This window comes from Hakea prostrata, chromosome 9 (assembly GCF_041222555.1).
Source record: "Hakea prostrata isolate BN-2017 chromosome 9, UWA_Hpros_2, whole genome shotgun sequence".
Classification (NCBI taxonomy): Eukaryota; Viridiplantae; Streptophyta; class Magnoliopsida; order Proteales; family Proteaceae; genus Hakea; species Hakea prostrata.
Window position 1 is genome coordinate 27,303,609 of NC_142608.1, and position 72,089 is coordinate 27,375,697.

Consider the following 72,089-nt stretch of genomic DNA (forward strand, 5'->3'; position numbering starts at 1 on the left):
TCAATGAAAATTTTGGATTCTCTTCCCAGTTCACCCAAAATGCAGGTTCTTCTGGCAAAATGAAGATATCCGCGTTCGCGGGATACTTTCAAGGTGTAATAATTTCTGAAGAGATCAACAGACGGGACACGATTCATCTGGAGAATAAACGCAAAAAAAGCAGTAAACCAGACCTCCAACTATTTGGAGTAAGCTTCAGAAGGACGAGACATGATAATAGTCCAACAAAGATTGAACTACGGGAATCAGCGGGATTCTAAAACCTGAATCAAGGTGATCAAGGTAGATGGTGATAACACCAGGATCAACTGAGTAAGGACGGTCGGAGGAGTCGGGAACCCATACTCTAGCATCAGAAGGAAAATGGTAACTTTCCAAGTAAGAATCCAGGTGGGATTTCTTTATTTTAGTGGGATACCATTCAAGACCGGCATGCTTTGGGTCCATTTTTTCTCTGGACATGTTGACAGGACTATAAGGAAGGATGGCTTCGTCATGAGCATACGGGACCGGTTTCCAATCTGAAGGATCATGTTGAGAAGAGGAAGAAGCACCAGACACATTTTTCATTTGCTCTCTGTTTGAAGGTATATCAGGTTGGGAAGAGATACTGGGTACTGAAGGATTGGAAGCAGGATCCATGGCGGAGATAAGCAAGGAAGAAGAAGGAAATTGAAAAGGTAAAATCTGAAAAGGAGTAATAAAGAAGTTAGCAGATAGGTATGTTGGTGTTCGCGAAGAAGAACAGAGTACGGAAAGGAAAAGGCGACAGTTGACAGATATATATAAAGAATGAGAGAGGATTTCTTGAAAGGAGGGGGAAATACACGATGGTCCAAAATCAATGGTCATTACCTTTCGTAACCGACGCGTGAGATTAATCAGCTAACGCATGAAAAACAACAGTTGAAAAAATGAAGATGATGTGTGAAAAGACAAGGGAACAATATGATGGCAATACATGGGAAAAAGATGAAGTCAGTGATCAGGCGGCGGTAACGCTAAGGAAGTTAAAAAGTTATATTTGAAAATTCAGAAAAGATCTGACAAGACAGTGATTTCAGCCGGTTTTAAGATAATTTGGGGGCTGAATACAGTAATATAATGTCAACCAATACGAAGGACATGATCTCATGAGAGATATAATTATAAGCAGATTTTCAAGATAATGATGATATGATGCGGTAACTCGTCATCAAGGTTTTGAAGAAACCGAGAATTACCTGGGGAAAAGGCATAATAGCTGGACAAGAGATGCTGTGTGTTTTTTATGAAAAGGATAAAACCTCCTGACCAGAGTCTCATACAAGCTCGACCTGATCAGCAGGCTTGGGGGCTTATGTTGTAACTAATATATCCATTGCCGGTTTGTACCGGTCAAACCAATCTCAATCGGGTTCAATTGAGATATAAAGCTAAGATGATCGAAGGCGTCCAAAGAGGAGCAATGATCTGATGGCCATGATTTAAAGAGTATTATAAGTGGGAAAGCCAGTATAAAAGCGAGGGAAGATCCGTGAGAAGGTAAGTCTTTGGAATCAACCAAAACTCTAAACTCACTCTGATTGAACTCCATTACTAGCATTCCAAAAGCTCCAGAGAGCTCTGTGAACACCATTGACTCTATACTGACTAGATCGTCGGAGACGAGACGCCGATCAAGACGATCGGCTCCGTTTCTTACTGTGATTCTGTTTTCTTTCAGGAGTGAGAGGTTGATTGATCAAGGAGCAAACCAGATCGAATCAGATGTGAGGAGTTCAGTGCGAGAAACTTCGGTTCAAGGCGATCGACAAAAGTAGCACTAACACCCGCTGCCCCGGATTGACGATCTCTTTGATCAATTGAAGGGTGCAGCTGTGTTCTCAAAGATTGACTTAAGGTCTGGATATCACCAGTTGAAAGTGAAGTCAAGTGATGTTTTCAAGACAGCTTTCCGAACAAGGTACGACCGTTATGAATTCCGAGTCATGCTTTTTGGATTGACTAATGCTCCTGCTGTGTTCATGGACCTCATGAACCGAGTCTTTCATGATGTGCTCGATAAATTTGTGATTGTCTTCATTGACGATATTCTGATTTATTCAAAAAGTGAAGAAGAGCATGAAAGGCATCTAAATTTCACTTTGCAAAGACTACGAGAAAAGAAACTTTATGCTAAGTTTAGCAAGGGTGATTTCTGGCTCAAGAGTGTGGTATTCCTCGGCCATGTGGTTTCTGCTGAAGGTATTCGTGTTGATCCTGAAAAAGTCCAAGCAATTGCTGACTGGGAAAGACCGAAGACTGTTGTAAAACCCAGCCCTAACCTTGACCCGAAAACCTTGTTATTTGTAGGTCCGATGACCCGAAGTAAAGTAAGAAGTCAGCTTTGGGCCATCCCAGTAGAGGACTTGGTGTCTGGCTTTGAATCCATGAAAGTTGATGATGAGGTTCTATTTATGGAAACTGAATCCTGATGAAGATCTAATTAGTTGATGGACTTGGAGTGCTCTCTATCTTGGTTTGAAGGCATTTCTACCTATCAGGTAAGTCACTTGATTTGTGTGCAAAACCCCTTTAGGATTGGATTTGATCTGGACCTTCAATTCCCTGTTTTGGTCTTCTTTGTCGACATTGGTCGACCGATTGGTCGATCTGGACCAGTCGACCAATCCACTCGACCAATGAGTGCTTGTCTTTGGCAATTAGGTTGTTCTTGCTCTATTTAAGTCCAATCTCGAGTCCACTTCGTATTTGCTGCCTCCAAACCCTCCGGAACAGAACCAAAGACCTCTCGCAAGTCATCTCTCTTGCATCCTTGGTGTTTTCTTGACGGATCTTCGTCGAAACTCTTCTTTTTGCATCAAAAGGTATGTCTACTCTCTCTTCTTCTCCTCCATCTTTGTTTTTCTTTCCTTTTTGAGTTGAGACAGTAGAAGAGATGCTGCATTCTCTGTTGCAAACATCTCTGAACATGTTCTCATGATCATCCTAAGGATTTGAGGCTAGAACAATGATCTTAACCATGATCATTGCAAGCTTTTGAAGGAATCATGATCAAACCATGATTTAATCTCTGTTAAACTTCTAATCTGAATTCTGATCTCTTTGGATCTTCTATGTTGATCATGTTAGTAGTTAATTACTGTGTTTTCTTTCCATGATCCATAATCTATAGATTTCTAGTTGTTCTCTTCTACCATACTATGTGTTCTTCATGATGCATGATAGTTACATATATGGTAGGTTTTATTTCCTTATTTAGATTTATGCTTCTAAGCCTTATTCCATGAAGATCTATGTATGTTTTCATGTTTTCATTACCGAAAGCAATGATCCATCCTCCTATTGTTCTAATCTTTGTTTTCTATTTCAAATTCATCAAGATCCATGGTTGAGTTAATTATGGTAACTTTTTGTTTCCTAATTTGGATCTTGATATCTTGATTTGATTGGTGTTTTGAGGTCCCCTATTTGTTAGAATACTACTGATGTAGTCTACCCCTTGATTAGTACCCTTTTGAACCACCAAATTCGGATTTCATATCTTAAAACTCTGATTTTATAGGCTACTGTCTGCATTGGTCGACTGATTGGTCGACTGGACCACTCGACCAATCCACTCGACCAATGAGTACAGCAACTCCAGAATTGGTCTGTGTTGGATGTTTTGGTATCTTTTCTGTTAGGGATCTTTCCTAATATGTTGTATATACTTGTTTAGGACCTTCTTCTCAAGTTTGCCAAGATCTTACTTGATTTCTTAGGATTCCTTTGCGAGTTATAAAAGGTAAGGATGGTTATTTCCTTAATTACATAGATAGCATGAATCTAGTTTCTATATTTGAATATCATTAATATGTTTCCTAAATTAGATTCTTACAATGATATACTACTGATGCATAACTTTGATTACAGTAGCATTACTTATTCATATTAAATTGATTCATGTATGATTTACTTACCAATGTTATACAAGTGATTGTAATTATTGATTTCTTTCCATATATGAAGTTACCATATATGTGATGATATGAATTGATGCATGTGTATGCTTAAGTATGGTTTGGAAAGGAGAGGTGTCCTTTTGACACTTCGTCCTTGGACTACTACGGGAATATTATGGGATGTTTCCGGAGATGCCCTCTGGACACCTTCCTAAACTGTTGGATGACATATCTAGGATTTGTCTAGTAGTGTTTGGCTAGGATGTCCTGTTATGTCAGACCCTAATCGGAGGGGTATTGAGACCGAACGACCCGTGGTAGCAATGGGGATTCATGGGCGCTCAAGACCGGTAACCAACCCGTGAGAGGACAGGAATCACATTGTGGGGGCCATTTATTGGTAGGGTTGCATATGGTTAGACTTGGGCTCACGGGCGCTTAAGACCGGTAACCAACCCGTGAGAGGACGTGAGAGCTTCCCGTTTACCATATGTGGATGATCAATAGGGTTGATGAGTCCGTAGTCCGAGTTGGTCGGTGCCATAGGATACGCCGACTCTAGTGTGAAGGATACCGGAAAGGATCGTCGGGGACGAGGAATGGAAGTATCTGGATCCGACTTGATGTAACTAAGTAGAAGACTTGCATTTGGCTAGGTTTTACCCCGACATGCGCCAGTACTTATACCAAATGGTTGTGAGAGAGTGTGTTGACTTAACCCCCTGCCAAGGTTTGTCCCGAGGGATGAAGGACCCATTACCAATCGGCTGCTCAAGACCGGTGAAATGATCCGTGAGAGAATCCAAGATATCTTAAATGGTTGAGGATGTGAGTGGACTTTCCTAAAGAAGTACGGTGTTATGACTTAAAGCATGTCTGCCAATAGAGACCAGCATACATAGAGTTAGATTCATTCATTCATTGTTTGTCTCATATCATATTGCATTTATGAGTGTTCTGGAATCCTGCCATTTATGTTATTATGGATTTTAACTGCCTTACTGAGTTTCTTTGAAACTCATTCCTTTATTGTACAATGTTGTTAGACTATCCTGCAGGTACTGAGTGTTATGACGGTCCCTATGAAGAAGTGCAAGGCGAAGAGGCATATCTCCAGGAAGGTGATTGCGGTTACCACGATTACTCTGAAGATCCCGCGAGTGGTTATGCTCCGTACGATGCTTAGTCCGACCATTGAGTGGAAGCGTCCTTGTGCTATTTATGAGATTTACACTTACAAGGATGTTGTCTATAAAGTGGAGAACAATTTAGTTACCCAATGTACTTGCTACTGGGATTAGATTTTGTCTAGTTTATTCTTTAGAGCTACTTTTCCGCTGGATGTAAAGTGGGATTTTTGCTTCACTTTACTTATCTGTTTGATACTCTGATTATATCTATTATTCTGATTCATTTATGATTCATTCTTCTTTATTGGATCTATGATTTATCTTCCGCACTCTTGTTATGATTGTTCATGATTATGTTATTGTTTATGTGGGAGGTTGATCACTCGATACCTGATCTTCGGGCTGTGGATCACACTCTCGGGTATGCCGGATAGGGTACCGGCCGGGAGGGCGTGATGATTGGTATCGAGCCCAAGGTTCGAGGAGATCCTAACCACAAAAGACATCAATCTGAACATTCTCGAGTCATTGATCCGAAATGACTCCTCTACTCTTAGAAGTGAATAATAGAACACTGAATTAGAAACTTGACCTTTGAGGTACAACAGAACATTTCTGAATAACATACCATAATTATACTTGAACAAATGTCACTAATGCAAGGAAAAGAAAGGTGCATAACATACAATAATTAAAGAGGAACAAAATGAACTTCATTAATTTCAAAAGTTTTTACAACGATTACATCTGAAATGCATAAATGGAAATCCTAAGGTACGGTCTATCTAGGTGATCTGCTCCGATCTCTGTATGCTCGAACTCCTCTCGCTAGGTGAGTCACCCGATGCTCTATCCTATCCCGTCGTGACTCCATCCTCTCGTACATCTGCTCCTGTCTGACCTCCATCCTCTCTAGCATGGAAGTCATCGATCTCATCTGTGCACCAAGATCTGAAATCTCCGGAACTGCATGTGAAGGGCCACCTACCTCGAAGTGCGATGAAGGAAACTCGTGATGCACAGGCTCAGCCTCGCGCATATCTGCATCATCTCCGGCCCGATCATCACTATCGGGACCGATATCCTCTCCTCCATCCTCTGATCCCTGATCCTCATCCTCCGATTCATCATCATCCTCACCCTCCGGACCAGGAGATCTCTCTCGGACTCGATGTAGTCTCATCGACGAATGGTCCGAGTCCCAATAGGGTATCCCCGTGATCTAGTGTCCACCGGTGTATCCTCGAAACTCACCCCGAAATGCCCGAAGATCAAAGTCGAAGCCTCCCATAGCAAAGGTTCCGCATGCTAGGCCGCGAGAACTAAGTCCAGCATGACCTCGCTGAATGATGTAGGAGAGATCGATCTCGAAGCCCATGTAGATGCGGTAGATGACTAAGGCCTCCATCACCGTGACCCGATGGTGATGTCCGGCTTTCGGCATGATGTTTCGGCCGACTATGCGACCGATAATACGTGCAGAAACCCGTCATCCGTCCGCTAGTCCACGGTGTGAAGCATCGACGGCTATCCCATAGCGTAGAGCATATCTCGCGAAGCTCGTACGGCATCGGATGGCTGTCCCGGATCCGCTCTGCTGCGGTATCCACACACACTTTGTGGATAGTAAGGAACCTGCGAAGATCTCAGCCCGGTGTCCGGGTAGAGAAGCGAATCCGAGTCCAGGAAGACCCCGCTCCCGAGGACAAGTCTAAGTGGATGTCCCCGGCCTCGAGCCTCCTCTGTGTAAGTAAGGTTGCTTTGAAGAACAACCTCACTAGCTCCGGGTATACCGGCAAATCCTCGGTGAAGAGATGAGTCCACTGTAATGTGTCGAACCTCTGCCGAATCCTAAAGGCTCTGAGCTGGCGTAAGTGAAGTAGACGTCCCATCTCGATGTTGCGATGGCTGAAGAAGGCCTCGTACGGGAACTCGGCCTGAGGTGTGTCGAACATGTCTGGTCTCCTAACCTCCTGTGTAGGCTCGAAAGGAACCTGACCTCTGCCCCTAAGAGCACCTACGATGCGACCACGACCTCTACCTCCTCCTCGCCCTCCCCTCTGCATGGTGTATCTGTGAAAGAGACAAGAGACAATTCCAATTAGTGCTATTTTAAGATTTGAGCCAAAAGGGTATTTTCGTAATTTTTCGGAAAATTTCAAATTTGGGGGAAATTTGATTTGAACATACTAGCATGTGCGCAATACTTGGAATTTCATGTCTATGAAGTCGGTTTGATGAAAATCGATCGAAAACTTGGATTAAAGCGAAAAATTCAGCAAGAAGAAATTTGGGGATTTTGCAATTTAGGTCAAAATTGGATTTTTGAAAAGTTGAAATTGGTTAAATCAAATTGTATGGACCTATCTACAATGTCATCTTGGGCATGTAGCATTTGATCTCGTGCGAAAATTTCAAGCGGTTTGAGAGAAAACGAAATTTTTCTAAAGATATCGATTTCGGTATAAAACTTTGCGAGATGAGCACCAATGTGTTAAAACTTGTTGTCTATGCATGGCATTGTGTTTAAAACCTAGGGAATATGTTTCTAAGCATTCCTAAGCATGATTTCTAGCATTGGATACAAGTAAAGCATGGTTTTATTGAAATGCAAGCATGAGAAGATGAAAATGAAAGAAAGAATGAGAGATTTACCTTGTTTGTGAAGATGGTGTGTTGTGGTGTTGTTGTTGAAGCACTAAACCACCTCGAGAACACTTGTGGGAACTCTTGGAGATTTTTCCTAGAGCTCTCTCACCTTTGGAAGAAGTTAGAATGAGGTTGGAATGTGAAAATGAGGCTTATAATGCGAATTTTCGCATTACATCGGCATTGGTCGACTCATTGGTCGATGGGTCACTCGACCAATCACTCGACCAATGGTCACAGTGACCTCTTTTGCTGTTGAATTTTTGGAAAATGTGATTTTTGCCTTATGGAATATTGTTTGATGACTATATGGATATATTTAAGCATGATTTAAGTTTTCAAATCATTTGGACTTGTGGTTTATGTGGAATCTTGAAATTCGGTATTTTGATGTTCTCGGTTTTGCGAATGGTTACTCGAGAAGTGGGCGTGGTGAATCCAGTGGTCATGGAGGTGGTGAAATACCTCGGGGAGGTGGTGAAGTACCTCATGGAGGTGGTGAGATACCAAATGCTGATCGGGGTACTCATGAGATCCCTGGTGCCCCGAATGTTGGAAGTTTCGGAGATATTGCCAATATTATGGGCAATATGATGCAGCGACAAGCAGCTCGGTTCAACCGGATGTTGGTGGGTTTCATGACTCTGCATAATGAGACCCGGGCTGGTGCTAATGCGAATCCTCATGCCGCGATCCTGAATGCGGGAGGTTTAGCTGGAACTCCTCATACTCACTTTGATGGAGAGTTTTACGAAGATGCAAGTACCCACTTTTTTGGAGTTACCAAGGACCCCTTGTTTCCTAACAAGTGGCTTCGTGAGTTGGAGAAGGCTTTCCGAGCATCTGCAATGCTCGGAAGCTCGGAAGATTTTGTTTCTTGAGCGAAGTTGCAACAAGAAGCTGATGCATGGTGGATCTCCACTCGTCTGTTTTGGAAGGTTTGCATGCGGGAGTTGTAACTTGGGAGTTATTCAAAGAGGCTTTTTGTATGAACTACTTTCCCGAGGCGGTGAAGGATGCGAAGGAAGCTGAGTTTATGATTCCGACTCAAGGAACTGCGTCCGTGTTGGAGTACCAACGAAGTTCGAGGAGCTTCATTTCTTTGCTCCAGATTCTTTGAAGGAAGACCTCGCCAAAGCAAAGAAGTTCTTCAAAGGACTGCGCCCTGCCATTAAAGCTTACCTCACGGTCCGGCCTATAGTGAGCTATGCTCAAGTGGTGCGAGAACTCGAAGAAGTTGGAAGAAACGAGAGAAGGAAAGTGCTCGTGTGCAAAAGCCTTGGCGATCAAGGAATTCCGGTTTGGTGGATCGCAATGACCGTCGTTTTGTGAGACCTACACCCTACCCCACTCCTACCTTTCGGGCTAAGAGTGTAGGTCGAAACACGGGTTTTCAGCAGCCCGGCTAGTTTAGACAGATATGGCGGAAACCGACCACCAGCAAGTGCAAGTGCAAGTGCAAGTGCAAGGCCTTTTGTTCGAAGCCCTCTGTTGCAGCCACCCCTGTTGGATCCAGCAATCTGTTTGCTTCTCTGCAAGCAAGCTGGTCATTTTGCTCGTGCTCGTCCGAAGCGGCACTGCCCAGCAGCCTGCCCCGTGGTGAAGAGTGCTCCTGCTCCTCCCTCTGGTAGAGTTTTCGGTATTTCTGGTCTTGAGCGGGATCCAAGCCATGATGTGATTACGGGTACATTGTTAGTCGCTTCTATTTCTGCATTTGTCTTATTTGATACGGGTGCATCTCATTCGTTCATGTCATCTCGCATTCGTCAAGAAGACTAACCTAATCCCCGAGAAGTTGTCTAGTTGTTTATTGATTAGTACACCTCTGGTCTGTTGTGAAACTAGATAAGGGGTTATCTAAATGTCCTGTGTTGATTGGTGAGAAGAACTTGGAAGCCAATTTTGTGATTCTTGACATGAAGGACTTCGATGTTATTTTGGGAATTGATTGGTTGACAGCCCACAAAGCTGTGTTCCTTTGTTCCCCAAAGAAGATTCAGTTCCATATTTGTGGAAGTCCGGTCTTTGAATTTCGGGGTGAAAAGAGAAGGGTTTGTAAGAAGGTGTTGTGCTGCTTGATGCAAGTCTATGCCCTAGTGGATGATGCTTCATCCGAAGGCAAGGGTATAGTGGAGAAAAGAGTCGATGAAGTCGAGTTGTCTGCGACTTTGTTGATGTCTTCCCCGATGATCTATCGAGAGTGCCTCCGGACGAGAGATGTCGAATTTTCTATTGATCTCGTCCCTGGTGCTGCTCCGGTATCTAAAGCTCCGTATAGGATGGCTCCTACTTGAGTTGAAAGAGTTGCAAAATCAGTTGAATGAGCTCATTGATAGAGGTTTCGTGCAGCCTAGTGTGTCACCTTGGGGAGCTCCGGTCTTGTTCGTCAAGAAGAAAGACGGTAGTATGCGCTTGTGCATCGACTACCGTGAGTTGAATAAGTTGACTATCAAGAATAGATATCCGCTGCCCGGAATCGATGATCTCTTCGATCAGTTGAAGGGTGCGGTTGTGTTCTCAAAGATTGACTTAAGGTCCGGATATCACCAATTGAAAGTGAAGTCTAGTGATATCTTCAAGACAGGCTTTCCGAACGCGGTATGGTCACTACGAGTTTAGAGTCATGCCCTTCGGATTGACCAATGCTCCTGCGGTGTTCATGGACCTCATGAACCGAGTATTTCATGATGTGCTTGATAAGTTTGTGATTGTTTTCATTGATGACATCTTGATCTATTCGAAGAGCGAAGAAGAACATGCGAGTCATCTAAGTTTCACTTTGCAAAGGTTGCGAGAAAAGAAGTTGTTCGCTAAGTTTAGCAAGTGTGATTTCTGGCTTAAGAGAGTGGTGTTCCTTGGTCATGTAGTTTCAGCCGAAGGTATTCGTGTCGATCCTCGAAAAGGTCCAAGCTGTGGCTGATTGGGAAAGACCGAAGTCAGTAACGGAAATAAGAAGTTTTCTTGGATTGGCGGGTTACTACCGAAGGTTTATTGAGAACTTTTCTCGGTTGGCTGCTCCTATGACTAAGTTGACCAGGAAAGAAGAGAAGTTTGTTTGGTCTGACGCCTGTGAGAAGAATTTCCAAGAGCTGAAAGATAGATTGACAAGTGCCCCGGTTTTGACTATACCTGATAGTTCCGGTGGTATGACAGTTTATACCGATGCGTCAAAGATTGGTTTGGGTTGTGTACTGATGCAACATGGCAAGGTCGTAGCCTATGCTTCTCGGCAATTGAAGGATTATGAGCGGAATTACCCCACTCACGATCTAGAACTTGCCGCCGTTGTCTTTGCTTTGAAGATTTGGAGACATTATCTTTACGGTGAGAAGATTGCCATTTTCACGGATCATAAGAGTTTGAAATACTTCTTTACCCAAAAGGAGTTGAACATGAGACAAAGGAGATGGTTGGAACTAGTCTCCGACTATGATTGTGATATTCAGTATCATCCTGGGAAAGCAAATGTTGTTGCTGATGCTCTTAGTAGGAAGAACCAGAAGAAGACTTTGGATTTGAATGCTTTGAGTTTACCATTGTGGTCTTCTATTGAGAGTTTTGATTTGGAAATCGTCCCTGAGAATTCTGATTTTATTCTTTCCGCCATGACGGCAAGATCTGGTCTTAGAGATAAGATTGTTGCTCTGCAGAGTTACGATCAAGAGTTTTTGATCAAAGTTGAGAAGATTTCTTCGAATCCCGAGTCGGACCCCGACTTTGGTATATCCATGGATGGTGCTTTGTTGTTTAGAGGAAGACGTGCGTGCACTGCAAATGAAGAAGTTAAGAGAGAAATATTGAAGGAAGCACACCGGTCGGTCTTTCTTTGTACACCGGGAAGCACCAAGATGTACAAGGACTTGAAGGAACATTTTTGGTGGATTGGTCTAAAGGCGGATGTTGATGATTTTGTTGCCAAGTGTGAGACTTGCCAGCGTGTGAAAGCCTTTCGACAACCTCCATCTGGATTACTTCAGCCTCTTCCTATTCCTAGTTGGAAGTGGGAGGATATCTCCATGGACTTTGTGACTAGCTTGCCTCGGACAAGTAAAGGCAATGACACTGTGTGGGTGATTGTTGATAGGTTGACCAAATCAGCCCATTTCATTCCTATGAAGATCACTCATACTCTGGATAAGCTAGCAAGGCTTTATGTGGATAATGTGGTTCGTCTGCATGGTGTGCCATTGAGTATTGTTTCGGATCGTGATCCTAGGTTCACCTCAAGGTTTTGGAATAGTTTGCTGAAGGCCTTGGGAACCCAATTGAACTTGAGTACAGCTCATCATCCACGGTCGATGGACAATACGAGCGGACAATTCGGACATTGGAAGACATGCTCGAGATCTTGTGTGGTGGATATGGGTGGTAATTGGGATGAACACCTAGCTTTGGTTGAATTTGCCTATAACAACAGTTATCAAGCGACAATAGGCATGGCTCCATTCAAGGCTTTGTATGGCAGTACTTGTAGGACACCTTTGTACTGGATTGAGACGGGAGAAAGAAAAGTCTTAGGTCCCGAGATGATTGAAGCTACAAGTGCTATGGTAGATATGATAAGAGAAAGGATTAAGTCTGCTTGATCGAGACAGAAATCTTATGCTTGATAAGAGAAGGACCGATTTGGAATTTCGGGTTGGAGAGAAAGTCTTTTCGAAGGTCTCACCAATGAAGGGTGTGATGAGATTCAATGTTAAGGGAAAGCTTAGCCCTCGTTACATTGGACCTTTCGAGATTTTGGAAAAGGTTGGACCTGTTGCGTATCGATTAGCATTACCTCCGTCTCTTGCTGGTGTGCACAATGTGTTTCATATTTCGATGCTCCGAAAATACATAGAGAATCCGAACACATTTTGCAGCAAGCACTGAAGGACTTAGTGCTGATTTGACCTATGATGAAGAACCGGCCGAAATCTTGGATAGGAAGGACAAGCAGCTGCGGAATCGCGCCATTCCTTTGGTGAAGATTCGGTGGAAGAACCATACCCCTGAAGAAGCTTCTTGGGAGAAGGAAGAAGATATGAAGGAGAAGTTTCCTTACCTCTTTGGAAGCACAGTACGCTTTCAATTTCGGGGACGAAATTTCTTTAAGGGGGGAGAATGTAAAACCCAGCCCTAACCTTGACCCGGAAACCTTGTTATTTGTAGGTCCGATGACCCGAAGTAAAGTAAGAAGTCAGCTTTGGGCCATCCCGATGAGAGGACTTGGTGTCGGCTTTGAATCCATGAAAGTTGATGATGAGGTTCTATTTATGGAAACTGAATCCTGATGAAGATCTAATTAGTTGATGGACTTGGAGTGCTCTCTATCTTGGTTTGAAGGCATTTCTACCTATTAGGTAAGTCACTTGATTTGTGTGCAAAACCCCTTTAGGATTGGATTTGATCTGGACCTTCAATTCCCTGTTTTGGTCTTCTTTGTCGGCATTGGTCGTTGATTGGTCGACTGGACCAGTCGACCAATCCACTCGACCAATGAGTGCTGTCTTTGGCAATTAGGTTGTTCTTGCTCTATTTAAGTCCAATCTCGAGTCCACTTCGTATTTGCTGCCTCCAAACCCTCTGGAACGAACCAAAGACCTCTGCAAGTCATCTCTCTTGCATCCTTGGTGTTTTCTTGACGGATCTTCGTCGAAACTCTTCTTTTTGCATCAAAAGGTATGTCTACTCTCTCTTCTTCTCCTCCATCTTTGTTTTTCTTTCCTTTTTGAGTTGAGACAGTAGAAGAGATGCTGCATTCTCTGTTGCAAACATCTCTGAACATGTTCTCATGATCATCCTAAGGATTTGAGGCTAGAACAATGATCTTAACCATGATCATTGCAAGCTTTTGAAGGAATCATGATCAAACCATGATTTAATCTCTGTTAAACTTCTAATCTGAATTCTGATCTCTTTGGATCTTCTATGTTGATCATGTTAGTAGTTAATTACTTGTGTTTTCTTTCCATGATCCATAATCTATAGATTTCTAGTTGTTCTCTTCTACCATACTATGTGTTCTTCATGATGCATGATAGTTACATATATGGTAGGTTTTATTTCCTTATTTAGATTTATGCTTCTGAGCCTTATTCCATGAAGATCTATGTATGTTTTCATGTTTTCATTACCGAAAGCAATGATCCATCCTCCTATTGTTCTTATCTTTGTTTTCTATTTCAAATTCATCAAGATCCATGGTTGAGTTAATTATGGTAACTTTTTGTTTCCTAATTTGGATCTTGATATCTTGATTTGATTGGTGTTTTGAGGTCCCCTATTTGTTAGAATACTACTGATGTAGTCTACCCCTTGATTAGTACCCTTTTGAACCACCAAATTCGGATTTCATATCTTAAAACTCTGATTTTATAGGCTACTGTCTGCATTGGTCGACTGATTGGTCGACTGGACCACTCGACCAATGAGTACGGACCAACTCCAGAATTGGTTGGTCCGTGTTGGATGTTTTGGTATCTTTTCTGTTAGGGATCTTTCCTAATATGTTGTATATACTTGTTTAGGACCTTCTTCTCAAGTTTGCCAAGATCTTACTTGATTTCTTAGGATTCCTTTGCGAGTTATAAAAGGTAAGGATGGTTATTTCCTTAATTACATAGATAGCATGAATCTAGTTTCTATATTTGAATATCATTAATATGTTTCCTAAATTAGATTCTTACAATGATATACTACTGATGCATAACTTTGATTACAGTAGCATTACTTATTCATATTAAATTGATTCATGTATGATTTACTTACCAATGTTATACAAGTGATTGTAATTATTGATTTCTTTCCATATATGAAGTTACCATATATGTGATGATATGAATTGATGCATGTGTATGCTTAAGTATGGTTTGGAAAGGAGAGGTGTCCTTTTGACACTTCTGTCCTTGGACTACTACGGGAATATTATGGGATGTTTCCGGAGATGCCCTCTGGACACCTTCCTAAACTGTTGGATGACATATCTAGGATTTGTCTAGTAGTGTTTGGCTAGGATGTCTGTTATGTCGGACCCTAATCGGAGGGGTATTGAGACCGAACGACCCGTGGTAGCAATGGGGATTCATGGGCGCTCAAGACCGGTAACCAACCCGTGAGAGGACAGGGAATCACATTGTGGGGGCCATTTATTGGTAGGGTTGCATATGGTTAGACTTGGGCTCACGGGCGCTTAAGACCGGTAACCAACCCGTGAGAGGACGTGAGAGCTTCCCGTTTACCATATGTGGATGATCAATAGGGTTGATGAGTCCGTAGTCCGAGTTGGTCGGTGCCATAGGATACGCTGACTCTAGTGTGAAGGATACCGGAAAGGATCGTCAGGGACGAGGAATGGAAGTATCTGGATCTGACTTGATGTAACTAAGTAGAAGATTGCATTTGGCTAGGTTTTACCCTGACATGCGCCAGTACTTATACCAAATGGTTGTGAGAGAGTGTGTTGACTTAACCCCCTGCCAAGGTTTGTCCTGAGGGATGAAGGACCCATTACCAATCGGCTGCTCAAGACCGGTGAAATGATCCGTGATAGAATCCAAGATATCTTAAATGGTTGAGGATGTGAGTGGACTTTCCTAAAGAAGTACGGTGTTATGACTTAAAGCATGTCTGCCAATAGAGACCAGCATACATAGAGTTAGATTCATTCATTCATTGTTTGTCTCATATCATATTGCATTTATGAGTGTTCTGGAATCCTGCCATTTATGTTATTATGGATTTTAATCGCCTTTACCGAGTTTCTTTGAAACTCATTCCTTTATTGTACAATGTTGTTAGACTATCCTGCAGTCTTGAGTGTTATGACGGTCCCTATGAAGAAGCGCAAGGCGAAGAGGCATATCTCCAGGAAGGTGATTGCGGTTACCACGATTACTCTGATCCCGCGAGTGGTTATGCTCCGTACGATGCTTAGTCCGACCATTGAGTGGAAGCGTCCTTGTGCTATTTATGAGATTTACACTTACAAGGATGTTGTCTATAAAGTGGAGAACAATTTAGTTACCCAATGTACTTGCTACTGGGATTAGATTTTGTCTAGTTTATTCTTTAGAGCTACTTTTCCGCTGGATGTAAAGTGGGATTTTTGCTTCACTTTACTTATCTGTTTGATACTCTGATTATATCTATTATTCTGATTCATTTATGATTCATTCTTCTTTATTGGATCTATGATTTATCTTCCGCACTCTTGTTATGATTGTTCATGATTATGTTATTGTTTATGTGGGAGGTTGATCACTCGATACCTGATCTTCGGGCTGTGGATCACACTCTCGGGTATGCCAGATAGGGTACCGGCTGGGAGGGCGTGACAACTGTAACGGAAATATGAAGTTTCCTTGGTCTGGCAGGTTACTACAGAAGGTTTATTGAGATTTTTTCTCGGTTAGCTGCTCCTATGACTAAGTTAACCCGGAAAGAAGAGAAGTTTGTTTGGTCTGACGCTTGTGAGAAGAATTTCCAAGAATTGAAGGATAGACTGACAAGTGCCCGGTTTTGACTATACCTGATAGTTCTGGCGGTATGACAGTCTATACTGATGTGTCAAAGATTGGTTTGGGTTGTGTACTGATGCAACACGGTAAGGTTATAGCCTATGCCTCTCGGCAATTGAAGGATTATGAGCGGAATTACCCCACTCATGATTTAGAGCTTTCCACTGTTGTTTTTGCTTTGAAGATTTGGAGACATTACCTCTATGGTGAGAAAATTGCCATATTCACGGATCATAAGAGTTTGAAATACTTCTTTACCCCAGAAAGAGTTAAGCATGAGGCAAAGAAGATGGTTGGAACTAGTCTCTGATTATGATTGTGATATTCAGTATCACCTTGGTAAGGCAAACGTTGTTGCTGATGCTCTTAGTAGGAAGATTCAGAAGAAGGTTTTGGATTTGAATGCTTTGAGTCTACCCTTGTTGTCTTCTATTGAGAGTTTTGATTTGGAAGTTGTTCCTGAGAATTCTGCTGTTGTTATTTCTGCTATGATGGCAAGGTCTGGTCTTAGAGATAAGATTGTTGCTTTGCAGAGTTCTGATCTAGAACTTAAGGACAAGGTTGAGAAGATTTCTTCAAATCCTGAGTTGGATCCCGACTTTGGTATATCTTTGGATGGTGCTTTATTGTTTAGAGGTAGATTGTGTGTGCCAACAAATGAAGATCTTAAGAAGGAAATATTGAAGGAAGCACACCAATCAATCTTTACAGTACACCTTGGAAGCACCAAGATGTACAAGGACTTGAAGGAACATTTTTGGTGGATTGGTTTGAAGGCCGACGTTGATGACTTTGTTGCCAAGTGTGAGACTTGCCAGCGTGTGAAAGCCGTTCATCAACCTCCATTTGGATTGCTTCAGCCCCTTCCTGTTCCTAATTGGAAATGGGAAGATATGTCTATGGACTTCGTGACTAGCTTGCCTCGGACAAGTAAAGGCAATGACACTGTGTGGGTGATTGTTGATAGGTTGACCAAATCAGCCCATTTTATTCCTATAAAGATCACTCATACTTTGGATAAGCTAGCTAGACTTTATGTGGATAATGTGGTTCGTCTACATGGTGTGCCAATGAGTATTGTGTTCGATCGTGATCCTAGGTTCACCTCAAGGTTTTGGAACAGTTTACAGAAAGCCTTGGGAACCCAATTGAACTTGAGTACAACTCATCATCCACAGTCAGATGGACAATCTGAGCGGACAATTCAGACTTTGGAAGACATGCTCAGATCTTGCGTGGTGGATATGGGTGGAAATTGGGATGAACACTTAGCTTTGGTTGAGTTTGCCTATAATAACAGTTATCAAGCAACGATAGGCATGGCTCCGTTTAAGGTTTTGTATGGTTGCACTTGTAGAACACCATTATATTGGACTGATACGGGTGAAAGAAAAGTCTTAGGTCCTGAAATGATTGAAGCTACGAGCGCAATGGTGGATATGATAAGAGAAAGGATTAAGTTTGCTCAATCAAGACAGAAATCCTATGCTGACAAGAGAAGGACTGATCTGGAATTTCAAGTTGGAGAGAAAGTTTTCTTGAAGGTTTCACCAATGAAGGGTGTGATGAGATTTAATGTTAAAGGAAATCTTAGCCCTCGTTTCATTGGACCTTTTGAGATTTTGGAAAAGGTTGGACCCGTTGCTTATCGATTGGCATTACCTCCGGCTATTGCTGTTGTGCATAATGTGTTCCACATTTCGATGCTCCGGAAATATGTTGAAAATCCGGAACATGTCTTACAGCAAGCAGCACTGAAGGACTTAGTGCTGATCTTACCTATGATGAAGAGCCAGCTAAAATTTTGGATAAGAAAGACAAGCAATTGCGGAATCCCACCATCCCTTTGGTAAAGATTCGTTGGAAGGACCATACCCCTGAAGAAGCTTCTTGGGAGAAGGAAGAAGATATGAAGGAGAAGTTTCCTCACCTCTTTGGAAGCACAGGTATGCTTTCAATTTCGAGGACGAAATTTCTTTAAGGGGGGAGAATTTGAGACCCAGGCCTGACCCTAATCCGGAAACTTTGTTATTTGTAGGTCCAGTGACCCGAAGTAAGGTAAGAAGTCATCTTTGGGCCATTTCTGTTGAAGACTTGATGGCTGGATTGGAATCCATGAGTGTTGTTGCCAGTGTCCCAATGGTGGAAACTGCACCCGGATGAAGATTGGATTAGTTGATGGTCTTGGAGTGGTCTCTGTATTGATTCGAAGGCATTTCTAACTCCTAGGTATGTCACTCTAGAGGTGTGCAAAACCCCTTGATGTTTGGACTTGATCTGAGCCTTAAATTCCCTGTTTTGAAGTTGCTGTCTTGATTGGTCGACTCATTGGTCGATTGGACCAATCAACCAATCAATCGACCAATTGATTCTGTTTTTGAAATTTGAATCCTGTCTCTTCTATTTAAGTCTAATCTCAGGAATACTCCGCCTCCTCTGCCTCCTAATCCTCTAGAATGAGTTTGAACCCTAATCTAACCCATTCCCTTGCATTCTTTGGTGATCTCTCGCAAAGACTTGAAGAATTCTTCATCTTCCTACAGCAAAGGTATGATTTCACTCACTCTTTCTTCTACCTCTAATTTTCTTTCTTTAATTCTATTCTTCGTTGAGACCAGGAAGAAGATGATGCACTCTTGCAACCATCTATTCCATGATCTCATCGTGATCTTTAAGATCAATGATCATCATCATGATCTTAACCTTAGCCAGTGAAATCTTCGAAACCCTAACCCTAATCCTTTGAAACCCTAACCTGTGAGATCGTCTGGAGAGCTTTTGGTAACCTCCCTTTTGAAGGAAAATCTTCTTAAGTAATATTGTGTTAACCTAAACTTCATCATTGAATGACCCTTCTTGTTATTCTTGGCTAACAATTTATCTCCCTTCATCCAGATCTCACAATTATTTTCCGAGGGAACCAAAAAGGGTAAAACCCTAATTCTTGGGTAAGATCAAGAACCTCTAGTTTAATCATGGTAACCCAATCAATGTGTTTTCTTTACTATATCTGTAATCCTCATATCCTAATTCTTGAATCTTTGATTATAATATTTTTCTCTCATAATCTATGTTTAACCTAGTAGGTTAACCTTTGTGTTCCTAGGTTATAATTTGGGAACTTGATTTGATTTATGATTTGATATCCTCTATACCCTAGAATACTACCATGATAATTCCCCTCTGATTTGTACCCTTTTGAACCATCAAATTCGGTTTTGGATTCTCAAAATTCGGATTCTTGCAGGCCATTGTCTGCATTGGTCGACTGGTCCAGCAGACCAATCAATCGACCAATGAGTACAACAACCTCAATCTTTGTCTGTTTCGATTGATTTATGATCTTTTCCTTTATGCATCTTTCCTAACATGTTGTGTGCACTTGTTTAGGACTGTCTTCTCAGGTTTAGTCAAGATCATACTTGATTGTTTAAGATCCCATCCAAGTTAGAAGGTAAGGACTGTTAATTCCTTAACTACATAGATTGCCTGTTCTCTGGTTTCTACTTTATGAAACTATGAGATTACCTACTCTTATTGTATTTTAATTCTGATCTCCCCTATTGTGGGAACAGTAGCACTTGTTTATATTGTCTTTTTATTATTCATGATATATGAGTTACTGATTATTGCCTAATCTGATTTCTGCTTTTACATTCTCTTGTATATGATAAACTACTGGTTGTGTATGTCATGACTGTTCTGAGAATGTGTTTGCTTAAGTTTGGTTTGGGATTGGGGAGCATCCTTTTGATGCTTCTGTCCTTTGACATCGGAGGGAATAGTATGGGATGTTCTCCGAAGATGCCCATCGACGCTTTCCCGAATCAATGGTTGTGTCTAGCAGTGTTTGTTTAGGATATACCCCTGTTATATCAGACCTGATTCGGATGGGTATTGAGACCGAACGACCCGTGGTAGCAATGGGGATTCACGGGCGCTCGAGACCGGTGAGATATATCCGTGAGAGGACGGGAATCACATTGTGGGGACCATTTATTGGAGGGTTGCATATGGCTAGACTTGGGCTCATGGGCGCTTGAGACCGGTGAGTTATATCCGTGAGAGGACATGAGAGCTTCCCATTTACCATATGTGGATAACCAATAGGGTTGATGAGTCCGGTGAGTAATATCCGTGACTCTAGTGTGAAGGATACCGGATAGGATCCCGAGAGGGGAGGAATGGAAGTATCTGGAACTGACTTGATGTAACTGACTAGATGACTTGCATTGGGCTAGGCTTTTCCCTGACATGCGCCGGTACTTATGCCAAATGGTTGTGAGAGAGTGTGTTGACTTAACCCCCTACCATGGTTTGTTTGAGAGGGATGCCCGGACCCACTACCAACAGGAGCCGTATGCGTGACCTACCCAAAGAAGTATGTTGCTATGACTTAAAGCATGTCTACCATAGAGACCAGCATACATAGAGTTTAGATGCATTCCCACTTTATCTGTTTCATACTGCATTGCATCATGTTATGTTTTGCCACATGTTATCTATGATGTTATGGATTAACTACCTTATTGAGTTTCTTCGAAACTCATTCCTTTTTGTATATTCTTTGTTTAGATTATCTTGCAGGTACAGATTATTATGATGAGCAGTACAGTGAAGCGCAAGCCAATGAAGCGTATTACACGCAAGGTGCTGGCGACGATCAAGATTACTCTGATGATCCCCCTGTGGATCAAGCTGCGTACTACTTTTGAAAACAACATAGAGTTAGAACGGATTCTTTGGATTGACGAAGTCCATACTTATGAAGACGTTATCTATAAACTAGAAGATGCTTGATCTTAGTTTATTTCTTAGTATATTTGTTTCAGTTGTAATTCCTTTTGACTTTCATACTACGTTCCATTATTTTGGTGAAGTGAGTTTCCGCCTCACTTTACTCCTTTTTGATATCATTGGATATCTGGTATCTTTTCCGCACTCTGATTATACTGATTATTCGTTTTTGTTTTGAACCTTGTTTATAATATTAAAACTTGATTTATTTCCTGTTTATGATTATGTTATTGTATATGTGGGAGGATGATTTCCTCGATACTTGATCTTCGGGGCTGTGGATCACTCTCTCGGGTATGCCAGTTAGGGTACCGGCTGGGAGGATGTGACAATATATCCGCTGCCCAGGATTGATGAGCTCTTAAATCAGTTGAAAGGTGCAGCCGTGTTCTCAAAGATTAATTTAAGATTTCGGATATCACCAACTTAAAGTGAAGTCCAGTGATATTTTCAAGATAGCTTTTAGAACAAGATATGGTCACTATGAGTTTAGAGTTATGCCTTTTGGATTCACTAATGCTCCTGTTGTGTTCATGGATCTTATGAACCGAGTATTTCATGATGTGCTTGACAACTTTGTGATCATCTTCATTGATGACATCTTGATTTACTCGAAGAGTGAAGAAGAGCATGTGAGATATCTTAGTTTCACTTTGCAAAGGTTGAGAGAAAAGAAGCTTTATGCTAAGTTTAGCAAGTGTGAGTTTTGGCTCTCAAGAGTAGTATTTCTCTGCCATCTGATTTCATCCGAAGGTATTCGTGTTGATCTTGAGAAGGTGAAAGCAGTTGTCGACTGGGAAAAACTGAAGACTGTTGTCACATCACTCCCAAATACACCCAGCCTAGACCCTATCTGGGTTATTCGGGGGAGTGATCCACCGCCCAAAAGATCAAGTTTAGGAATGATCATATCCATTTAGCACAATAACATAATCAAAAGCAAGAACAAATCATTGTATTCTAATAAGTTAAAAATAAAATTCAAGAAAAGATCTCAGAAGGATCACTAAGAATATCAGAGTGCGGAATAAAAAGATACCAAACAAAGACAACTGTAGAGTACAGCGGAAATATACTCCACAATATATGTGGAAGGTAGATCGAAATCTAAGTAAAGCTCTAAGCTAATACAAGTAAAGTAATAGATAAGTCTAGAAGAAACAAGAGAAATCTAATCCACATCTTCAGTCGGCTCTTCCTCATCTTCTTCACCTTGTGCTTCCTCATACGTACCGTCATAGTAATCCGAACCTGTAGAGAAGTCTAACAAAAGATATGGTACAAAAGGAGTGAGTTTCGAAAGAAACCCAATAAGGCAAGTTAACTCATAACAACATAAATAACATGTGGCAGAACATAACAAGATGCAATGCAATATGAAACAAATAATGTATGTATGTTGATCTCTATTGGCAGACATGCTTTAAGTCATAACACCGTACTTCTTTGGGTAGGTCAATCACACAACGCCTTTTGGTAGTGGGTCCGGCATCCCTCGGGACATTCCATGGCTGGGGGTTAAGTCACCGCTCTCTCACATCACCATTGGTCTAAGTATTGGCGTATGTCAGGGTTAAGCCTAGCCCAATGCAAGTCATCTACTCAGTTACATCAACTCAGGTCCAAATACGTCCATTCCTTGCCCCTGGCGATCCTTTCCGGTATCCTTTCCACTAGAGTCCTAATAGTCCCTGACTACGGACTCATCAACCCTATTGGTTATCCACATATGGTAAACAGGAAGCTCTCATGTCCCCTCACGGGTTGGTTACCGGTCTTGAGCGCCCATGAGCCCAAGTCTATCCATTTGCAATCCTCCAATAAATGGCCCCCACAATGTGATTCCAGTCCTGTCACGAGTTGGTTATCGGTCTTGAGTGCCCGTGAATCCCCATTGCTGCCACGGGTCGTTTGGTCTCAATACCCTTCCGATTTGGGTCTGATATAACGGGGACATCCTAGCCAAACACTGCTAGATAGTCCTAGGTATGACAAACAATGATTCGGGAAAGCATCAATGGGCAACCCCGGAAACATCCCATACTATTTTCGATAATGTCCAAGGACAGAAGTGTCAAAAGGACACCTCTCAATCCCAAACCAGACCTAATCAAACACATTCTCACATTCTCCAATCAACACTTCATCATATAAAAGAGAATATAAAAGCATAATCTAATCATTAAACAATATAGTAATAAGCAATTCATATAAGCTTGAATAATGAAAAAGAAAACATAAGTGAAGTGCTACTGTACTTACAGTAGTACATCAAAAGTATAAAATACAAGAACAGTAAATAAACTTAGAGTTTCTTAAAGTAGAAACCAGAGAGAATACGATCTATGTTATTATGAAATAACTGTCCTTACCTTGATTATCGCCGAAGATAATCCAAAGATCAAAGAGAGCAACTCCAAACCTAGCAAATAAACCCCTAACAATCATAGATATAACATTAGGAAAGATACCTAAAAGATCAAAGAGCAAACAAATCAAACTGAGCAAAAAATGAAGCTACTGCCTTCATTGGTCGAGTGCTTGGTCTACTGACCCAGTCGACCAAGTAGTAGACCAACCGAGTCAGTACAGAATTGCAAAAACTGATTTGGTCATAACTTCTTCGTTTGAAGTCGGATTGATCCAAAATTTGAAGGGGAACTTCCTAGAATGTGTTAGAATCATTTAGGAAGATAAAAACATCAAGTCATGGTCAAAATGTGGGTTCTTGATTTGACCCAAGAAACTAGGGTTTCAACCTTTATGGCTCTCATGAAAAGGTTATGATCACATGATGAAAGGGAATGATTGCTATCAAGAAGATAACAAGAAAAATCATTGAATAATCAAGTTTAGATTAACATAAATATTACCCATGAGGTTTCCCTCACATGGGAGGTTACCAAAGGTTTCCAGAAAGATCATACATGGGTCAGGGTTTCAAGAAATTAATCAGGCTAGGGTTAAGATCTTGACAATGATCATAGATCTCAAAGAATAGAATGAGATCATGGAATAGATGGTTGCAAGAATGTAACATCTTCTTCCTGATCTCAATCAAAAGAATAATCATAGCAAGAGTAGATCAATACGACACAAGAGAGATTACAAATCTTCGATTGAAGAATAGGAGATGAAAAGCTTGAAGTCTTGAAATAATTAGAAGGAATAACAAATCATGAAGATCACACTTGATTTCTCTTTGAAATCATCATGTAGAGAATTCACAAGGTTATAGAGTGTATGGAGATCCACTCTAGAATAGCAGGGATAGAAGGATTAGTCATGGGAATGATTTAAGATCATCATCCTATCAAAGGGAATGTAAGGCACAAGAAGAAATCGTGGAGAGAATAGATCAGCTTTGGGATAAACTTCTACCAAACAAAACTAGGCAATTCGTACAGCAGAGAATAAATCGAACAATACATATGGTATATATGCATTTGGTCCCACAACAAGGTTAGGGTTAGGTGGATTTCACAACCGTGACTTAAATAAGAAGTTTTCTAGGAAAGGCGGGATACTACTTAAGATTTATTGAGAACTTTTCTAGGTTGGCTTCCCCTATGACTAAGCTAACTAGAAAAGAAGAGAAGTTTGTTTGGACCGACGCATGTGAGAAGAATTTTCAAGAGTTGAAATATAGATTGACAAGTGCCCTGGTTTTGACTATACCTGATGATTCCGGTGGTTTGATAGTCTACACTATTGCGTCAAAGATTGGTTTGGGTTGCGTTCTTATGCAACATGGTAAGGTGGTAGCTTATGCTTCTTGGCAATTGAAGGAATATGTGTGTAACCCAGCCCTAGCCTTCACCGGAAACCCTGTTGTTTGTAGGTCCAAAGACTTGAAGTAAAGGAAGAAGCCAACTATGGGCCATCTCAGTGGAAGACATGGTGTTTGACCTAGAACCCATGGAAGTTGTTGATGGTGTTCCATACTTGGAAGCTTTGACAGATTTGGAAATGAAACTACACCTTGATGATGTTGAGACTATTTGATGGACTTAAAGTGTAGTTGGACATGATTTGAAGGCATTCCTCTATACTAGGTAAGTCATATGTTGTGTTGGGAGAAGCTCATTGGATTTGGATTTAATTTAGGCCTTCATTTCCCTGTTCTGGCCTTGCTGTCTTGCTTGGTTGACTGGGTGGTCGATTGGACCAATCGACCAACAGGGACATAATTTGTCAAAGATCCTCTGTTAGGTCTTTTGGTGCTCTATATAATAGAAGTACGTGTTTCTTAGCATCCTTTGTTTCTAAAACCCTCAAAGAATGTGGGAAGCCTCTCTCAAAGCCTCTCCTTTGGTGTTGTGAAGAATTCTTGCAATATCTCAAGTTCTTCATCTCATGTTCATCTTCAAGGTTGGTAATCTCTTACTGTCTTATTGATTTACGCTTGTATGATCTATTCTCTATACTATGATCATGAAGAAGGTATTGCATACTTGCAAACACCTCTTTTTATAGTATTCAAGGTTGGGAATGAATCTTTATTCATTCCAATGATCTTCATACATGATCATAGCTATGAATCTTATGATTTCTTCATGAAGCCATGATCATTCTTTAGATTTGATTTCTCTAGCATGTTAGATCTATTTGCATGTTAGTTTCATGTATGATCTTCTGATTATGTTTTACTAGAATGAGATCTTATCATCTTTAGTTTTTCTTTTGAGTTCATAGCAGGTTTTCATTGAAAACTATGATTTTTACCAAATTAGAAAGTCATGTTTCCAAATTAGTAAGTATCGTTTTGATCATTTTTAGTGTCTAATCTATGCTATTTTAGTATTAGATTACTATTTTAGAGGTTTCCTCCAAGTTTCCTAGTGTTTCGGATCTTGTAGAATGAGTTTCGGATAAAAAATCAGAATTTTGTTGTGTACTGTTCAGGTGGTCGATTGGACCAAGCTACCACCTACCACCCAATCGACCATGGTTGATAGTAGTTGTGTTCTTAGTTTGATTTGATTCGTTTGATCTCTGATCTTCTGGGCCTCTTTCCTAATGTTGTATCTATGCTTGTTTAGGGTTTATTTGCTAAGTTTGGAACCATTCTCTTTGATCTTTGGATATTCATTGAAGCTATTTAAGGTAAGGACAGTTGTTTCCATATTAACATAGATTGCGTGAATCTTAGTTTCTATTTTGGGAATTTCAAAGATTCATTGCCATTCGTATACTTTCTTAGTATGATGCTACTGCTATAAGTACTTCAAGTACAGTAGTACCTCGTTCATGTATTTCTTTATTACTTGAATCATGTATGATTACTTATCCTTGTCATTTACATATGCAATTGATCATGTTTATATGTATCTTTCTGCTTGATGAGATGTCAGTTGTGTATGTTATGACTAAATTGGGAATGTGATTGATTAGGTATGATTTGGGATTGGGGAGTGTCCTTCTGACATTTCTGTCTTTGGACATCAGTGGGAATCGTATGGGATATTTTCAATGGTCCCCTTTGACGCTTTCCTGGATTATTGTATGTCATACCTAGGACTTGTCTAGCAGTGTTTGACTAGGATGTCCCCATTATATTAGACCGAGTAACCCGTGGTAGCAATGGGGATTCATTGGGCGCTCGAGACCGGTGAGTTATATCCGTGAGAGGACATGGATCACATTGTGACGAGGAATGGACGTATCTAACTTTGACTTGATATAACAAACTAGATGACTTGCATTTGGCTAGGCTTTACCCTGACATGCGTCAATACTTAGACTAAACAGTGACGGGAGAGAGCGGTAACCTAAACCTCACCCATGGATTGTTCGTGATGGATGTAGGACCCATTACCAACTGAGGATGAGTGACTTGATGTGAAACCCAGCCATAACCTTGACCCGGAAACCCTTTTGTTTGTAGGTCCGACAACCCGAAGTAAAGCAAGAAGTCAGTTATGGGCCATTCCAGTGGAAGACTTGGTGGCTGGCTTAGAATCCATGAGTGTTGATGTCAGTGTTCCATTTATGGAAATTGCACCCTGATGAAGATGGAATTAGTTGATAGACTTGGAGTACTCTCTGGCTTGGTTCGAAGGCATTTCTACCTACTAGTTAAGTCACATAATGTGTGTGCAAAACCCCTTTATGTTTGGATTTGATCTGAGCCTTCATTTCCCTGTTTTGGACTTGCTGTCTTGATTGGTCGACTCATTGGTCGACTAGGCCAGTTGACCAATCCAATCGACCAATGAGATCTGATTTTTCTAATTAGGTCTTTGCTTGCTCTATTTAAGTCCAATCTAGAGTCTACTTCATATTTTCTACCTCCAAACTCTTTGGAATGAACTAGAGCCCTCTGCAAGTCATCTCCCTTGCATCCTTGGTGATTTTCTTGATGGATCTTCGTCAAAACTCGTGCTTTTACACAAAAAGGTATGTGATCATCCTCTTCTATGTTTCATCTTTGATTCTCCATTATTTTTGTTTCCTTTTCTGATTGAGGATAGTAGTAGTGATGTTGTATCTCTGTTGCAACCATCACTATACTCTTTCCCTCTCTTTTCCTAAGGATCTAAAGCTTGGTGGATGATCTTCATCAAGATCATCACTCGCTTTTGAAGGAAAACATGTATTCATTCACTTTCCTTAATTAGATTGATGTTCTTCAGTCTTAGATCTATTTTTCTTGAAGATCTATGCATGCTTTTCATGATTTCTTTATCACAATTAGTGATCCATCATCCTATTGTTCTTGTCCATGATTTTTACTATGAATTCTTCAAGAACCATGATTGATCTAACTATGGTAACTTTTTGTTTCCTAATTTGTGACTTGAAGACTTGATATGATTAGTGTTTTGAAGTCCTCTATATACTAGTATACTGCCATTGTGGTTTCCCCCTTGTTTAGTACCCTTTTGAACCACCAAATTCGGTTTCATATTCTGAAATTCTGATTTTTGAAGGCCACTGTCTCTGTTGGTCCACTCATTGGTCGACTGAGGTAGTAGACCAATCCAATTGACCAATGAGTACAGCAACCTCATATTTGGTCTGTTTTGGATGTTTTGATATCTTTCCTTTGTAGTATCTTTCCTAATATGTTATATACACTTGTTTAGGACTTTCTTCCCAAGTTTAGTCAAGGTCTTACTTGATTCCCTAAGATTCCTTTGCGAGTTATATAAGGTAAGGATGGTTATTTCCTTAATTACATAGATTGCATGATCTAGTTTCTATATTTGAATATCTTTGATTTGTTTCCTTAATTAGATTTTTACAAGGATATACTACTGATGCACTATCTTGATTACAGTAGCATTACTTGTTATTACTAAATTGATTACCAAATATATGCAAGTTGGATGTTATTATTGATTTCTTTCCATAAAAGAAGTTACCATATATGTGATGTTATGGATTTATGTTTGTGAATGATTAAGTATGGTTTGGAAATGATCTCTTTTCTTTTCTATCGTTGATTTTCTTTTCTTCAACCTTATTCTTGATTGAGATTAGGAAGGAGATGCTGCATTCTTGCAACCATCTATTCCATGATCTCATTCGATTCCTTGAGATCTATGATCATCGTCATGATCTCAACCCTAACCAGTTAGATTCTTGAAACCCTAGACAATTATTTCTTGAAACCCTAACCCTTGTATGATCTTTCTGGAAACCTTTCGGTAACCTCCCATGTGAGGGAAACCTCACGGGTAATATTTAGGTTGATCTAAATTTAATATTCTATAGTTTTTCTTGTTGTTATTGGCCAACAATGTACTTCCCTTTCATCCTGTGATCTCAACCTTTTCATGGGAGCCAAAAAGGGTGAAACCCTAATTCTTGGATATATATATATATATATATATATATATATGACCCTGTTAATAGCCAATCAATGTGTTTTCCTTACAAGAATTTTATCCTATCATCCTCTAATTCTTTATCCTTAATCATACTGTGTTTTCTTCATGATTTATGATTAACCTAATTAGGTTAACCTTTTGGTTTCTAAGTTGTAACTTGGAAACTTGGTTTGGGTGATGGTTTGATGTCCTTTATATACTAGGATGCTACCATTATTCCCCCTTAATTGATACCCTTTTGAACCACCAAATTTGGTTTCTTAATCTAAAAATTCTGATTCTTGAAGGCTACTATCTCTGTTGGTCGACTCATTGGTCGATGGGGCAGTAGACCAATCAGTCGACCAATGAGTACAGCAACCTCATTCTTGGTCTGTTTTGATTGATTTGAGATCTTTCCTTCTATGTATCTTTCCTAACATGTTGTATACACTTGTTTAGGTCTTACTTGATTTCCCTAAGTTCCTTTACGAGTTAGAAGGTAAGGAATGTTATTCTGTAATTACATAGATTGCATACTCTTGAGTTTATTCTTTATGGAACTCTGAGTTTAACTACTATTCTTGTACTTTATACTTCTGTTATACTACTGTAAGTACAATAGTACTTTACTTATGTTTTCTTTTTTCATTATTCAAGCTTATAAGAATTGCTTATTACTATATTGTCTAATGATTAGATCATGATTGTATACTCTCATTTATATGATGATGTGTTGACTGTGTATGTCATGACTGATCTGGGATTGTATCTAATTAGGTATGATTTGGTATTGTGAGGTGTCCTTTTGACACTTCTGTCCTTGGACATTATCGGAAATAGTATGGGATGTTTCCGGGATTGTCCATCCACGCTTCCATGAATTATTGATTGTCATACCTAGGGCTGTCTAGCAGTGTTTGGCTAGGATGTCCCCGTTATATCAGACCCAAATCGGAAGGGTATTGAGACCGAACGACCCATGGCAGCAATGGGGATTCACGGGCGCTCAAGACCGGTAACCAACCCGTGAGAGGACGGGAATCACATTGTGGGGGCCATGTATTGGAGGGTTGCATATGGTTAAATTTGGGCTCATGGGCGCTCAATATCGGTGAGTTATATCCGTGAGAGGACATGAGAGCTTCTCGTTTACCATATGTGGATAACCAATAGGGTTGATGAGTCTGTATTTGAGAGAGTCGAATACGCTGACTCTAGTGGAAAGGATACCGGAAAGGATCCCGAGAGGGGAGGAATGGAAGTATCTAAACTTGAGTTGATGTAACTGAGTAGATGACTTGCATTGGGCTAGGTTTTACCCTGACATGCGCCAGTACTTAGACCAAATGGTGATGTGAGAGAAAGATGACTTAACCCCCAGCCATGGAATGTCCGAGAGGGATGCCGGACCCACTACCAAACGGAGCCGTATGCGTGACCTACCCAAAGAAGTACGGTGCTATGACTTAAAGCATGTCTGCCAATAGAGACCAGCATACATAAAGTTTAGATGTATACATGCATTATCTTTTTCATACTGCATTGCATCTTGCTATGTTTTGCCACATGTTATTTATGTTGTTATGGATTAACTACCTTACTGAGTTTCTTCAAAACTCATTCCTTTTTGTACATTGTTTTGTTAGACTATTCTACAGGTACTGACTACTATGAAGAACCATACACTGAAGCGCAAGCCGATGAAGCGTACTACACGCAAGGTGTTGGCGACAATCAAGATTACTCTAATGATCCCTTAGTTGATCAAGTTGCGTACCACAATTAAAGGCAACGTGGAATTGGAACATCTTAGCTGGATTGATGAAGTCCACTATTTTGAAGATGTCATCTATAGGATAGAAGACTCTTATGTTTAGTTTATCTTTCTTAGTTCCTTTGATTTAGTTGTTATTCCTTTTAGACTTACACACTACGTTCTGCTGTATTTATGGAGTGAGTTTCCGCCTCACTTTACTTCTTTTGATATCTACAGATATCTGGTATCATTTTTCTGCACTCTGATTATATTGTTTATTCATTTCTTGTTTTGAACCTTTTTTATAATATTAAACCTTGATTATTTCCTGTTTATGATTATGTTATTGATTATGTGGGAGGATGATTTCCTCGATACTTGATCTTTGGGGCTGTGGATCACACTCTCGGGTATGCCAGTTAGTGTACCGGCTGGGAGGATGTGATAGATTGGTATCAGAGCCCAAAGTTCAAGGAAATCCTACCCACAGAAAACAGTAATAAAACATTCTTGAGTCATAGATCCAGAAGTGACTCATCTACTCTTAGATGTGAATAATAGAACACTTGGACTAGAAACTGTGTAATGAAGCATAACTGAATACTTCTGAATAATGCACAATAATTATACTTAAACAATTGTCACTTAATGCAATACAAGAAAGATGCATAATACACAATAATAAAGTGAAACAAAGTGAACTTCATTAATATTAAGAGTTTTACAAAGATTACATCAGAAAAGCATAAAGGGATCCTAAGTACAGTCTATCTAGGTGATCTCCTCTGATCTCTGTAAGCTCTGAAGTCCTCTGATAGCTGAGTCACCTGATGCTCTATCCTATCCTGTCGTGACTCCATCCTCTCATACATCTGCTCCTGTCTGACCTCCATCCTCTCTAGCATGGAACTTATTGATCTCATCCGAGCACTGAGATCTGAAGTCTTTGGAACTGCATGAGAAGGGCCACCTGTCTCAAAGTTCGATGAAGGAAACTCGTGATGCACTGGCTCAGTCTTGTCATCTCCGGCCTGATCATCACTATCAAGACCAATATCCTCCTCTCTATCCTCTGACTCCTGCTCCTCATCCTCTGTCTCCTCGTCATCCTCACCCTTTGGACCAGGAGATCTCACAGTCTGTTGCAGCCTCATCTGAAAAATGGTCCGAGTTCCGATCGTGTAACCCCGTGAACCAGTGTCCACTGGTGTATCCTCGAAACTCACCCCAAAATGCCTATAGATCAAGGTCAGTAGCCTCCCATAGCAAAGGTTCCGCATGCTAGGCCGCAGAACCAAATCCAACATGACATGCTGAATGATGTAAGAAAGGTCGATCTCGAAGCCCATGTAGATGCGGTAGATGACTAAGGCCTCCATCACTGTGACCCGATGGTGATGTCCGGCCTTCGGCATGATGTTTCGGCCGACGATACGACCGATGACCCGTGCTGAATCTGTCATCCGCCCGCTGTTCCACGGAGTGTAGCATCAACGACTATCCCATAGTGTGGAGCATATCTCGCGCAACTCATATGTCATCAAGTAGCTGTCTATGTCTGCCCCCGCGGGTATCCACACGCACTGCTCTGGATAGTGAGGAACCCGCAAGATCTCAACCAATGATCTCGTGGAGAATCGGATCTGTGTCTGAAAGACCCTGCTTCTAAGGACTAGCCGAAGAGGATGTCCTGGACCTCGAGACTCCTCTGTATAGGTAAGGGTTGCTGAAGAACAACCTCACTAGCTCCTGATATATAGGCAAATCCTCTGTGAAGAGATGTGTCCACTACAATGTGTCGAATCTCTATTGTATTCTGAAGACTCTGAGCTGACGAAGGTGAAGTAGACGTCCCAGCTCGATGCTGCAGTAACTGAAGTAGGCCTCGTACAAGAACTCTGCCTGGGGAGTGTCGAATCGCTCTGGTCTCCGAACTACCTGTCTAGGCTCTGAAGGAACCTGACCTCTGCCTCTGAGTGCCCCTACCATGCTACCTCGACCTTGTCCTCATACTTCTCTAGGCATGGTGAATGTCTGTAGAAGAAGCAAAGACATTGTTGGTAGTGCTATTTCAAGATTTCAACCAAAAGGGTATTTTCGTAATTTTTTGGAAAATTTCAAATTTGGGGAAAATTTGATTTGAAGATACTAGCATGTGTACAATACTTGGAATTTCATGGCTATGAAGTTTTTTTGAAGAAAATCGATCGAAATCTTGGTTCAAAGTGGAAAATTCAGCAAGAAGAAATTGGGGATTTTTGCATTCTAGGTCAAAATTGAATTTTTGAAAAGTTGAAATTGGTTAAATCAAACTATATGGACAATATCATCTTGAGCATGTAGCATTTGATTTCGTGCGAAAACTCCAAGCGGTTTGTGAGAAAACAAAATTTTTCTAAAGTTAACGATTTCGGTACAAAAACTTTGCGAGAAGTGCAAGAATGTGTTAGAACTTGTTGTCTATGCATGGCATCGTGTTTAAAACCTAGGGAATATGTTTCTAAGTATTCCTAAACATGATTTCTAACATTGGATACAAGTAAAACATGGATTTTTTTGAAATGCAAGCATGAGAAGATGTAAATGGAAGAGAAAATGATTGATTTACCTTGTGTGAGATGAATGTAGGTTGTTGTGTTGTTGTTGAAGCACCAAATGACCTCAAGAATACTTGGAACAAACCTTTGGAGTCTTTCTCCAGAGCTCTCTCACTGTTGGAAGAAGTTAGAATGAAGTTGGAATGTGAAAATGAGGCTTATAATGCGAATTTTCGTATTCTGTGAGCATTGGTCGACTGGACCAGTCGACCAATCAATCGACCAATGGACCCAGTGAACTCATTTTCTGTTGGATTTTTGGAAAATGTGATTTTTTTCCCTATGGTTTGTTGTTGGATGACTAAATGGATGTATTTAAGCATGATTTAAATTTTCAAATCATTTGGACTTGTGAATTGTGTTGAAACTTCGAAATTCGGTATTTTGACGTTCTCAGTTTTTGCAGAATGGTTACTCTAAGAAGTGGATGTGGGGAATCTAGTGGTTATGGTCGTGATGAGATACCTGAAGATGGTCATGATCAGTGGACCGATATTGGTGATCAGGGTACCCATGACATACCCAATGCCCCGAATGTTGGAAGCTTTTGTGATATTGCCAATATTATGGGTAATATGATGCAACAGCAAGCAGCCCAGTTTAACCAGATGATGACCAGTTTCATGACTCTGCATAATGAGACTCGTGCAGGTGTTAATGGGAATCTTCATACTGTTGTCCCGAATATGGGAGGTTTGGCTAGAACTCCTCATACTTGCTTGATGGAGAGTTTTCTGAAGATGCAAGTGGCCAGTCACCTGGAGTTACCAAGGACCTCTTGTTTCCTAATAAGTGGCTTCATGAGTTGGAGAAGGTTTTTCGTCATTTGCAATGTACGGAAGCTCAGAAGATTCTGTTTGTTGAATAGAAGTTGCAACATGAAGCTGACGCTTGGTGGACCTCCACTCGGCCTGTTTTGGAAGGTTTACATGCGGGTGTTGTAACTTGGGATTTGTTCAAGGAAGCTTTCTGCATGAATTATTTCCCTGAGGAGGTGAAGGATGCGAAAGAAGCTGAGTTTATGGTTCTTGCGCAAGGATCTTCATCTGTGTTGGAGTACCAACAGAAGAAGTTTTTTAAAGGATTGCGCCCTGCCATTAAAGCTTACCTCACTGTCCAGCCTATAGTGAGATATGCCCAAGTGGTGCAGAACTCGAAGAAGTTGGAAGAAACTGAGAAGGAGAATGCACGTGTGCAAAGGCCTTGGCAGCCCAGGAATCCTGGTTTGGTGGATCGTAATGATCGGCATTTTGTGAGACCTACACCCTATCCCACTCCTGCTTTTCAGCCTAAGGAGTGTAGGTCAGAACCCTGGTTTTCAGCAGTGCGGCCAGTTTAGACAGTGTGAAATCCAGCCGAAACCTAACTAGGGCACCCTATTTGTTTTGGGTAAAGAAGGGTTAGTTTAAATGTTACACCTTAAAGTTGGACCTTGATTTGATCTTATCTTGTTGCTTGTAGACCCTTTTGGTTGATGATTTGGTGTCGGAACCCAAGCCCTTGGACATTGACGATGATGCCCCTCACTTGAGAGCATTGTCAGTGTTAGTTTTGAATCTGCGCACCGAAGAGGGGTGAATTATTTGAAATACCTAATGAACTCCTGTGCCCAATCTGAATATATTTCCCAAAACTAAACTTCTTGATGGACTTGTAGGAGAAAACCCCACTCAATTTGACCCCATATAACCTTCCAAATCCCTGTCCGAAGTTGCTGAACTATGTCTGGCAAATCCTGCTTGCGCATCGAAGAAGGTGAGCTTAGTTGGTGGACCTAATGAACTCCAATTCTTGATCTGAAAGTATTTCTGGAAACTAGACTTCTTGATTGACTCGTAGAAGAAAACCTCACTCAATTTGACCCTGTATAGCCCTCCGAATCCCTGTTTGAACCTTGCTATTCTGATTGGTTGACTCATTGGTCGACTGGACTAGTAGACCAATCCAATCGACCAATTGGTTCTGAATTTACCAATTTGGTCCTGTCTCCTCTATTTAAGTCCAAATCTTGGGAATACTTCGCCTCCTATGCCTCCTAAGCCTCTGGAACGAGTTAGAACCCTAATCTAATCAATTCCCTTGCATTCCTTGGTGATCTCTCACAAGACTTGAAGAAATCTTCATCCTCCTGCAGCAAAGGTATGTGTATACTCACTCTTTCTTCTCCATCTCTGATTTTCTTTCTTTAATTCTGTTCTTAGTTGAGATCAGGAAGAAGATGCTGCACTCTTGCAACCATCCACTCCATGATCTCATCTTGTTCCTTGAGATCTATGATTATCATCATGATCTCAACCCCAGCCAGTTGAATTCTTGAAACCCTAACCTTGTGTGATCATCCGGAGAACCTTTGGTAACCCCCCATATGAGGGAAACCTCATGGGTAATGTGGAGGTTGGTCTAAATTCAATATTCTTTAATTCTTCTTGTTGTAATTGGCCTATCATCAATTCCCTCCCTCCTGTGATCTCAACCTTTTTCCTGTGAGCCAAAAAAGGGTGAAACCCTAACTTCTTGGATCAAACCAAGAACCCTTAATTTGATCTTGTTAACATCCAATCAATGTGTTTTCCTTACTAGATCTGTAACCTTTCATATCCTAGTTATTTATCCTTAACCATACTATATTTTCTTCATGATCCATGTTTAACCTAATTAGGATTTCTAATTATTCTTTCTTCATTCTTGTTCTTGATTGAGATCAGGAAAAAGATGATGCATCCTTGCAACCATCTATTCCATGATCTCATTCTATTCTTTGAGATCTATGATTATCGTCATGATCTCAACCCTAGCCAAAAGGGAGAGATTTTGAGGGGAAATTCTTGGGTAACCCTCATGAGAGGTTAACCAATCTGGGAACCCTTTTATTTCTGTTAATTCATTGGACCCTCCCCAAAACCTTTATTGATTGTAAATTCTTTGCCCTAGGGTGAATCTTTATTCTCCCTAGTCTTTCCGTGGGATACACGGATCCTTGTTAGTAAATCCCTAATCGTATGATTTGAATTTCTTTCCTTTCACTTTAATTGAGAACCTTATTTTCTCTCATTGGTAGACCCTTCCTAATTCCATTCTTGATTTTGAAATACTAATGAGATGTTCCTTTATCTATCTTGGGTTGTTTTTGTGAGAGTTAATTATGGGTAACTCTCATGGGAGGTAACCAACTCTTATGAGAAGTAACCATATCTGAGACCCTAATGTTCTTTTATCTGTTGGAAACTTCCCAACACCTTTTCAGATTGTGCATTCTTTGTTTCTCTTTCCCTAGGGTGAATCTTGATTCTCCCTAACCTTTTCATGGGAGCCATAAAGGTTGAAACCCTAATTTCTTGGGTTAGATCAAGAACCCATGTTTTGACCATGACTTGATGATTTAATCTTCCCTAATGTTTCTATTAACCTAAACCAGAATTTCTATGATTTCTTGTTATTTTCTTTATAACAATCATTCCCTCTCTTTCCGTGATCATAACCTTTTCATGAGAGCCATAAAGGTTGAAACCCTAGTTTCTTGGGTCAAATCAAGAACCCATATTTTTACCATGACTTGATGATTTTATCTTCCCATATGATTCTAATACATCCTAGGAAGTTCCCCTTCGAATTTTGGATCAATCCGACTTCAAACGAAGAAGTTATGGCCAAAATAGTTTTCACTATCCGGTCCTGACTCGATTGGTCGACTGATTGGTCGACTGGGTCAATAGACCAATCAATCGACCAATGAAGTCAGTAGCTTCAATTTTTGCTCAGTTTGATTCGTTTGCTCTCTGATCTTTTAGGTATCTTTCCTAATGTTGTATCTATGCTTGTTAGGGGTTTATTTGCCATGTTTGGTGTCTCTCTCTTTGATCTTTGGATTATCTTCGACGATAATCAAGGTAAGGACAATTAATTCCTTAACTACATAGATTGCTTGTTCTCTGGTTTCTACTTTATGAAACTATGAGATTACCTACTATTGTTGTATTTTAATTCTGATCTCCTACTGTGGGAATAGTAGCACTTGTTTATATCATCTTTTTCATTATTCATGATTATATGAATTACTTATTACTGCTTAATCTGATTTTGCTTTTACATTCTCTTTTATATGATGAAATACTGGTTGTGTATGTCATGACTGATTTGAGAATGTGTTTGATTAAGTTTGGTTTGGGATTGGGAGGTGTCCTTTTGACACTTCTGTCCTTGGACATTATCGGAAATAGTATGGGATGTTTCCGGGTTGCCCATCGACACTTTCCCGAATCAATGGTTGTCATACCTAGGGATGTCTAGCAGTGTTTGGCTAGGATATACCTCTGTTATATCAGACCCGATTCGGAAGGGTATTGAGACCGAACGACCCGTGGTAGCAATGGGGATTCACGGGCGCTCAAGACCGGTAACCAACCCGTGAGAGGACGGGAATCACATTGTGGGGGCCATTTATTGGAGGGTTGCATATGGCTAGACTTGGGCTCATGGGCGCTCAAGACCGGTGAAATGATCCGTGAGGCGACATGAGAGCTTCCCGTTTACCATATGTGGATAACCAATAGGGTTGATGAGTCCGTAGTTAGGGACTATTAGGACTCTAGTGGAAAGGATACCGGAAAGGATCGTCAGGGACGAGGAATGGAAGTATCTGGACCTGAGTTGATGTAATTGACTAGATGACTTGCATTGGGCTAGGCTTTTCCCTGACATGCGCCAGTACTTATGCCAAATGGTTGTGAGAGAGTGTGTTGACTTAACCCGCTACCATGGTTTGTCCGAGAGGGATGCAGGACCCATTACCAACTGGATGCCCAAGATATCTTAAATGGTTGAGGGAACCCAAGATATCTTATATGGTTGAGGGTGTGAGCGGACCTTCCCAAAGAAGTACGGTGCTATGACTTAAAGCATGTCTGCCATAGAGACCAGCATACATAGAGTTTAGATGCATACCTACATCACTTGTTTCATATTGCATTGCATCTTGTTATGTTTTGCCACATGTTATTTATGTTGTTATGGATTAACTTGCCTTACTGAGTTTCTTTCGAAACTCATTCCTTTTTTTGTACAATTTGTTGTTAGACTTCTCTACAGGTTCGGATTTCTTTGACGGTATGTATGAGGAGGCACAAGGTGAAGAAGATGAAGACTGAAGAGCAAGAAGAGCTGACTGAAGATGTGGATTAGATTTCTTTTGTTTCTTCTAGACTTATCTTTTACTTTACTTGTATTAGCTTAGAGCTTTATTTAGATTTCGATCTACCTTCCGCATGTGTTTGTAGGGTATATTTCCGCTATACTCTACAGTTGTCTTTTGATTTGGTATCTTGTTATTCCACACTCTGATATTCTATAGTGATCCTTCTGAGATCCTTTCTTGACTTTTATTATAAATTACTTGAACATTATGATTTGTTCTTGCTTTTGATTATGTTATTGTGCGAAATGGATATGATCGTTCCTAAACTTGATCTTTAGGGCTATGGATCACACTCTCGGGTATGCCAGTTAGGGTACCGGCTGGGAGGATGTGACAGACAGTATAGCGGGAATCGAAAACCAGTGAATGCAAGTGCTAGGCCTGTGAATGCAAATCCAAGGCCATTGGTTCAGAAGTCCCCTGTTGCGGCTACTTCAGTAGGACTTAGCATCCTTGTTTTCTTTTACTGTAAGCAGACTGGTCACTTTGCTAGTGAATGTCCAAAGAAGCCTGCCCAGCAGCCTGCCCCAGTGGTGAAGAGTGCCCTTGCTCCTCCCTCTGGTAGAGTGTTCAGTATCTCCAGTACTGAGCAAGATACGAGCCATGATGTGATCACAGGTACATTGTCAGTCGCTTCTATTCCCGCATTTGTTTTATTTGATACGGGTGCATCTCATTCATTCATATCATCTGCATTCATCAAGAAGATTGACCTAATCCCTGAGAAATTGTCTAGTTGCTTATTGATTAGTACACCTACTTGTCCTCGTTGTGAAACTAGATAAAGGGTTAGTTAATTGTCCTATGTTGATTAGTGAGAAGAACTTGGAAGCCAATTTAGTACTTCTTGAGATGAAGGACTTTGATGTCATTTTGGGAATTGATTGGTTGACAGCCCACAAAGCTGTGTTTCTTTGTTCCTCAAGGAAGATTCAGTTCCATGTTTGTGGAAGTCCGGTTTTTGAATTTCAAGGTGAGAAAAGAAAGGTTTGTAGGAAGATACTGTCTGGCACGATGCAAATCTATGCCCTAGTAGATGATGCTTCATCTGAAGGCAAGAGTAAAGTGGAGAATAGGGTTGACAAAGTCAAGATTGCTGTGACTTTGTTGATGTCTTCCCTAATGATCTATCGAGAGTGCCTCCAGATAGGGATGTTGAGTTTTCTATTGATCTTATCCTTGGTGCCGCTCCGGTATCTAAGGCTCCGTATAGGATGGCTCCTACTGAGCTGAAGGAGTTACAAAACCAGTTGAATGAGCTCATTGATAGAGGTTTCGTACAACCTAGTGTGTCACCTTGGGGAGCTCCGGTTTTGTTCGTCAAGAAAAAGATGGTTGGAACTAGTTTCTGATTATGATTGTGATATTCAGTATCACCCTGGGAAGGCAAATGTTGTTGCGGATACTCTTAGTAGGAAGATTCAGAAGAAGACTTTGGATTTGAATACTTTGAGTCTACCTTTGTTGTCTTCTATTGGAAGTTTTGATTTGGAAGTTATCCCTGAGAATTCTGATTCTGTTCTTTCTGCCATGACAGCAAGATCTGGACATAACGAGATACCTCATAGAGGTGGTGAGATACCCAATGGTGGTCATGATCAGTAGACCAACAATGACAATCAGAGTACCCATGACATACCCGGTGCCTCGAATGTTGGAAGCTTTCGTGATATTGCCAATATCATGGGCAATATGATGCAGCAGCAAGCAGCCCAGTTTAACCAGATGCTGACGGGTTTCATGACTCTGCATAATGAGACTCGTGCTGGTGCTAATGTGAATCCTCATGCCGCAGTTCTGAATGCGGGAGGTTTAGCTGGAACTCCTCATACTCGTCTGATGGAGAGTTTCGTGAAACTGCAAGTGCCCACTTTCACTGGAGTGACCAAGGACCCCTTGTTTCCTAACAAGTGGCTTCGTGAGTTAGAGAAGGCTTTTTGACATCTGCAATGTTCTGAAGCCCAAAAGATTCTGTTTGCTGAACAGAAGTTACAACATGAAGCTGACGCTTGGTGGTCCTCCACTCGGCCTATTTTGGAAGGTTTGCATACGGGTGTTGTAACATGGGAGTTGTTCAAGGAAGCTTTTTGTATGAATTATTTCCTTGAGGTGGTGAAAGATGTGAAGGAAGTCGAATTCATGGTACTTATGCAAGGATCCTTGTCTGTGTTGGAGTACCAACAGAAGTTTGAGGAGCTTCATTTCTTTGATCCTGATTCTCTGAAGCTTGACCTCGCCAAGGCCAAGAAATTCTTTAAAGAACTGCACCTTGCCATTAAAGCTTACCTCACTGTCCAGCCTATAGTGAGCTATGCCCAAGTGGTGCAGAAGTTGAAGAAGTTGGAAGAAATTGAGAAAGAGAAGGCACGTGTGCAAAGGCCTTGGCAGCCCAGGAACCCTGGTTTGGTGGATCGTAATGATCGGCGTTTTGTGAGACCTACACCCTATCCCACTCACTGCTTGCTTTTTGCCTAGGAGTGTAGGTCAGAGCCCTGGTTTTCAGCAACCCGGCCAGTTTAGACAGTTTGGCGGGAATCGACCACCAGTGAATGCAAATGCTAGGCTTGTGATTGCGAATCTTAGGCCTTTGGTTTAGAAGCCCCCTGTTGTAGCTTCCCCAGTGGGACCTAGCAATCCTGTTTGCTTTTTTTGTAAGCAAGCTGGTCATTTCGCTCATGCTTGTCCAAAGCGACCTGCCCAGCTGTCTGCTCCTGTGGTGAAGAATGCTCCTGCTCCTCCCTCTGGTAGAGTGTTCAGTATTTCCAGTACTGAACAAGATGCAAGCCATGATCTAATTACAGGTACATTGTTAGTCGCTTCTATTCCTGGATTTGTCTTATTTGATACGGGTGCATCTCATTCGTTCATGTCATCTGCATTCATCAAGAAGACTAACCTTGTAATATCCAGTCCTATTCTAACCCTGACCATAACCCGGATCAACTGTTGTTTTTAGGTCCGAAGATCCGAAGCGGTGGTAGAAGAGACTTATGGACCCTTTTGATTGATAACTATGAGTCGAAGACCGAGCTCCATGGACATTGACGATGATACCCCTTGCTTGAGTACATTATCGGTGTTTAAGGAAAGTCTGCGCATTGAAGAAGATTGATTTATTTGAAGTACCTAATGATCTCCCATGCCCAATCCAAAGGCATTCCCCAAAAATAGATTTCTTGATTGAATTGTAGAAGAAAATCCCATTCAATTTGACCTTGTATAGCCCTCCAAATCCCTGATTGAAGTTGCTAAACTAAACCCATTTTTCTGCTGAGAAATATTTTGGTCAATCCTCTTTGGTCGATGCCATCGACCAAGGACCATCAACTAAAGTTTCCCAGTCAGCCAAGTTAAAGATTCTTTGGAATATTCCCTAATCTATTTATACTAGCCTCATTTTTTAGCCCTATTGCAATCATTTTCACTCCTGAGAACGGGGGGGGGGGGGGGGGGAGTTTCCCAAAGCAACTCCTAGGCATATGTGAAGGATACTCCACCAAAACTCATTGTTAATTATCGTTTCTTGTCTCCATCTACAACCACAAGGTATGCTTCATCATTCCACTCTCTACTCTACCTTTTTCTATTTTCCCTCTTTTTCTATTGAGACCTTGGAGATGGTGCTGCAACCTTGCAACCATCACTCCAAGTGTCCACTCTTACTTAACCTATGATCCTCTTAGCTATCTATTGATGCTATGCCCCCATCTCAAGCCTAGCATATGTATTCTTTGATTTTTCCCTTAACATCATGCCATTTTGTACAAAACTGAGTTGTATGGTATGCTATGTACATGTTTATCACTAGCATATGATTCTAATTGAATTTCTATAAGTTCCCCTAGCTAATGCATGCCTTTTCAATGCCAATGCAATCAATTCCAATTCATGCTATGATGCTTGTCTCTTGAACTTAATAGCTCAATTTGGGGCTTTCTATTTAGACCATTGGATTATGTTAATTTCTTGCTTTATAGTGTCCTCATACTGTTATTAAGCATTCCTCCAAGTTCCGGATTGATCCGAACCCCGGAAAACCAATTTCGGATCAAAACCCCCAAAATCCACTATTTTGTCCCGAAGAAGTTTTGGTCGATCCTCTTTGGTCGATGCCATCGACCAAAGACCATCGACCAAAGTTGTTGATGACAGCAACCTTAGCCAGTTTTGACCCGTTTAACATCCGATCTTCCCAATTTCTTTTCTAACTTATTATTGATGTTTGTTTAGGGTCTTAACATTTCTTTTGGACCATTTCTTTTATAATTCTCAATTCATCATCAACTCAATCTAAGGTAAGGATGGTTATCTGCATAAACATATAGGCCATAACTTATGATTTGTGCTTATACTTAAAGAACATAGTCTCTTGATTCCTTCTAATTATTATAAGACTGTTATACATGTGTTAGGACAGTAGTATTGCAATTCATATACTCTTGTCATATTAATTTATTATTCTTGATTACTTGTGTCTATGATGAATCATTTCAATATCATGAATTTACTTTTATCATGAGATGTATTGAATGCGTGAGAAATGATGAACTTGAATATGTGATTGCCTACGTATTACTTGGGATTGGGGAGTGTCCTATTGACACTTCTGTCCTTGGGCATCAGAGGGAATAGTATGGGATGTTCTCCGAAGGTGCCTATCGGCACTTTCCCGGGTTATTGGATGACATACATAGGATTGTCTAGTTGTGTGGCTAGGATTGTCCTTGTAGTGTCAGACCCGAATCGGAAGGGCATTGAGACCGAACGACCTGTGGTAGTGTATGGTTTGATGGGCACTCTAGGCCGGTAACCAATCCGGTAGGGGACATAAACCATGCTACGGATACCCGAAAGGGGCCATTTATTGGTAGGGTTGCAAATAGCTAGACTTTGGCTCACGGGCGCTCAACACCGGTAACCAATCCGTGAGAGGACGTGAGAGCTTCCCGTTTACTATTTGTGGATGACCAATAGGGTTGATGAGTCCGTAATCTTGATTACGCTGACTATAGTGTGAAGGATACCGAAAAGGATCGCCAGGTGCGAGGAATGGACGTATCTGGATCTGACTTGATACGACTGAGTAGATGACTTGCATTGGGCTAGGCTTTACTGTGACATGCGCCAGTACTTATTCCAAATGGTGATGTGAGAGAGCAGTGACGGATTCCCTTACCATGGTTTGAGATGACTTTACCCAATTACCACGACATTCCCAAGATACGGAATAGGTTAAGGGAGAGTGACTGACAACCCAAAGAAACGGTGCTATGACTTAAAGCATGTCTACCATAGAGACTAGCATTCATAGAGTTAGAATCATATTTGCATCATATGCTTCATATCACACTACATTAATGTTATGTCTTGTATATGTATGATTTCAAATTATGGAATAACTACCTTGCTGAGTTCTTCGAACTCATTCCTTTTGTACAATGTTTTTAGACTATCCTACAGGTACCGAATATTTTGATGGTGCCTCCTTCGAGACGGACTTTGATCCCGCATACTACCCTCCGGGTGGTAGCTTCAGTGAAGATTAGAGTTTTGGTGCCAAAGAGGATTACTCTTCGTACCAGGGTTAGCCCCACGATAGTGCGGGAGCGGCAGAGCTGGGCTTTCTTCATCCACACCTATGAGGAGACGATCATTAGGATAGAAGAAACCCTAGTCTAGTGCCCCATTTCCCTGATTTATTATGGAACAATTGGTTATGTAATTAAATTCCATTGAATTATCTTTTGAAACATGGGATTGTAATTAACTTGATTATACTTCTTTTCCATTGCTTCGAGAGAATGATTTTCACTTATTCTCTCATACTTACGATCGCACTTACATATTGACATTATCCATTTTCCGCACTCTGATTTATTGAATCTTATCTTATTCATGATATCTATTATTAGTTGCTTTTACCTTGATTATTATTGTTCATGATTGTGTTATCACATATGTGGGAGGCATGGTCCCTCGATTCTTGATCCTTGGATGGTGGATCACATTCCCGGGTATGCCAAATAGGTTACCGGCTGGGTGGATGTGACAAACCTAATGCCTGAGAAATTATCTAGTTGTTTATTGATTAGTACACCTACTGGTCCTGTTGTGAAACTAGATAAAGGGTTAGTTAAATGTCCTGTGTTGATTGGTGTGAAGAACTTGGAAGCCAATTTGGTACTTCTCAATATGAAAGACTTTGATGTCATTTTGGGAATTGATTGGTTGACAGCCCACAAAGCTGTGTTTCTTTGTTCCTCAAGGAAAATTCAGTTCCATGGAAGTCCGGTCTTGAATTTCAAGGTGAGAAAAGAAGGGTTTGTAAGAAGGTATTGTCTGCATTGATGCAAGTCTATGCCCTCGTAGATGATGCTTCATCTGAAGGCAAGAGTAAAGTGGAGAAAAGAGTTGACGAAGTCAATATTGTCTATGACTTTGTTGATGTTTTCCCTGATGATCTATCGGGAGTGCCTCCAAATAGGGATGTTGAGTTTTCTATTGATCTCATCCCTGGTGCCGCTTCGGTATCTAAGGCTCCGTATAGTATGGCTCCTACTGAACTGAAGGAATTGCAAAACCAGTTGAATGAGCTCATTGATAGAGGTTTCGTATAACCTAGTGTGTCACCTTGGGGAGCCCGGTTTTGTTTGTCAAGAAGGATGGCAGTATGCGTCTGTGCATCGATTATCGTGAGTTGAACAAGTTGACCATCAAGAATAGATACCCGCTGCCCATAATTGGTGATCTTTTCGATCAGTTGAAGGGTGCAGCAGTGTTCTCAAAAATTGACTTGAGATCTTGATATCACCAGTTGAAAGTGAAGTCAAATGATATCTTCAAGACAACTTTTCGAACAAGGTATGGTCATTATGAATTTCGGGTCATGCCTTTTGGTGTTGACTAAGGCTCCGGCAGTGTTCATGGACCTCATGAACCAAGTATTTCATGATGTGCTTGATAAGTTTGTGATTGTCTTCATTGACGACATCTTGATCTATTCGAAGAATGAAGAAGAGCATGCGAGGCATCTAAGTTTCACTTTGCAAAGACTGCGAGAAAGAAGATGTACGCCAAGTTTAGCAAGTGTGATTTCTGGCTCAAGAGAGTAGTATTCCTCGGCCATGTGGTTTCAGTTGAAGGTATTCGTGTTGATCCTGAAAAAGTCCAAGCAGTGGCTGATTGGGAAGACCGAAGATGGTGACGGAAATAAGAAGTTTCCTTGGATTGGGAGGTTACTACAGAAGGTTTATTGAGAACTTTTCTCGATTGGCTGCTCCTATGACTAAGTTAACCAGGAAAGAAGAGAAGTTTGTTTGGTCTGACACTTGTGAGAAGAATTTCCAAGAGTTGAAGGATAGATTGACAAGTGCCCGGTTTTGACTATACCTGATAGTTCCGGCAGTATGACAGTCTATACTGATGCGTCAAAGATTGGTTTGGGTTGCGTGTTGATGCAACATGGTAAGGTCATAGCCTATGCTTCTCGGCAATTAAAAGATTATGAGCGGAATTACCCCACTCACGATCTAGAACTTGCCGCTGTTGTCTTCACTTTGAAGATTTGGAGACATTACCTCTATGGTGAGAAGATTGCCATTTTCACGGATCATAAGAGTTTGAAATACTTCTTTACCCAAAAGGAGTTGAACATGAGGCAAAGAAGATGGTTGGAACTAGTCTTTGATTATGATTGTGATATTCAATATCACCCTGGTAAGGCAAACATTGTTGCTGATGCTCTTAGTAGGAAGAATCAGAAGAAGACTTTGGATTTGAATACTTTAAGTCTACCCTTGTTGTCTTCTATTGAGAGTTTTGATTTGGAAGTTATCCCTGAGAATTCAGATTCTATTCTTTCTGCCATGACGGCAAGATCTAACCTCAGATATAAGATTGTTGCGTTGCAGAGTTCTGATCAAGAATTTAAGGACAAAGTTGAGAAGATTTCTTCGAATCCTGAGTCGGACCCCGACTTCGGTATATCCATGGATAGTGCTTTATTGTTTAGAGGTAGACTGTGCGTGCCAGCAAATGAAGAAAGAGATATTGAAGGAAGCACACTCGTCAGTCTTTACACTACACCCTGAAAGCACCAAGATGTACAAGGACTTGAAGGAACATTGTTGGTGGATTGGTTTGAAGGCTGATGTTGATGATTTTGTTGCCAAGTGTGAGACTTGCCAGCGCGTGAAAGCCATTCGTCAACCTCCATCTGGATTACTTCAACCACTTCCTATTCCTAGTTGGAAGTGGGAGGATATCTCTATGGACTTCGTGACTAGCTTGCCTCGGACAAGTAAAGGCAATGACACTGTGTGGGAGATTGTTGATAGGTTAACCAAATCAGCCCATTTATCCCTATGAAGATCACTTACACTTTGGATAAGCTAGCTAGGCTTTATGTGGACAATGTGGTTCGTCTGCACGGAGTGCCTGTGAGTATTGTTTTTGATCGTGATCCTAGGTTTACCTCAAGGTTTTGGAATGGTTTACAGAAAGCCTTGGGAACCCAATTGAATTTGAGTACATCTGATCACCCTCAGTCGGATGGACAATCTGAGCGAACAATTCAGACCTTGGAAGACATGCTCAGATCTTGTGTTGTGGATATGGGTGGTAATTGGTATGAACACTTAGCTTTGGTTGAGTTTTCCTTTAACAACAATTATCAAGCAACGATAGGCATGGCTCCATTCAAGGCTTTGTATGGTAATACTTGTAGGACACCATTGTACTCGACTGAGACGGGTGAAAGAAAGGTCTTAGGTCCTGAAATGATTGAAGCTACGAGTGCGATGGTTTATATGATCAGAGAAAGAATTAAGTCTGCCCAGTCAAGACATAAATCTTATGCTGACAAGAGAAGGACTGATTTAGAATTTCAAGTTGGAGAGAAAGTTTTCTTGAAGGTTTCACCAATGAAGGGTGTGATGAGATTCAATGTTAAGGGTAAGCTTAGCCCTCGTTTCATTGGACCTTTTGAGATTCTGGAGAAGGTTGGACCTGTTGCATATCGATTGGCATTACCTCCGCCTCTTGCTTGAGTTCATAATGTGTTTCATATTTCAATGCTTCAGAAATACATAGAGAACCCGAAACACATTTTACAGCAAGCAACTGAAGGACTTAGTGTTGATCTTACCTATGATGAAGAATTGGTTGAAATCCTGGATAAGAAGGACAAACAACTACGGAATCGCATCATCCCTTTGGTGAAGATTCGATGGAAGAACCATACCTCTAAAGAAGCTTCTTGGAAGAAGGAAGAAGACATGAAGGAGAAGTTTCCTCACCTCTTTGGAAGCTCAGGTACGCTTTCAATTTCGAGGATGAAGTTTCTTTAAGGGGGGGAGAATGTGAAACCCATCCCTAACCTTGACCCGGAAACCCTATTGTTTGTAGGTCCGACAACCCGAAGTAAAGCAAGAAGTCAGTTATGGGCCATTCCAGTGGAAGACTTGGTGGCTGGCTTAGAATCCATGAGTGTTGATGTCAGTGTTCCATTTATGTAAACTGCACCCTGATGAAGATGGAATTAGTTGATAGACTGGAGTACTCTCTAGCTTGGTTTGAAGGCATTTCTACCTACTAGGTAAGTCACATAATGTGTTTGCAAAACCCCTTTATGTTTGGATTTGATCTGAGCCTTCATTTCCCTATTTTGGACTTGCTGTCCTGATTGGTCGACTGGGCCAGTCGACCAATCCAATCGACCAATGAGATCTGATTTTGCTAATTAGGTCTTTGCTTGCTCTATTTAAGTCCAATCTTGAGTCTACTTCGTATTTTCTGCCTCCAAACTCTTTGGAACGAACTAGAGCCCTCTGCAAGTCATCTCCCTTGCATCCGTGGTGATTTTCTTGACGGATCTTCGTCAAAACTCGTGCTTTTACACAAAAAGGTATGTGACCATCCTCTTCTATGTTTCATCTTTGATTCTCCATTATTTTTGTTTCCTTTTCTGATTGAGGACAGTAGTAGTGATGTTGTATCTCTGTTGCAACCATCACTATACTCTTTCCCTCTCTTTTCCTAAGGATCTAAAGCTTGGTGGATGATCTTCATCAAGATCATCACTCGCTTTTGAAGGAAAACATGTATTCATTCACTTTCCTTAATTAGATTGATGTTCTTCAGTCTTAGATCTATTTTTCTTGAAGATCTATGCATGCTTTTCATGATTTCTTTATCACAATTAGTGATCCATCATCCTATTGTTCTTGTCCATGATTTTTACTATGAATTCTTCAAGAACCATGATTGATCTAACTATGGTAACTTTTTGTTTCCTAATTTGTGACTTGAAGACTTGATATGATTAGTGTTTTGAAGTCCTCTATATACTAGTATATTGCCATTGTGGCTTCCCCCTTGTTTAGTACCCTTTTGAACCACCAAATTTGGCTTCATATTCTGAAATTCTGATTTTTGAAGGCCACTGTCTCTGTTGGTCAACTCATTGGTCGACTAAGGCAGTAGACCAATCCAATCGACCAATGAGTACAACAACCTCATATTTGGTCTGTTTTGGATGTTTTGATATCTTTCCTTCTAGGTATCTTTCCTAATATGTTGTATACACTTGTTTAGGACTTTCTTCCAAAGTTTAGTCAAGGTCTTACTTGATTCCCTAAGATTCCTTTGCGAGTTATATAAGGTAAGGATGGTTAATTCCTTAATTACATAGATTGCATGATCTAGTTTCTATATTTGAATATCTTTGATTTGTTTCCTTAATTAGATTTTTACAAGGATATATTACTGATGCACTATCTTGATTACAGTAGCATTACTTGTTATTACTAAATTGATTCATGTATGATTTACTTACCAAATATATGCAAGTTGGATGTTATTATTGATTTATTTCCATAAAAGAAGTTACCATATATGTGATGTTATGGATTTATGTTTGTGAATGATTAAGTATGGTTTGGAAAGGAGAGGTGCCCTTTTGAAACTTCTGTCCTTGGACAACTACGGGAATATTATGGGATGTTTCCGGAGATGCCCTTTGGACACCTTCCGAAATTGTTGGATGACATACTTAGGGCTGTCTAGTAGTGTTTGGCTAGGATGTCCTGTTATGTCAGACTCTAATCGGAGGGGTATTGAGACCGAACAACCCATGACAGCAATGGGGATTCATGGGCGCTCAAGACCGGTAACCAACCCGTGAGAGGACATGAATCACATTGTGGGGGCCATTTATCGGTAGGGTTGCATATGGATAGACTTGGGCTCATGGGCACTCAAGACCGGTAACCAACCCATGTGGGGATGTGAGAGCTTCCCGTTTACCATATGTGGATAACCAATAGGGTTGATGAGTCCGTAGTCAGGGACTATGAGGACTCTAGTGTGAAGGATGTTGGAAAGGATCGCCAGGGGCGAGAAATGGATGTATCTAAATCTGACTTGATGTAACTAAGTAGGAGACTTGCATTTGGCTAGGCTTTGACCCTGACATGCGCCAATACTTAGACCAATGGTGATGTGAGAGAGCGGTCACTTAACCCCCAGCCATGGAATGTCCCGAGGGATGCCGGACCCACTACCAAAAGGCATTGTGTGATTGAGCTACCCAAAGAAGTACGGTGCTATGACTTAAAGCATGTCTGCCATTAGAGACCAGCATACATAGAGTTAGAATTATATTGCATCATGTGTTTCATATCATATAGCATTTTACTTTGCTTTGAAATCCTGCTATTTATGTTGTTATGGATTAACTGCCTTACTGGGTTTCTTTGAAACTCATTCCTTTTGTGCAATGTATTGTTAGATTTCTCTACAGGTTCTAAGTATCATGACTGCTCGTATGAAGAAGCGCAAGGAGAAGAGGCATATCTCCAGGAAGGTGATTGCTGTTACGACAATTACACTGAAGATTCCACGGGTGGTTATGCTGTGTACGATGCTTAGTCCGACCATAGAGTTGAAGCGCCCTTGCGCCATTTTTGAGATTTATACTTATAGAGATGTTGTCTATAAGATTGAGAACAATTTAGTTACTTATTGTACCTACTACTGGGATTAGTTTTCATTCCTTTTCCTTTTTTTTTTGAGAACTACTTTTCCGTTGGTTGTAGAGTGGGATTCCGCCTTACTTTACTTATTGATCTAGACATTTTGATTGTCTTTTTCTCTCTGATGATATGTGATTTATTCTTTCCTTATTTGGATCTTTTGTATATTGATTATTTATGTTCATGATTATGTTATTGTCTATGTGGGAGGTTGATTACCTCGATACTTGATCTTCGGGCTGTGGATCACACACTGGGTGCGGGGGTCCGGCGGGGGAGGACCGACCCCTAAGAAAGGGTATGCTAGCATGCGCCTAGAACCATCTCTGGCTGTCTCTGCTTGTCTTTTACATAGCTCGCTTTGTTTGCTCTGTTTTTGGGTGGCTCCTTGTTGGTTCTTCCCCTCTTCTGTGCATATTTTGTAGATGTGGGTTGTGCCCGGGCCCCCGCTTTCCCGGGTGTGGCGGTTCTTGGGGCGCTGCCTGGCTGGTTCTGAGGAAATGGCGGAATTACCCCACTCATGATTTAGAACTTGCCGCTGTTGTCTTCACTTTGAAGATTTGGAGACATTACCTATAAGGTGAGAAAATCACTATTTTCACAGATCATAAAAGTTTAAAGTACTTCTTTACCCAAAAGGAGTTGAATATGAGACAAAGAAGATGGTTAGAATTGGTCTCTAATTATGATTGTGACATTCAGTATCACCCTGGTAAAGCAAATGTGGTTGCTGATGCTCTTAGCAGGAGAAGTAAAAGAAAAGAGTTGGATTTGAATGCTTTGAGTCAACCATTGTTGTTCTCAATTTTGGAACTTGGTTTGGAATTTGTTCTTGAAGGTTTAGAGTTTATTCTTTTTGCCATGACGGCAAGATCCACCCTTAGAGATAGAATTGTTGCTCTGCAAGCTTTTGATGAGGAATTGAAGGAGAAAATTGAGAAGATTTCTTCGAACCTTGATTTGGACCCTGACTGCGGTATATCTATGGACAATGCTTTACTGTTTAAAGGAAGACTTTGTGTGCTTTACTGTTGACTTTTAGGGGGAAGGTACCGGAAAGGATCGCCCGGGGCGAGGAATGGAAGTATCCAACCCTAAGTTGATATAACCAAGTAGATGACTTGCATTTGGCTAGGCTTTACCTTGACATGCGCCAATACTTAAACCAATGGTGATGTGAGAGAGTGGTGACCTAAACCCTAGCCAAGGAATGTCTAGAGGAATGTAGGACCCAATTGCCAACAGAGAACCCAAGATATCGGAATGGTTGAGGGAGAGTGATTTGAGACCTACCCAAATAAGTATGGTGCTATAACTTAAAGCATGTTTGCCAATAGAGACCAGCATACATAGAGTTAGATTCATACATGCACTGTCTATCTCATATCATTTTGCATTTACTATGTTTTGCTATCATGTTATTTGCGTTGTTAGGGAATAATTTGCCTTGCTGAGTTCTTTTGAACTCACTCCTTTTTGCAAATATCTTTGTTAGGCTATCCTGCAGGTATTGATGAGTATGACGGCCAATATTATGAAGTGCAAGCCAAATGATGCGTACTACTCTCAAGGTGCTAGCGGTCATGAAGATTACGGTGAAGATTCCATGTGTGATCATGCTGCGTACCAGGATTAGCTCTATCTTGGAGTGGAAGCGGATGTGCTTGATTTCTAAAGTTTATGTTTATGAAGACGTTCTTTATAAGATGGAAGAGACCTTAGTTTAGTTGATAGAACATGCTTCCTCTTTCTTTTAGCTTTTGTTTTCCAGATGTAATAGTTTAGTTTTGATTTTCGATCTACTATTCTGTTGTAGTTGTGGAGTGATTTTCCGCACACTCTATATATGATTGTTCGACATTGATTATTATATTGGTATCATTTCTTTCTGCACTCTGATTATGTTGTCATTCTCTTCTTCTTATCTTGATCTCATTGTTTATATAATGTTACATTGTTTATATCTTGTTCATGATTATGTTATCGTATATGTGGGAGGATGATTTCCTTGGTACTTGATCTTCGGGGCTGTGGATCACACACTCGAGTATGCTAGGTAGGGTACCGACTGGGTGGATGTGACACTGTACCCTATGAGTTTTCATTCTTAGTCAACCCAATGAAGCAAGAAAGAAGATATCCACAATCCTTTGCAAAATAAAGTGATCAAATAATCATGCTATAGGGAATAAAATCTTTAGAAAATTACCTACATTGGTATTCAAAATAGGGCCTTTTCCAGTTAAAGATCCAAATTAACTTGCTAAGGTAGCATGTTTGTTTCCACTGTAGATATTTTAATGTATTTACTTAGTTCTTACATGTAAAACAATATTTATTGACCATTCTAATATAATAAGGAAATGAATTTTAAATCCATATCAAGAAGCAACAATTTGGAAACTCTACTCAGAGGCATAATTTTATAGAATGAAAGGCATCCTCCAAATATTCTATAAAATTAGAAAGAACCCATCTTTGTGTGAGGGAAAAAAGTTGAGTCATGGAGGGCTTGTATTGAATAAGCTATTGGTTTCTAATTGAATTTCTAATGTATGCCTTCAACTTGGTTTTTCAAAATACAAGAAATCCAATGGGAACCAATTTTAATCCTGTATGGGAGAAATTTCTTGTTCATTCAAGAGTTGTGGAGACAATTGATTATTAGATCATCATATTACATAGATGTAGTAATGTAGGAAAATTTCTGATACGGAGAAAATTAAACCGAACCTGATCTGAAAAGGTTCGAGTCTTAAGGCCCAGTTGGACCACGAGCGGGACTAGACTTGACCTAATCTCTATAAATGCAAGAGCCGCTTGATGGTTACGAGTCACAAACGCTATCCCAAATCTTGCAGGATACATAACTAAGTTTTAGGAAGTAACTACCATTTAAACAGAGATGGAATCATGCCAAGATTGGCAACTAATCACGATCCTGAATATTTAGGGAAAAACCCTACCATCTGATGGTCACGAGCAAGGATCTCAAACTCATCCAACGATCGAGATTCGAAGGAAAACCCTATATAAACAAGTGACTTACGCCCCTACGAGGTGTTTGAATCATTTCCTTTACGTTTTAAGTATAATTTAAGCTCTACATTTAGCCAGAGCTCTGTGATAAGTTCCTTAACTGACTTAGCCTTCAGAGGTTCGATCCCCACGATTGGGCCACGTCTAACATTGTTTTGCAGGTTCATCCACCAAGGATCTAAAGGCTAGATAGATTTAGGACTCATCATTTGGCGTCGTTTGTGGGAAATGCTTTAGAAGGCCATGGTTATCAGATCAGAGGCAGCAGTAGCAGCAGCTGCAGCCCACAGGCTTCGGGATGTTCGTCTTTCAGATGGAAGAATTCATGAAGAAGAAATCCTTGAAGGAAGTAATGCCCAAAGGGATCATGAAGGTTTGAATGGAAGAGAACATCTCAACAACCCAAAAAACCTTCAAGAACAGATGAATCAAATGCAGCTACAATTCTTGGAAATGCAGAACACCCTTCAGAGGATAGCAAGACAGGTGGTCACACCTCAGGCTTTCAACCTCCATGATCAGGAGGAAGCCCGAGGCCTAACGCAAAGAGTGGAAAGAATTCCGCAAGGAGATGAACGACTGCTTGGAAACTAGGATACAAGGCAGGATGCTCGGGAATGATGCAGAGGTAGATCTGGAGAGTGTAGAGACGGAGAAGTGCTTGGAAGAGACGATCGGAACGATCGGCCATAGGCAAGCCGAACCGGGACCATTACCCGGCGAGAACTAGGGGTGCGCACTCATACGCCCACCTCTCAACATTCGGGAAGAGATAGAGTTCGGACTGATGATGGTCCGTCGGTGCACATCGGGCAAGAACTGGTGAACATAAATCAAAGGTTGGGGCAACTCTCTCGGGGAAGAAAGGCAGATGATATCTATTCAATCATTTGAAAAACCCCGTTTGTAGATGCCATTGCAAGGTTCGAGTTTCCCCACAATTTTGGACTTCCAACTTTTCTCCATTTGATGGTTCTGGAGACCCGATTGCCCATATCGGTTACTACCAGGAGACCATGGCAGTGGCTGGGAACTCTGATGAAATCCTCTGTAGAGTGTTCGGGTCATCCCTTACCAAGGTAGCACAGAAGTGGTTCTTGAACCTTCCTTCGGGAAGGATTGCTAACTTTGAAGAACTTGCTCGAAAGTTCATTGGTCAATTCCAAAGTGGCATCCAGACCAAGAAGACAGAAGAGGCCCTGTTCACTGTCAAGCAAGGGAAGAATGAATCTATTTGGGATTACTTGAAAAGATTCAACAAAGTCACAATGGAAATCGAGAATCTAGACGAACAAGTGGCAAAGATTGCACTCTTCATTGGGCTTACCAACAGAAGACTCCTAGAACTGCTTTTGGAAGATATTCTTGCCACATATCTTGAATTAATACAAAGATGTCAGAAGTAGGCCGAAGTGACGGAGATCCTAGATGCATGCCAGGGAGAGATCAAAGCTTCCAGCGAAAGACCGAAGCCACCTGAGAGGAGTCAAAGAACGAAGCAAACCAATCATGATCGGGTCGAAGGCAACGTTCAGGTTGGAGACAATGTTTGCTTGATCAAGACGAATATACACCACTCAATGCACCCTGATCGGAGATCTTGATGCAGATCAAGAATCAGGATATCCTGAAGTGGCCACCGAAGCATGTTACCAAGTATGGGGATCGAAATGTGGAGAAATATTGTCGCTTTCATAAAGATTATGGGCATTTCAAAAACAATTGTTGCCATTTGAAAGCAGACATCGAAAGGCTAATAACCCAAGGTCACCTATCAAACTATATCAAAGGTTGAATGGGTGATCGGGAAACAAGGCCAGCGGCTAAGAAAAGAAGGGAGCGTTTGAGAAGTAGAGAACGTCGTGCCGAAGCTCCAAAAGCTTAATAGGGCAAGGAGATTGTTGAAGCCGGTCGATCCCAAATCTTGACAATATTCGGGGGCCCTGAGCCTGAATCCTTCAGGAAGCTAAAAGCAAAAGCCCAGTTCGTGGGATCGGGAGATGTTCAGAAAGGAAAGAAACCGAACATAGAGGAAAGCATCACTTTTAGTGAGGAGGACGGAAAGGGTGTTTGCACACCTCATGATGATGCGATCGTGATCAAAGTAGAGATTGGTCGTCGAGAAGTGCACAGAGTAATGGTGGACACAGGATCATCAGTAGATCTCTTATCTTTTGAGGCATACCAGAAGTTGAGGCTGGAAGAAGGATTACTAAAGCCATCATCCACTCACTTGTATGGATTTTCTGGATCAACAGCAGTTGCGGAAGGTTCGGTACAATTGGACCTCATGGTAGGGGATTTCCTAAAGGAAGCAACCATTCATGTGAATTTTCTAGTGGTTCGGGAGCTGCCAGCTTACAACGTTATACTTGGGAGGCCCTCAATGAAGCTTGGAGCGGTTGTGTCAACTAAACACATGAAGATTAGGTTCCTAACCGATCAAGGCATCGGGGAGGTAACTTCTTATAAAAAAACCTCCAGACAAAGTTACGTCTCTTATCTAAAGGACAAGGCAGGACCCCAGAAGGCCACGGCCTTGCCAATTGAAGTAAGGGATGATCGGAATGAGGACGCTATGCAGAGGCTCGAACCCGTGGGGAAATTGGAGTAAATCCTTTTGGATTCAGGAGATGAAAGAAAAACAACCTACGTTGGGTCCGAGCAACCAGAAGATTTCAAAGAGGAGTTAAAGGCTTTCCTTCAGGAAAGCATAGACGTGTTCACTTCGTCAGCAGACAACATGCCAGGTATTGATCGAGCGGTGGTTGAACACAAGCTCTGGATCAACCCGAATGTTAAACCGGTAATCTAGAGGAGACGAGCACGAAGCAATATGAGAAAGAGGTCGAGAAGCTGAAGAGTTCGAGTTTTATTGAAGCCATAGAGTGCCCGACGTGGCTGGCTAATGTCGTGATGGTAAAAAAGTCGAATGAGAAATGGAGAATGTGTACTAATTATACGGATCTCAACAAAACATTCTTGAAGGACTGTTATCCATTACCCCGAATGTATCTTTTGATCGATGCAACAACAGGGTATGAAACATTAAGTTTCATGGATGCTTATTCGGGTTACAATATAATTCTAATGAGCAAAGAGGATGAGAAGTTCACGACATTCATGACTGATCGAGAAATTTTTTACTACAAGGTCATGCCATTCGGGTTGAAGAATGCAGGAGCAACCTACCAAAGGGCAATAATGTCACATCCACCCAGCCGATACCCTACCTGGTATACCCGAGTATATGATCCACAGCCCCGAAGAACAAGTATAGTAACATCCACCCAGCCGGTACTCTACCTGGCATACCCGAGTGTGTGATCCACAGCCTCGAAGATCAAGTATCGAGGAAATCATCCTCCCACATAGACAATAACATAATTATGAACATAAATGATCACTGTGCAAAAGATAAACAAAAGATCCAAATAAGGAAGGAATAAATCATACATCATCAGAGTACAAAAGACAATCAGAATGTCTAAATCAATAAGTAAAGTGAGGCGGAATCCCACTCTACAACCAGCGGAAAAGTAGTTCGTAAGTCAAAAGAAAGATTACAACTGTATATAAAATACGAAGGAAAACTGAAGCAAACTAAACTAAAGTATATTCTACTTTATAGAGAACGTCTTCATAAACGTAGACTTCATCAATGATGCTTAGACGTTCCCATTCCACATTAGGGCTAATCCTGGTAACAAGGAAAACCACTTGAGGAATCCTCAATGTAATCTTCATGGTTGCCAGCACCTTGTGTGTAGAACGCCTCTTCAGTTTGTGCTTCCTTGAATTGACTTTCATAGTCATCCGTACCTGTAGAGTAGTCTAACAAAACATTGTACAAAAGGAATGAGTTTCAAAGAAACTCAGTAAGGCATAATCCATAACAACATAAATGGCAGGATTTCAAAGCAAAGTAAAATGCTATATGATATGAAACACATGATGTAATATGATTCTAACTCTATGTATGCTGGTCTCTATTGGTAGACATGCTTTAAGTCATAGCACCGTACTTTTTTAGGAAGGTCTCATCACACAATGCCTTTTGGTAGTGGGTCTTGCATCCCTCGGGAAATCCATGGTTGGGGGTTAGGTCACCACTCTCTCACATCACCATTGGTCTAAGTACCGGCGCATGTCAGGGTCAAAGCCTAGCCAAATGCAAGTCTCCTACTCAGTTACATCAAGTCAGATCCAGATACGTCCATTCCTCGCCCCTGGCGATCCTTTCCGGTATCCTTCACAATAGAGTCCTCATAGTCCCTGACTACGGACTCATCAACCCTATAGGTCATCCACATATGGTAAACGGGAAGCTCTCATGTCCTCTCACGGGTTGGTTACCCGTCTTGAGCTCTCGTGAGCCCAAGTCTAACCATATGCAACCCTACCGATAAATGGTCCCCACAATGTGATTCCTGTCCTCTCACGGGTTGGTTACCGATCTTGAGCGCCCATGAATCTCCATTGCTACCACGGGTCATTCGGTCTCAATACCCATTCGATTAGGGTTTGACATAATGGGACATCCTAGCCAAACACAACTAGACAGTCCTAAATATGTCATCCAACAGTTTAGGAAGGTGTCCAAAGGGCATCTCCGGAAACATCCCATACTATTCCCGTAGTTGTCCAAGGACAGAAGTGTCAAAAGGACACCTCTCCTTTCCAAACCACACTTAAGCATACACAAGCATCAATCCATAAAATCACATATATGGTAACCTCATATATGGAAAGAAATCAATAATAATACATAACTTGCATATATTTGGTAAGTAAATCATACATGAATCAATTTAGTATAAACAAGTAATGCTACTGAAATCAATATAGTACAACAGTAGTATAACATTGTAAGAATCTAATTAAGGAAATAAACTAACAAGATAAGCAATCTATGTAGTTAAGGAAATAACCATCCTTACCTTATATAACTCGCAAAGGAATCTTATAGAATCAAGTAAGACCTTGACTAAACTTGAGAAGAAAGTCCTAAACAAGTGTATACAACATATTAGGAAAGATACCTAGAAGGAAAGATATCAAAACATCCAAAATAGACAAAAAATGAGGTTACTGTACTCATTGGTCGATTGGATTAGTCTACTGACTCAGTCAACCAATGAGTCGACCAACCGAGACAGTGGCCTTCAAAAATCAGAATTTTGAGAATATAGAACCGAATTTGGTGGTTCAAAAGGGTACTAAACAAGTGGTAAACTACAATGGCAGCATACTAGTATATAGAGGACTTCAACACACTAATCGAATCAAGTTTTCAAGTTACAAATTAGAAAACAAAAAGTTACCATAATTAGATCAATCATGGTTCTTGAAGAAAGCATGGTATGATCAAGGAGAAAGAACTAGGGATTGATAGGTTATAAATCTTGTAAAGAAAACACAGCGATTGACTACTAATATGATGAATAAAATAGATCTAAGAAGATCAGAATTTGAATTAAAGATAAACGAAGACAAGATCATGATTTAGATCATGATTCCTTCAAAAGCTTGCAATGATCCTGATTAAGATCATTGCATTAGCCATTAATCCTTAGGAAATCATGAGAAATACGTAGAGAGATGTTTGCAACAGAGAATGCAGCATCTTCTCTACTGTCTCAACCCAAAAAGGAAAGAAAATCAAAGATGGAGAAGAAGAAGAGAGTGTAGACATACCTTTGATGCAAGAGGAAGAAGATTACTTGAGTTCTTGCGAGAGCTCAACCAAGGATGCAAGGAAATTGATTGGAATGGAGCTCTGACTCATTCCAGAGGCTTAGGAGGCAGTGGAGACAAAGTAATCCCGAGATTTGGATTTAAATAGAGCAGCAAAGACCTAATTACCAAAACAGAACCAATTGGTCGATTGGATTGGTCGGTTGGTCCAGTCGACCAATGAGTCGACCAATCAGACAAGGAAGTTCAAAAGGTGGATTTGGAGGCCCAGATCAAGTCCAAACATAAAGGGGTTTTGCACACACCTAAAGTGACTTACCTAGTAGGTAGAAATGCCTTCAAACCATAACAGAGAGTACTCCAAGTCCATCAACTAATTCGATCTTCGTCACGATGCTGTTTCCATAAATGGAACACTGACATCAACACTCATGGATTCTAAGCCAGCCACCAAGTCTTCTACTGAAATGGCTTAAAGTTGACTTCTTGCTTTACTTCGGGTTGTTGGACCTACAAACAACAGGGTTTCCGGGTTAAGGTTAGGGCTAGGTTTCACAAGTATCGAGGAAATCATCCTCCCACACACAATAACATAATCATGAACAAGATATAATCAATGTGTAAAAATATAAACAAGAGATCAAGATAAGAAGAGAGAATGACAATACAGTTAGAGTGCGGAAATAATGATACCAATATATAATAATTGAAATGTAGAGTGCGCAGAAAATCACTCCACATACTACAACGAAAATGTAGCTCAAAAACTAAAAAGGAAAGATTACAACTGATTCTCAAAAGAGAGAAAGAAAAGAAATGATCAAACTATACTAAGGTCTCTTTTGTCTTATAAAGAATGTCTTCATAAACATAAACAAAAGAAACTAAACAGGGCCACTTCCATTCCAAAGTAGGGATAATCTTGGTATGCAGCATGATCACTTGAGGGATCTTCAATGTAATCTTCGTAACCTCTAGCACCTTGAGTGAAGTATGCTTCATCGGTTTGCGCCTCATAGTATTGGCCTTCATATTCTTCAATACCTACAGGATAATCTAATAAAGACATTTGCACAAAAAGAGTAAGTTTGAAAGAACTCAGCAAGGCAAGTTATTCCATAACAACATAAATAACATGATTGCAAAACATAGCAGATGCAATATGATATGAAACAGACAATGCATGTATGAATCTAACTCTATGTATGCTGGTCTCTATAGGAAGACATGCTTTAAGTCATAGCACTATTCAATGAAAACATGCTATGAACTCAAGAGAGGAACTAGAGATGATAAGATCTCATTCTAGTAGAACATAACAGTGAATTATACATGAATCTATTATGAAAAATAGATCAAGTGTCACATCCCGCCCTAAATCCACCCAAGGGGTACCCTATCTGGGTTACTCAGGAGTGATCCACAGCCCAACAAATCCAGTTTAGGAACGATCATATCCACTTAGCACAATAATATAATCAAAAGCAAGAACAAATTATGGTATTCATGTAATCTAATAATAAAAGTTAAGAAATGATCACAGAAGGATCACAAAGAACATCAGAGTGCGGAATAGCAAGTATCAAATCAAAAGACAACTATAGAGTATAGGGGAAATATACTCTACAAACGTGTGCGGAAGGTAGATCAAAATAAGGTAAAGATTACAACCAGATCTCCAAAGAAGGGAAATAAAAAGGTAAGCAACTAAGTTACGGTTTCTTCTAACTTATACAATGTCTCCTCAATAACATAATCATAAGAAACTAAGCCAGGTCGGATCTACTCCTGATAAGTATGAGTCTTGAACTGATAGCCTTCACAGATGTAGTCACCGTAACCAAAGTGGTATGAGTCACCAACTTAGTCCTCAAAGTGTTGACCGTCACAGTCAACAGTAGTAGTACCTGCAGAAAAGTCTAACAAAATATGTTGCAAAAAGGAGTGAGTTCAAAAGAACTCAGCAAGGCAATTATTCCACAATACATAAGCCATATGATATCAATCATGAAATGATGCAGATGATATGAGACATAAGATGCAAATATGAATCTAACTCTATGTATGCTGGTCATCTATGGTAGACATGCTTTAAGTCGTAGCACCATACTTCTTTATGTAGTCTCAGTCACTCATCACCGGGGGGAATTGGGTCCTGCATCCCTCTTGGACAAATCCATGGTTGGGGGTTTAGGTCACCACTGTCTCACATCACCATTTGGTCTAAGTACTGGTGCATTTCAAGATAAAGCCTAACCCAATTCAAGTCATCTACTTAGTCATATCATGTCAGTTCCAGATACGTCCATTCCTCCCCTCTCGGGATCCTTTCCGGTATCCTTCACACTAGATTCACGGATATTACCCACCGGACTCATCAACCCTATTGGTCATCCACAAATAGTAGATGGGAAGCTCTCACGTCCCCTCACGGATCATTTCACCGGTCTTGAGTGCCCATGAGCCCAAGTCTAGCCATTTGCAACCCTACAAATAAATGGCCCCTTTCGGGTATCCGCAATGCGATTTATGTCCTCTCACGAGATGGTTACAGGTCTTGAGCGCCCACAAATCCACACTACTACCACGGGTCGTTCGGTCTCAATGCCCTTCCGATTCGGGTCTGATACGACAGGGACATCCTAGCCATACATCTAGACAATTCCTATATATGTCATCCAATAATTCGGAAAAGCGTCGATGGGCATCTTCGGAGAACATCCCATACTATTCCCTCCGATGTCCAAGGACAGAAGTACCAGTAGGGCACTCCCCAATCCCAAATCATACCTAAGCAATCACATGCTTATTTCCATTCATTACATATCAACAATACATTATCATATTGAAAACTTGTCATAACATCTCATAATACAGTGTGTAAATAAATGACAAGAATAAGTAAACATGATAAACCAAGTAATTAAGCATGGTGCTACTGTCATAAGGTAACTACAGTAATCATATGATGCCTAAAATCAACTAATAAGTTAAGTCTACTAAGTTACCAACAACAGTGTAAAAGTCATACAGTCTATGTTATATGGCAATAACCGTCCTTACCTCAAATTGTGAAGAAGATGATCCGAAGTCACAAGAGAATGGTCCAATTATAGTCTTAAAACCCTAAACAAACATATATGAAGGATTAGAGAAGAAATCAGAACAATCGGAGATCGAATGGATCAAAATTGGGCAAAAGTTGCTGACAGCAACCTTGTTGGTCGATACCTTGGGTCGATGGTATCGACCCATTGTATCAACCCAAAGGGTCTCGGACAGCAAGTTGGGTTTTTGGCTTAAAGTTGGTCTTTCGGGTCTCGGATCGATACGAAACTTGGGGAACAACTTAAACACAATATAGAGACACTAATTATCAAAGAATTAACATCATCCAATGGTCAAATTAGAAAACCCCAAATTGACATATCAAGTTCAAGAGTTGGAATTCATGGTCTTCAATGGAATCAATTGCAAATGCAAGAGAGCTTATGAATTTAATCAATAGAATGATGAGCAGTAGAATATAGACAATTACTAACATATAATCAGACCTCATTGCTAAAGAAAATCAGATTAAGAAAATGAAGTCATGTTGCCATGAAGAGGAATCAATGTAAGAGAGCAAGAACATCAAGTTTCATAATGAAATCAATGCAATTGCAAGGGAGAGCAGGGATTCAATCAAGAGAATGATAAGCAATAGATTAAGGGGGGGGGGGGGGGAGGGGGGGGGGGGTTTTATAATAAAGGGATGGGGGGCCCCCCCCCCGCCGCGGGGCCCGCCGGGGGATGTGACATTAAGAATGATTATTAACATATAATCAGACTTAGCATACTATAGGAATCAGTTTAGGAGATGAAATCATGTTGCTATGGAGGAATTTCATAAGAAAGACAAGGGTTAAGAATCGATATGAGATACATAGAATTGATAGAATGAATGGGGGTTTATAGGAATCACAAGAGACATTAGAAGAGGTGGTTGCAAGGTTGCAACACCTCCTTCATAGTCCCAACAGAAAGAATAAGGTGAGTTAGAAGTAGATTAGAGAGAGAGTGAGAGATTACATACCTTGTAGAAGAGATTAGAGAAGAGAGACAAAGGATTCTTGAAGAAGATCAACACCCAAGCCAAGGAGGAGGCTTAGAGGAGCTTTCCCATGTTCTCAGATGTTGAAATGAGTGAAATAATATTTTAGGTTCGAGGTTTCACTTAAAAGGAGGAAGGAATATCCAAAAAGCACATTTTTATTCAAATTTGGGTTTGTTGGGTCGATACCTTTGGTTGATGGTATCGACCAACAGTATCGACCCAAAGTAGTTTCAACATAAATTTCAGGAATAGTTCAGCAACTTTGGATGTGGATTCGGAGGGATATAAAAGGTTAAATTGAGTGATTTTTTCTCCTACAAGTCAATAAAGAAGTCTAGTTTCCAGAAATACCTTCAGATCAAGCATTGGAGTTCATTAGGTCTACCAACTAAGCTCACCTTCTTCGATGCGCAAGCAGGATTTGTGAGACATAGTTCAGCAACTTCGGACAGGGATTCGGAAGGCTATATGGGGTCAAATTGAGTGGGGTTTTCTCCTACAAGTCCATTAAGAAGTCTAGTTTCAGGAAATACTTTTTGATTGAGAATAGGAGTCCATTAGGTATTTCAACCGATTCACCCCTCTTCGGTGCGCAGATTCAAAACTAACACTGACAATGCTCTCAAGTGAGGGGCATCATCGTCAATGTCCATGGGCTTGGGCTCCGACACCAAATCATCAACCAAAAGGGTCCACAAGTCTCTTTTCCCCCCACTTTGGGTCTTCGGACCTATAAACATTAAACAAGTCTTTCTTTATCCCAAAACAAATAGGGTGTCCTTGTTAGGTTTGGGCTGGATTTTACATCAAGTATTCTGAAATCCAGCCCTATCCTAACCCTGACCTTGACCTGGAAACCCTGTTGTTTGTAGGTCCGATGACCCGAAGTAAAGGAAGAAGTCAACTATGGGCCATCTCAGTGGAAGACCTGGTGTTTGACCTAGAATCATGGATGTTGATGATGGTGTTCCATATATGGAAACTTGTTCACAACTGAAAAGGAAACTGCACCTAGTTGAAGATGAGTTTAGTTGATGAACTTGGAGTATTATTTGACTTGGTTCGAAGGCATTTCTACATACTAGGTAAGTCTTATGAGCTGTGTGGAGAAGCTCCTTAAGTTTGGTTTTGGTTTGGACCTTCAAATCCCTGTCTTGGCCTTGCTATCATGCTTGGTTGATTGATTGTTCGATTGGGCCAATCGACCAACTAGTCGACCAATAAGATCTGTTTTGCTGTTTAGGTCTTGGTTGCTCTATATATTGATGTCTACGAGTTTATTTCATCTCCTTTGCCTCCTAAACCCTCTGGAACGTGTGGAGACTCCATTCCAAGTTTCTCCTTTGCATATTTGGTGAGAATCTTGCAAGAACACAAGTAATCCATCTTCTTCTTCCACCTAAGGTTTGTAAATTCCTCTCATCGTCTACTTTTCTGTTTTCATCTCTTATTGATGGGGATTATGAAGTGGATGCTGCATTCTTGCAACCATTCCTTCTAAAAATCTCCTTTTGTTTCATGATTTCATATTGATTTTCAACATGATCATTGTGGAATCTTCATGAAACAATGTCCATCCTTTGATTCCTTCTTGGATTCGATTCTTAACTTGTTTAGATCTGTTTTTCTTGGAAGATTAGTGTATGATCTCTGTTATTTCTTTACTAGAATGAGAATCCCTTCATCTTTAGTTCTCCTTTCATGATCATACTATGTTTTCATCGAAAACCCTAATTGTTACTTTTAGGGAAAGTTTTGTTTCCTATTTAGTACCTTTATGTTTTGATCAATGTTAGTGTTTAGACTTACCATTTAGTGTTAGAATACTGTTGTAGTAATCTCCTCCAAGATTGGTGATGTTTCAGATAATGAAAATCAAGTTTTGGATTAGAAACATCAATTCTACCTCTTACTGACTCAGTTGGTCGATGCTTGGTCGACTGGGTCAGTAGACCGACCAATCGACCAAGCAAGTCAGTAGCTCCGTGTTTGGTCTATTTTGAATTGTTTGATCTTCTATCTTTTAGACCTCTTTTCTAATAAGGTGTCTATGATTGTTTAGGATCTTCTTACTAAATTTGGAACCATTCTCCTTGATTCTTGGGATATTCTTCGAAGCTATATAAGGTAAGGACAATTACTTCTATAATTACATAGATTGCGTGAATCTAGTTTCTATATTTGGATTCATTTGGATTCATTACCATAAATGTATTCTTTTGTTGTTATACTACTAATGCAAGTACTTCAAGTATAGTAGCATTACACATATGTATTCTTTTGTTTATGGATATCTTTTATTGTCAGTTGTATATGAGATTGATCATGTCATTGTATACTTTCTATATGATGAGTTACTAAAGTGTGTATGATATGACTGATTTGAGAATGTGACTGATTTAGGTATGGTTTGGGATTGAGAGGTGTCCTTTTGACAGTTCTGTCCTTGGACATCAACGAAAATAGTATGGGATGTTTCCGGGGTTGCCCATTGACACCTTCCTGAACTATTGGTTGTCATACCTAGGGCTGTCTAGCAGTGTTTGTCTAGGATGTCCCCGTTATATCAAACCCGAATTGGAAGGGTATTGAGACCGAACGACCCGTGGTAGAAATGGGGATTCATGGGCACTCAAGACCGGTAACCAACCTATAAGAGGACAAGAATCACATTGTGGGGGTCATTTATTGGTAGGGTTGCAAATGGCTAGACTTGGGCTCACGGGTGCTCAAGACTGGTAACCAACCCGTGAGAGGACGTGAGAGCTTCCCGTTTACCATTTGTGGATGACCAATATGGTTGATGAGTCCATAGTTAGGGACTATGAGGACTCTAGTGTGAAGGTTACCGGAAAGGATCGCCAGGGGCGAGGAATGGACGTATCTGGAATTGAGTTGATATAACTAAGTAGAAGACTTGCATTTGGCTAGGCTTAACCTTGACATGCGCCAATACTTAGACCAATGGTAATGTAAGAGAGCGGTGACCTAAACCCCAGCCATGGAATGTCGCGATGGATGCCGGACCCACTACCAAACGGCGTTGTGTGACGAGACCTTCCCAAAGAAGTATGGTGCTATGACTTAAAGCATGTCTGCCAATAGAGACCAGCATACATAGAGTTAGATTCATACATACATTGTCTGTTTCATATCATATTGCATCATGTTATGTTCTGTAATCATGTTATTTATGTTATTGTGGATTTAACTTACCTTATTGAGTTTCTTTGAAACTCACTCCTTTTGTACAATATCTTTTGTTAGACTTCTCTACAGGTTCTGAATACTATGACGTTCCATATAAGGAAGTGCAAGGTAATGGCAGTTACGACGATTACAGTGAAGATCCCTCATGTGATCATGCTTCCTACTATGATTAGCCCAACTATGGAGTGGAAGCGTCTGTGCCTGATTTCAAAAGTCTACACTTATAAAGATATTCTTTATAAAGTTGAAAACTCTTTAGTTTAGTTTGTTTACTTTCTCTTTTTGGGAACAGTTGTACTTTCTTTTCTTTCTTTTGAGCTACTTTCCGTTGCACTAGTGGAGTGAGATTCCGCCTCACTCTACTTCTTTTGATTAGATACTTATCCGTTATCTTTTTCACTCTGATATTATATAATCTTATTCTTTCCTTATTTAGATCTCTTGATTCATTATTACACATTGATTTTATCTGTTCATGATTATGTTATTGCATATGTGGGAGGATGATTTCCTCGATACTTGATCTTCGGGGTTGTGGATCACACACCCGGTATGCCAGATGGGGTACCGGTTGGGTGGATGTGACAAGTATGCTAGAGAAATCAAGTCGAAATAATGATCATGGCTTCATGAAGAAATCATAAGATTCATAGCTTTAATCAAGTATGAAGATCATTGAAATGAATGGAGATTCATTCCCAACCTTGAATACTATAAAAAGAGGTGTTTGCAAGTATACAATACCTTCTTCATGATCATAGTACAAACATGCAAGAGTAAATCAATAAGAAAGTAAGAGATTACTAACCTTGAAGATGAATAAGAGATGAAGAACTTGAGATCTTGCAAGAGTTCTTCACAAACACCAAGGAGAGGCTTTGAGAGAGGCTTCTCATGTTCTCTGAGGGTTTTAGAAACAAAGGAGGCTAAGAAACACGTACTTCTATTATATAGAGCACCAAAAGACCTAATAGAGGATCTTTTGCAGATTCTGACCCTATTGGTCGATTGGCCTAATCGACCACCCAGTCGACCAAGACAGGAAGGCCAAAACAGGGAAATGAAGGTCTGAATCAAATCCAAATCTAATGAGCTTCTCCCAACACAACATATGACTTACTTAGTATAGAGGAATGCCTTCAAATCATGTCCAACTACACTTTAAGTCCATCAACTAGTCTCAACATCATCAAGGTGCAGTTTCATTTCCAAATTTGTCAAAGCTTCCAAGTGGAACACCATCATCAACTTCCATGGGTTCTGGGTCAAACACCATGTCTTCCACTGAGATGGCCCATAATTGGCTTCTTCCTTTACTTCGAGTCTTCGGATCTACATACAACAGGGTTTTTGGGTCAAGGTTAGGGCTGGGTTTCACATTCTCCCCCCCTTAGAAGAAATTTCATCCTCGAAATTGAAAGCGTACTTGGGCTTCCAAAAAGATGAGGAAACTTCTCCTTCGTGTCTTCTTCCTTCTCCCAAGAAGCTTCTTCAGGGGTGTGATTCTTCCACCGAATCTTAATCAAAGGGATGGTAAGATTCCGCAACTGTTTGTCCTTCTTGTCTAGGCTTTCGGCTGGCTCTTCATTATAGGTAGATCGGCATTAAGTCCTTTAGGTGCTTGCTGTAGTGTTCCGGATTCTCTATATACTTCCAAAGCATCCAAAACATGAAACACAATATGAACTCCAGCAAGAGATGGGGGTAAAGCCAAACGATATGCGACGGGTCCAACCTTTTCAAGAATTTGAAAAGGTCCAATGAAACAAGGGCTAAGCTTTCCTTTAACATTGAATCTTATCACACCTTTCATAGGTGATACCTTTAGTAAAACTTTCTCACCAACTTGAAATTCCAAGTCTGTCCATCTCTTATCCGCATAGGATTTCTGTCTAGACTGAGCAGACTTAATCCTTTCTTTTATCATATCTACCATTGCACTTGTAGCTTCAATCATTTCCGAACCTAAGACTTTTATTTCACAGGCCTCAGTCCAATACAAGGGTGTTCTACAAGGGTGTTCTACAAGTGTTACCATACAAAGCCTCGAATGGAGCCATGCCTATTGTAGCTTGGTAACTATTGTTATAGGCAAACTCAACCAAAGCTAAGTGTTCATCCCAATTGCCACCCATATCCACAACACAAGATGTCACATCCACCCAGCCGGTACCCTACCTGGCATACCCGAGTGTGTGATCCACAGCCCCGAAGATCAAGTATCGAGGTAATCAACCTCCCACATAGACAATAACATAATCATGAACAATAATAATCAATGTGCAAAAGATAAACAAAGATCCAAATAAGGAAAGATTAAACCATATATCATCAGAGTATGAAAGACAACCAGAATGTCTAAATCAATAAGTAAAGTGAGGTGGAATCCCACTCTACAACCAGCGGAAAGTAGATCGCAAATCAAAAGAAAGGTTACATCTGTTTCTAAGACAAGAAAGAAATAACAAACTAAACTAAAGTCTATTCTATCTTATAAAGAACGTCTTCATAAACATAGACTTCATCAACGACGCTCAGACGTTCGCATTCCACATTAGGGCTAATCCTGGTAACAAGCAAAACCACTTGAGGAATCCTCAATGTAATCTTCATGGTTTCTAGCACCTTGGGTGAAGTATGCCTCTTCAATTTGCGCTTCCTCAAATTGACTTTCATAGTCATCAGGTACTGTAGAGTAGCCTAACAATACATTGTACAAAAGGAATGGAATGAGTTTCTTTGAAACTCAATAAGGCCGTTAATCCATAACAACACAAATGGCAAGATTTCAAAGCAATGTAAAATGCTATATGATATGAAACACATGATGCAATATGATTCTAACTCTATGTATGCTGGTCTCTATTGGCAGACATGCTTTAATTCATAGCACTGTACTTCTTTAGGAAGGTCTCATCACACAATGCCTTTTGGTAGTGGGTCCGACATCCCTCGGGACATTCCATGGCTGGGGGTATAGGTCACCACTCTCTCACATCACCATTGGTCTAAGTACCGGCGCATGTCAGGGTCAAAGCCTAGCCAAATGCAAGTCTCTTACTCAGTTACATCAAGTCAGATCCAGATACGTCCATTCCTCACCCCTGGCGATCCTTTCTGGCATCCTTCACACTAGAGTCCTCATAGTCCCTGACTACGAACTCATCAACCCTATAGGTCATCCACATATGGTAAACGGGAAGCTCTTATGGGTTGGTTACTGGTCTTGAGCGCCCGTGAGCCCAAGTCTATCCATATGCAACCCTACCGATATATGGTCCCCACAATGTGATTTCTGTCCTCTCACGGATTGGTTACCGGTCTTGAGCGCCCATGAATCCCCATTGCTACCACGGGTCGTTCGGTCTCAATACCCCACCAATTAGGGTCTGACATAACGGGACATCCTAACCAAACACTACTAGACAGTCCTAAATATGTCATCCAACAATTTAGGAAGGTGTCCAGAGGGTATCTCCGGAAACATCCCATAATATTCCCATAGTAGTCCAAGGACAGAAGTGTCAAAAGGACACCTCTCCTTTCCAAACCATACTTAAACATACACAAGCATAATTCCATAACATCATATATATGGCAACTTCTTATATGGAAAGAAATCAATAATAACATCCAACTTGCATATATTTGGTAAGTAAATCACACATGAATCAATCTAGTATAAACAAGAAATGCTACTGTAATCAAGACTATGCAACAGTAGTATATCATTGTAAGAATCTAATTAAGGAAACAAATCAATAATATTCAAATACAGAAACTAGAACATGCAATCTATGTAGTTAAGGAAATAACCATCCTTACCTTATATAACCCGCAAAGGAAGCTTAGGGAATCAAGTAAGACCTTCACTAAACTTGGGAAGAAAGTCCTAAACAAGTGTATACAACATATTAGGAAAGATACCTAGAAGGAAAGATATCAAAACATCCAAAACAGACCAAATATTAGGTTACTGTACTCATTGGTCGATTGACTTGGTCTACTGCCTCAGTCGACCAATGAGTCGACCAACAGAGATAGTGGCCTTCAAAAATCAGAGTTTTTTAGAATATGAAACCGAATTTGGTGGTTCAAAAGGGTACTAAACAAGGGGGAAACTACAATGGCAGCATACTAGTATATAGAAGACTCCAAAACACTAATCAAATCAAGTCTTCAAGTTACAAATTAGGAAACAAAAAGTTACCATACTTAGATCAATCATGGTTCTTGAAGAACTCATTGTAAAAATCATGAACAAGAACAATAGGATGATGGATAACTGATTGTGACAAAGGAATCATGAATAACATGCATAGATCTTCAAGAAAATTAGATCTAAGACTGAAGAACAATAATCTAAATAAGGAAAGTGAATGAATACAATTTTTCCTTCAAAAGCGAGTGATGATCTTGATGAAGATCATCCACCAAGCTTTAGATCCTTAGGAAAAGAGAGGGAATAAGTACAGAGATAGTTGCAACAGAAATACAACATCTTCTCTACTGTCCTCAATCAGAAAAGGAAATAAAAATAATGAAGAATCAAAGATGAAACACAGAAGAGGATGATCACATTCCTTTTTGTGTAAAAGCACGAGTTTTGACGAAGATCCATCAAGATAATCACTAAGGATGCAAGGGAGATGACTCGTAGAGGGCTCTGATACGTTCCAAAGAGTTTGGAGGCAGAAAATACGAAGTAGACTCGAGATTGGACTTAAATAGAGCAAGAAAAGACCTAAATAGCAAAACAGAACCCATTGGTCGATTGGATTGGTCGACTATGTCACATCCTCCCAGCCGGTACCCTAACTGGCATACACGAGAGTGTGATCCACAGCCCTAAAGATCAAGTTTAGGAACGATCATATCCATTTCACACAATAACATAATCAAAAGCAAGAACAAATCATAATGTTCAAGTAATTTATAATAAAAGTCAAGAAAGGATCTCCGAAGGATCACTAGAGAATATCAGAGTGCGGAATAACAAGATACCAAATCAAAAGACAACTGTAGAGTATAGCGGAAATATACCCTACAAACACATGCGGAAGGTAGATCGAAATCTAAATAAAGCTCTAAGCTAATACAAGTAAAGTAGAAGATAAGTCTAGAAGAATGTAGAGAAAACTATTCCACATCTTCAATCAGCTCTTCTTCTCCTTCAGTCTTCATCTTCTTCACCTTGCGCTTCCTTATATGGACCGTCAAAGAAATCCGAACTTGTAGAGAAGTCTAACAATAGATTGTACAAAAAGGAATGAGTTTCAAAAGAAACTCAGTAAGGCAAGTTAATCCATAGCAACATAAATAACATGTGGCAAAACATAACAAGATGCAATGCAATATGAAACAGATAATATATGTATGCATCTAAACTCTATGTATGCTGGTCTCTATTGGCAGACATGCTTTAAGTCATAGCACCGTACTTCTTAGGGAAGGTCTCAATCACACACACCCTCAACCATTTAAGATTTCTTGGATTCCCTCAACCATTTAAGATATCTTGGGCAGCCGGTTGGTAATGGGTTCTGCATCCCTCTCGGACAAACCATGGTAGGGGGTTAAGTCAAAACACTCTCTCACAACCATTTGGCATAAGTACAGGCGCATGTCAAGGAAATGCCTAGCCCAATGCAAGT